The sequence below is a fragment of the Scyliorhinus canicula genome, chromosome 8 (genome assembly GCF_902713615.1).
Source record: "Scyliorhinus canicula chromosome 8, sScyCan1.1, whole genome shotgun sequence".
Classification (NCBI taxonomy): Eukaryota; Metazoa; Chordata; class Chondrichthyes; order Carcharhiniformes; family Scyliorhinidae; genus Scyliorhinus; species Scyliorhinus canicula.
The window spans coordinates 89,910,398-89,982,486 of NC_052153.1; the positions used below are offsets into that span (position 1 = coordinate 89,910,398).

The 72,089-nt window shown below is 46.8% G+C and overlaps 1 protein-coding gene and 1 pseudogene across 1 annotated transcript; both read right to left on the reverse strand.

Annotated features, from left to right (window-relative positions):
• Positions 1-7,165: 7,165 nt before the first annotated feature.
• LOC119970803 lies at positions 7,166-13,481 on the reverse strand (annotated as a pseudogene).
• A 9,769-nt stretch (positions 13,482-23,250) lies between these two features.
• psat1 (phosphoserine aminotransferase 1) lies at positions 23,251-53,677 on the reverse strand. Its single transcript, XM_038804902.1, has 9 exons — positions 53,475-53,677; positions 41,253-41,313; positions 41,092-41,161; positions 33,044-33,249; positions 32,781-32,953; positions 29,700-29,869; positions 26,574-26,702; positions 24,031-24,168; positions 23,251-23,827 (listed from the first exon to the last, which is right to left on the reverse strand). The coding sequence occupies exons 1-9, from the start codon at positions 53,625-53,627 to the stop codon at positions 23,722-23,724; spliced, it is 1,206 nt and encodes a 401-aa protein (XP_038660830.1). The 5' UTR covers positions 53,628-53,677; the 3' UTR covers positions 23,251-23,721.
• Between the last annotated feature and the right edge of the window lie 18,412 nt (positions 53,678-72,089).

Here is a 72,089-nt window from a genome sequence, read left to right on the forward strand (position 1 = left end):
CATATCCCCCTCAGTCTCCTGTGCTCCAAGGAAAGCAATCCAAGTCTACCCAATCTCTTTTCATAACTAAAACTCTGCAGCCCAGGTAGCATCCTGGTAAATCTCCTCCACACCCTTCCCAGTGCTATCACATCCCTCCTATAATGTGGATTCCAGAACTGCACACAATACTCTAGCTGTGGCCTAACCAATGTTTTATACACTTCCAGCATAACCTCCCTGCTCTTAAACTCTGTCTTAGCTCATAAAAGCAAGTATATCATATGCCTTCTTAACCGCTGTATCCATCTGCTCTGCCACATTAAGGGACCACTGTACATGCACACAAGGTCCCTCTGATCTACAGTGCTTCCCAGGGTCCTGTCGTTTATCATGTATTCCTTTGCCTTGTTTGTCCTGTCCAAGTGCTTAACCTCACACTTATCCGGTTTGAATTCCATTTGCAACTGATCAGCCCATCTGACCAGCCCGTCTATCTCCTCCTCACTATTTACCACCCTACCAATTTTTGTATTATCTGCAAACTTACTGAACAACCCTCCTACATTCATATCTAAATAATTTATATAAACTACAAACGACAAGGGTCCCAACACTGTGCAGGACCCCACTGATAACAGGCTTCCAGTCAATAAAACACCCCTTGACCATCACCCTCTGCCTCCTGCCACTCAGCCAATTTTGGATCCAATTTGCCAAATTTCCTTGGATCCCAAGGAGTCTTAAGGTCGCTGTCAGCCTCCCATGCGGAACCTTATCAAAAGCCTTGCTTATCAAAAGTCCAAGTAGACGAGCAGACACCAATAGCCAAGTGAGAGAAAAGCAAACAAATTGAAACTTAGAGAGCTCAGTGCAGGTTAAAAGGCCACAATGAGAAACCACTGAGGTGTTTAATATATGTCAATATTTAATGTATTTAGTACTGTCTTAATCAAACTGAGTTGTGAAATGATAGCCGTAATCTTCAGTAACGAATAAGTAAGTTATTGAGTAACACAAGCTAATCTTGTGAGTCCTTTTTACTTAATACTAAACTAGCAAAGCCAATAAACAACTGTGGAATATTAAATAAGTAGGTATAAAACTATGATAACTAATAACTTCTTCTCACTAGCTTTCTCACTTCTGTTCTCTCTGCAATCCTGACACACACTCCTCTAAGAAAGAGTGGGGAAACATTTATATAGGTCCTGCTGTGATGCCATCTGCTGTTCATTTGCCTGTACTTGCTTAACATAGTCTGATTATGTATTATTTAATACAGAGATCACTAAATGTTAAGGAGAAGTATGTGATTGGCATTGATGTAAAGAGACTAGTGAAGATTGGAAAAAGACTCCATCAGTTCACAAGAAAACTTGCTTGAAAGATGAAATCTGACAAAGGGAGTACAGGAAAAACCTCCTTTCCTCCAAATTCCTCCCACAGCCCAAAGTAAAAGCAAAAAAGAAACTGAAAGTGACTTCCAGTGACGGAGATGTGCTGAGTGGACACACACAGGGTGGCCCACCTCATAAGAACCCAAAATTGGGCTCTTTTACCCAAAACAGCCCACCAGATCAGGGACAAATGCATCCCCTCACCCTATCCAACAGCATCACAAATAGGCAAAAAGCAGCAGAAGCCAAGAGAAGTGAGTGATCGAGATGGAGGACGCACGAGGCAAAGAAACGCCGACCACACCAGGGCGAGAGGGACCAACAAGCCTCACATGAGTCTCCCCCTCACTGGAGGGTGGATGGAAGAGGTTCCTCACCAGGGAGAGATAAAGACTGACATTAAAGTTGTGGTCAGGGTGGTGGTCATGGAGACCTGGCCACCATGCAGGTGGCACTGGATAAGGCAGAGAGACAGCTCTGAACCAAAGGGGTTGGGAGGGGTTGTTGCGTTATGGGGATGGGGTGGAAGTGAGGACTTAAGTGGGTCGGTGCAGACTCGATGGGCCGGATGGCCTCCTTCCGCACTGTATGTTCGATGTAAACTGGAGGCCCAGGGTATTATCATCAAGGAAAGAGTCTCCACGGATCAGAGAGACCGGATATTCACCTTAGAGATGGATATAATGAGGTTGGTGGCAATTCAGGGAAGTCTAAAGGAGAAAATAGTGGACCAGGAAAAGCGGTCACAGCGCCGAAACCTAAGAATAGTGGGCCTGCCGGAGGGAACCGAACCCCATAGAATATGTGGTTCAGATGCTGGGAAACCAGGCGGGAAGCGACAACCTCCCCAGCCCACCAGAGATAGACAGCCCACAGGTCACAACAGCTGAAACCCAAAGCCAAGCGGATTTCAACAGAGCTAAGGTGGTTCTGTACAAAAACTTTAAATATATATATATATATATATATAACATTTTGCAGTTTTACACTGTACATACAAAACAAAATCTGGATGAAACGGTAACAGTTTACATGTTGTACCTTTTCATTGCCCCCCCCCCCACCCCCACCCTTTGCCATCCCCCCCACCCTCATCCCCACACCACCCCACTTCCCCTCTCCGGGTGTTATACTAGGCCCTTTCTTTCACCGTAGGTGGTTTGTTTGATGTTTATCTTTTTCCTGTGGCTTTGTGTTGGACCCTCTGATCCCCACGGCGATCCCTCTCTGGGTTCCCTCTTGGTGTTTCCTCCAGTTTCTCCTCCCCTATTGCCCCGCCCCCTCACTCCTGTCTGCTTTCTGTGGCCCTCGTGTCTCCCGTGCTTCTCCTCGCGACCCTCCCCTTCCCCGTTCTGTCAGTTGTTGGCTTTGAACAGGTCTTGGAACAGGCTGATGAATGACTGCCATGCTTTGTGGAAGTTATCGTCCGACCCTCGGATGGTGTACTTGATCATCTCCAGATGAAGAAATTACGACAGGTCTGCCAGCCAGTGTGCAGCTGTGGATGGTGCTGCTGATCGCCAGCCAAGCAGGATTCTCCGGCAGGCAATTAGGAAAGCAAAGGCAAGAGCATCAGTCCTCTTCCCCATATGAATTTCTGGCTGGTCCGAAATCCCAAAGACTGTCACTCATGGGCACGGCTCCACCCTCACCCCCACAACCTTAGACATTGCCTCGAAGAAGGCTGTACATAACCCAACAGATCTGGGGCAAGCCCAGAACATGTGGGTGTGGTTGGCCAGGCCTCTCTGGCAACATTCTCCTTTGTCCTCCACCTCTGGGAAGAACCTGCTCATCCGGCATCTGGTTAGGTGCGCTCTGTGCACCACTTTGAACTGCATGAGGCTCAGCCTTGCGCAGGAGGAGGTGAAGTTGGCCCTGTTCAGTGCTTCACTCCAGAGTCCCCACCCTACTTCCGTCCCTAACTCTTCCTCTCATTTTTCATTGTTTCGTCAGTGGCGAGCCTGTCCTTTCTAAAAGTCGTCCGCACATGCCCCACAGTCCCCCTTTCCCAGACTGTCCCCGTCCAGTAATTCCTCCAGCATTGTGTCTCTCGGGGCCCTAGCTGTCTTCTTGCGGAGAAAGTTTTTGATTTGCAAATGTCAGAGTTCCTGTCCGTTAAGTAGTTCCAGTCTCTTCATAAGAACATAAGAACGACGAGCAGGAACAGGCCATCTGGCCCTTCGAGCTTGCTCCTCCATTCAATGAGATCATAGCTGATCTCTGTCCCCTGTGTAAAAGTCCCGAACTGTCAGTGTCCCACAGTCCAGTCTCCACCTCTTAAAGATGGAGTCTAGTATGGCCATGGTGGACACCTCGGTTAACCCGAAGTGTTGTCTCATCTGGTTCCAGGCTTTTAATGTTGCTACTACCATTGGGCTGGTTGAGTCTTTTGCTGGTGAGGATGGGAGTGCTGTCATGGAGAGGGCCCAGAGGGTCATCCCTGGATAGTAGGACATCCATCCTCACTCATTCCGTGTTTGGTTCCTTCACCCATCCCCTCACTCTCTCGGCAGCGGGTGTCCGGTGTTAGTATTGCAATTTTGGGAGGGCCAGGCTCCCATGCTTCTTCTCCTTTGCAGTGTTGTTTTAGTGATTCTCAGATTTGCCCCCCACCCCCTGTCTGCTGTTTGGAAGAATGCCTTGGGTTGAAGATCAGGAGGGATCTGAACAGGAAGAAGAACCTGGGCAGCACGTCCATCATGATCGTCTGTACCTTCCTTGCCAGGGAAAGCGGGAGTGTGTCCCACCTGTGGAGATCCTTTTTGACTTCCTCCGCTAGACTGGTCAGATTCCACTTGTGTATCCATGTCCAATGGTGGGCTATCTGAATCCCCAGGTAGTGGAATTTGTTTTGGGCTATTATAAATGGTAGACCCTGCAGCTCTGCCCCTCTCCCTCTCGGGTTCACCGGGAAAACTTCACTTTTGCCCAGGTTGAGTTTGGAATAAGAGAAGGCTCCAAACTCTCCCAGAAGCTTTGTGATGTCATTCATGCCGCTTTGCGGGTCCAAGATGTAGAGGAGAAGATCATCCACATAGAGTGAGACTCTGCACTTTCTGCCTCCTCTTCGGATACCCTTCCAACCTCTCGCGTCTCGCAGGGTGATTGCCAGTGGTTCAATTGCCAGGGTGAACAGAAGAGGGACAGCGGGCATCCCTGCCTGGTGCCGCTGTACAAAAATAAGGTGAAGTTTGGGATGCTGTACTCAGCCAAACTATGGGTCACATTCCAGGGCAGGGACCATTACTTCACGGCCCCTGTGGTTGTGGACAAATTTGTCCACGAGAACGGGCTGGGATGACAGCGACGAAGGCAATGGTGAAAAGATCACCCGAAGGGACTAAAATGACCAAAGAGACACTTTGCACGGGACCGTACAGCCTCGCTCTGAATCTGTGAGCCAAAACAGAGGAAGGAAGGGGCGAGGGCAGCAGCGCGCAGGAGAGGGAGAGGAGGATGAAAAGGGGAGAAACTGTGTAGCGGGCAAAGGGTAGGCTTAAAACTGACCCCAGGAGGAGGGCCACCACACTAGCGGGAAAGCTAACACCAGGAGGTATGAGTGAGGGGTGGGTCACAGCACATCTCTCACAGGGTGATGGGGGACGTATATACCACCCGAGGGGGATGGCTAGGGGGTAAATGGGGGAGTGGTGGGGACAACAATAGGAAGGGAGGAAACAGGGGGAGAAGCAAAACCACAAGGGAAACAAAGGAACAAGGGGCGGAAGGGCTCGAGGCTGGCTACAACAGGCCACACGTGATGGCAAGGAACAAAATGGCACATCAAGCTGCCACTTTGGAAGGTTCCTAAAGAAAGGGAAATCCTGGAGCGCAGGGGCTCATCCATACGGTGTACACATAGTTGGCGGTCATCTTGAATGGCCTCCCAGTGAAGGGAAACCCCGGAGTGCTGGGGTGCATCCACAAGGTAAGTATGGTTGATCCGGGCAGCACGGTGGCACAATGGTTAGCACAATTACTTCACAGCTCCAGGGTCCCTGGTTCGATTCCCGGCTTGGGCCGCTGTCTGTGTGGAGTCGGTACGTCCTCCCCGTATCTGCATGGGCTTCCTCCGGGTGCTCGGGTTTCCTCCCACAGTCCAAAGATGTGAAGGTTAGGTGGATTGGCCATGCTAAATTGCCCTTAGTGTCCAAAAAGGTTAGTGGGGATTACTGGGTTACGGGGATAGGATGGAGGCATGGGCTTAAGTAAGGTGCCCTTCCCAAGGGCCGGTGCAGACTTGATGGGCCGAATGCCACCTTCCGCACTGTAAATTCTATGATTCTATGATCCTGCATCATCAGAACATCAGGGGACTTAACGGCCCAGTAAAAATATCCAGAGTCTTCACCTACCTGAAAAATATGAAAACCAATATAGTCTTCCTCCAAGAGACACACTTGAGGGAGAAGGACTGACTGCGGGTAAGAAAGAGCTAGGTGGGACGGACCATTCATGCTACAGGATGAGAGCTAGGGGGGTGGCCATACTACTAAATAAGAGGACGATGTTCACAGCGACGAGGATGGTTACGGACCCAGGGGGACAGTACATCATGGTCAGCAGCGTCCTAGATGAGGCACCGGTGGTGCTGGTGAATGTGTACGCTCACAACTGGGACGATACAGAGTTTATAAAGAAGACTGTAGTAATCCACGGGAGGCAGGAGTTCTGTCACCACACCAATATTTATTTACAATAACGATATTACAGGAGCAGCTACAAACAGTGCTGCTAGCAGTCCAGTCAACTTAAGACTGGCTCACAAAGCCTACACAGGTGATTATATGGGTCCCCTCAATGAGCTATCATTGAGGGAGCTCATACTCCAATTGGCCAACCGATAAAGCCAATTGGAGTTCATTACACCCCTCCCCCCCAAGGTCCGAGGAATTCCTGCCAGCTGGCATTCCTCTGAGCTTCTTCCTGCTCCTCATGTTTGGGTCTGTCACCTCTGTGTCGTCCGCCAGGTCGTTCTCCGAAGTGGGTGGGGTGTACCTTATAGGTGCCCGTCTTTTCCTTGATGACCTCCTTGGAAGTTGTTCTTCCTCCTCCTCGGGGAGAGGTGTCGCGGCGGCCTCGTCGAGTGTGTCCATCTCCGACTCTGATGACTGGATGACGGGGTCTGGAGAAATTGCTCGGGGCTGGGGTGTGGGTATCCTTTCCGTCTGGGCTATCCCAGCTTGAGGTGGTCCTGCTTCGCCTGCCTCCAGGTGTGGTTCCGCTGCCCTTATTTGGTCTAGGTGTTTCTTCAGCACCTTACCTCCTATTGAAACCTCATAGGATATGGGCCCTGTTTGTGACTCTACCGTGCCTTTGACCCACGTTGGCCCATTCCCATAATTCTTGACCCAAACCGGTGCCCCCACCTGGAAATGTCTCTGCTGCCGACTATTATCATGCCCCCTGCGTTGGGGCTCCTGTTGTTTCTCCACTTTCCCCGTTAAATTTGGGAAAAGGAAACTCAGCCTCGTTCACAGCCGCCTTCCCATTAAGAGTTCAGCTGGTGGTATACCCATTGTGGAATGCGGTGTGGTCCTGTAATCAAACAGCCAGCGGGAGAGCTTTGTGTCTATTGACGCTGCCGGCTGCTTCTTGAGTCCCGCTTTAAGTGTCTGTACCGCTCTCTCTGCCAGGCCGTTGGTCGCTGGATGGTAAGGGGCCGTTTTGATGTGACGGACTCCGTTTTCCTTCAGGAATTTTCTAAATTCCCCACTTGTGAATGCCGTTCCGTTGTCCGACACCAATACCTCCGGCAGTCCATGTGTTGCAAACGAGGCCCTGAGCTTTTCAATTGTCGATGCTGTGCTTGCCGTGTTTACCCGGTGGACGTCCAACCATTTGGAGTGGGCGTCCACTATTACCAAATACATTGAGCCCATGAAAGGGCCGGCGTGGTCAATATGCAGGCGGGTCCACGGTCTGCCTGGCCATTCCCACGGGTGCAATGGCGCCGCTGGTGGCACTCTTTGCCCCTGTTGGCACTCCTGGCACCGACATACCAAGGCTGCTCTGTCTGTGTCCAAACCTGGCCACCAAACGTAGCTTCGAGCTAGCATCTTCATTTTAGACACCCCTGGGTGTCCGTGATGTAACTCAATTAAGATTGCCTGACGGCCCTGAGCTGGGACGATTACCCGGGCTCCCCATAGTAGGATACCGTCTTCTACGGTTACTTGGTCCCTTCTGCTCCAGTATGGATGCATCTGGGGCTCCACTGGTCTTTCCAGTTCCCCTGTTAGCAGTAAATGCTTCATCTTGGCTAAAACTGGGTCTTTTTGCGTCCACAACCGAATATGTTGTGCATCTACTGGTAGAGTGTCCAAAAAATTTAGAATCATTACTGTCTCCTCTACTTTTGGTATTTGGGGCGGAGTGTCCAGGAGGGGAAGTCTGCTCAAAGCATCTGCATGTGTTACTCGTGTTCCCGGTCTGTGCTCCAGAACGTATCTATACGCCGCCAGTAGCAACGCCCAGCGTTGGATTCTAGCTGATGCAATCGAGGGTATTAACTTGTCTTCTTTTAATAACCCTAATAACGGCTTATGGTCTGTCACTATGGTGAATTTACGCCCGTACAGATACTGGTGAAATTTTTTTACTGCGGATATCACCGCCAGTCATTCCTTCTCGATTTGGGCATACTTCCTCTCAGCCATCGCCAAGGTCCTCGAAGCATAGGCTATTGGCCGTTCTTCCCCATTCCTTCCTCTATGGGCTAAGACGGCTCCTACCCCGTAGGGGGATGCATCACAAGTGACCACCAACTCCTTCCTTGGGTCATAATGCTCTAGGACATTTTCGGATGACAGCTGTTCCTTAATGTCCCTAAATGCTCGGTTCTGGCGGGTGGACCATTTCCATTCTTGCCCCTTTTGTAGTAGCTGGTGGAGGGGTTCGAGGATGGACGCCCTATTTTCTATAAATTTTCCATAATAGGTTACCAACCCTAGAAATGATCGTAACTCCTGGACCGTGGTGGGAGCTGGGGCTACTTTTATTGCCCTTACTCGGTCTTCTAATGGATGTAAGTCTGACTCGTCTACTTTATATCCCAGGTACGTCACTTGTGGGGCCAGAAAAACACATTTTTCCCTTTTTAGCCGTACGCCTGCCTTTGTAGAACATAGAACATAGAACATAGAACACTACAGCGCAGTACGGGCCCTTCGGCCCTCGATGTTGCGCCGACCTGTGAAACCATCTGAAGCCTATCTGACCTACACTATTCCATTTTCATCCATATGTCTATCCAGTGACCACTTAAAAACCCTTAAAGTTGGCGAGTCTACTACTATTGCAGGCAGGGCGTTCCACACCCCTACTACTCTCTGAGTAAAGAAACTGCCTCTGACATCTGTCCTATATCTCTCACCCCTCAATTTAAAGCTATGTCCCCTCGTGTTGGTCATCACCATCCGAGGAAAAAGACTCTCACTGTCCACCCTATCTAACCCTCTGACTATCTTATATGTCTCTATTAAGTCACCTCTCAGCCTTCTCCTCTCTAACGAAAACAACCTCAATTCCCTGAGCCTTTCCTCGTAAGACCTTCCCTCCATGCCAGGCAACATCCTAGTAAATCTCCTCTGAACCCTTTCCAAAGCTTCCACATCCTTCCTATAATGTGGTGACCAGAACTGCACGCAGTACTCCAGGTGTGGCCGCACCAGAGTTATGTACAGCTGCAGCATGACCTTGTGGTTCCGAAACTCAATCCCCCTGCTTATAAAGGCTAGCACACCATATGCCTTCTTAACAGCCCTATTAACCTGGGTGGCAACTTTCAGGGATTTATGTACCTGGATGCCGAGATCTCTCTGTTCATCTACACTACCAAGAATCTTGCCATTAGCCCAGTACTCTGCATTCCTGTTACTCCTTCCAAAGTGAACCACCTCACACTTTTCCCCATCTGCCACCTCTCAGCCCAGCTCTGCAGCTTATCTATGTCCCTCTGTATCCTATAACATCCTTCAGCACTATCCACAACTCCACCGACCTTCGTGTCATCTGCAAATTTACTAACCCATCCTTCTACACCCTCTTCCAGGTCATTTATAAAAATTACAAACAGCAGTGGCCCCAAAACAGATCCTTGCGGTACACCACTAGTAACTGAACTCCAGGATGAACATTTGCCATCAACCACCACCCTCTGTCTTCTTTCAGCTAGCCAATTACTGATCCAAACCGCTAAATCACCTTCAATTCCATACTTCCTTATTTTCTGCAATAGCCTACCGTGGGGAACCTTATCAAACGCCTTACTGAAATCCATATACACCACATCAACAGCTTTACCCTGATCCACCTGTTTGGTCACCTTCTCAAAAAACTCAATAAGGTTTGTGAGACATGACCTACCCTTCACAAAACCGTGTTGAGTATCGCTAATCAACTTGTTCTTTTCAAGATGATTATAAACCCTATCTCTTATAACCTTTTCCAACATTTTACCCACAACCGAAGTAAGGCTCACAGGTCTATAATTACCAGGGTTGTCTCTACTCCCCTTCTTGAACAAGGGGACAACATTTGCTATCCTCCAGTCTTCCGGCACTATTCCTGTCGACAAAGACGACATAAAGATCAAGGACAAAGGCTCAGCAATCTCCTCCCTGGCTTCCCAGAGAATCCTAGGATAAATCCCATCTGGCCCAGGGGACTTGTCTATTTTGACATTTTCTAAAATTGCTAACACCTCCTCCTTTTGAACCTCAATTCTATCTAGCCTGGTCGACTGAACCTGAGTGTTCTCCTCGACAACATTGTCTTTCTCCAGTGTAAACACTGACGAAAAATATCCATTTAATGCTTCCCCTATCTCCTCTGATTCCACACACAACTTTCCACTACTATCCTTGATTGGCCCTAATCTTACTCGAGTCATTCTTTTGTTCCTGATATACCTATAGAAAGCCTTAGGGTTTTCCTTGATCCTATCCGCCAACGACTTTTCGTGTCCTCTCCTCGCTCTTCTTAACTCTCCCTTTAGGTCCTTCCTGGCTAACTTGTAACTCTCAAGTGCCCTAACTGAGCCTTCATGTCTCATCCTAACATAAGCCTTCTTCTTCCTCTTGACAAGTGCTTCAACTTCCTTAGTAAACCATGGCTCCCTTGCTCGACAACTTCCTCCCTGCCTGACAGGTACATACTTATCAAGGACACGCAGTAGCTGTTCCTTGAAAAAGCTCCACATTTCGATTGTACCCATCCCCTGCAGTTTCCTTCCCTATCCTATACCTCCTAAATCTTGCCGAATAGCATCATAATTGCCTTTCCCCCAGCTATAATTCTTGCCTTGCGGTATATACCTATCCCTGCCCATTGCTAAAGTAAACATAACCGAGTTGTGATCACTATCACCAAAGTGCTCACCTACATCTAAATCTAACACCTGGCCGGGTTCATTACCCAGTACCAAATCCAATGTGGCCTCGCCCCTTGTTGGCCTGTCTACATACTGTGTCAGAAAACCCTCCTGCACACGCTGCACAAAAACTGACCCATCTATAGTACTCGAACTATAGTATTTCCAGTCAATATTTGGAAAGTTAAAGTCCCCCATAACAACTACCCTGTTACTCTCGCTCCTGTCAAGAATCATCTTTGCAATCCTTTCCTCTACATCTCTGGGACTATTCGGAGGTCTATAGACAACTCCCAACAGGGTGACCTCTCCTCTACTGTTCCTAACCTCGGCCCATACTGCCTCAGTAGACGAGTCCTCAAGCGTCCTTTCTACCGCCGTAATACTTTCCTCGATTAACAATGCCACACCCCCCCCTCTTTTACCATCTTCTCTGTTCTTACAGAAACATCTAAATCCTGGAACCTGCAACAACCATTCCTGTCCCTGCTCTACCCATGTCTCCGAAATCGCCACAACATCAAGATCCCAGGTACCAACCCATGCTGCAAGCTCACCCACCTTATTCCGGATGCTCCTGGCGTTGAAGTAGACACACTTCAAACCAGCGTCCTGCTTGCCGGTGCCCTCTTTCGAACTTTTAACCCTATCCCTGACCTCACTACTCTCAACATCCTGTACACTGGGTCTACAATTTAGGTTCCCATCCCCCTGCTGAATTAGTTTAAACCCCCCCGAAGAGCACTAGCAAATCTCCCTCCCAGGATATTGGTACCCCTCTGGTTCAGGTGAAGACCATCCTGTTTGTAGAGGTCCCACCTACCCCAGAATGAGCCCCAATTATCCAGGAAACCAAAACCCTCCCTCCTGCACCATCCCTGTAGCCACGTGTTCAACTCCTCTCTCTCCTTATTTCTTACTTCGCTAGCACGTGGCACGGGTAACAACCCAGAGATAACAACTCTGTTTGTTCTAGCTCTCAGCTTCCACCCTAGCTCCCTGAATTTCTGTCTCAAATCCCCATCTCTCTTCCTACCTATGTCATTGGTACCTATGTGGACCACGACTTGGGGCTGCTCCCCCTCCCCCTTAAGGATCCCAAAAACACGATCAGAGACATCACGAACCCTGGCACCTGGGAGGCAACACACCAACCGTGAGTCTCTTTCGTTCCCACAGAACCTCCTGTCTGTTCCTCTAACTATGGAGTCCCCAATGACAAGTGCTCTGTTCCTCTTCTCCCTTCCCTTCTGAGCAACAGGGACAGACTCTGTGCCAGAGACCTGCGCCCTATTGCTTACCCCTGGTAAGTCGTCCCCCGCAACAGTATCCAAAACGGTATACTTGTTATAGAGGGGAACGGCCGCAGGGGATCCCTGCACTGCCTGCCGGTTCCCTCTGCCTCCCCTGACGGTAACCCATCTACTTTCTTCTTTTACCTGAGGTGTGACTACCTCCCTATAACTCCTCTCAATAACCTCCTCCGCCTCCCGAATGATCCGAAGTTCATCCAGCTCCAGCTCCAGGTCCCTAATGCGGCTCTCGAGGAGCTGGAGTTGGGTGCACTTCCCGCAGATGTAGTCAGAAGGGACACGAGAGGTGACCCTTTCCTCCCACATTCTGCAGGAGGAACATTCAACTGCCCTAGCCTCCATTCCCACTGAACTAACTTCCCAACTAATGAAAAATAAAAACTTGTTAGTTTAGCAATCCAACGGACAGAGCTTTTTTTTTGGTTAGAGGAGGAGGATGGATGGGAGACAGTACGTAAGTAGTGTTTCGGGTAAAGCTGTCACTCGAGAACAGCCCCTTCACAAACCACCTTCAACTTACGCTGACCGCACTGCACGTATGCAAATCTCCCCGGAACAGCCAATCAGAAGCTCTGCTCTGTTGCCCTCTGCTGGATGCTCACCTTCCGTCGAACTCCTCGGGTCACTGATGCAGGTGCACCTTCAACTTACGCTGACCGCACTGCACGTATGCAAATCTCCCCGGAACAGCCAATCAGAAGCTCTGCTCTGTTGCCCTCTGCTGGATGCTCACCTTACGTCGAACTCCTCGGGTCACTGATGCAGGTGCACCTTCAACTTAAGCTGACCGCACTGCACGTATGCAAATCTCCCCGGAACAGCCAATCAGAAGCTCTGCTCTGTTGCCCTCTGCTGGATCTAACCCTAACCCTAACCCTAACCCTAACCCTAACCCTAACCCTAACCCTAACCCTAACCCTAACCCTAACCTTGTGAAACGCCTGAGCACTTCCTCCAGGTTCCTTAAGTGTTCCTTGTTTGTCCTACCCGTGATTAAGACATCGTCCAAATAAATCGCCACCTGCGGTAGTCCCTGCAGAATATTTTCCATCGTACGCGCGCAGGCTGATGACACTCCAAAAGGTAGCCTAGTACAACGAAAAAGGCCCTTCAGGGTGTTGATCGTAGCGAACGTCTGGGAGCCCTTGTCCAGTTTTAACTGCAGGTAGGCGTGGCTCATGTCTAGTTTAGTGAACAAAAGCCCACCTGCCAATTTGGCATATAGGTCGTCTATTTTTGGGATTGGGTATTTGTCCAGCAGTGCGTATTTGTTTACTGTCTGAAATCTCCACAGAGACGTATCGAGCCGTCTGGCTTCAAAATTGGTACCACCGGTGCTGCCCATTCCGAAAATTGTACTGGCCTGATAATGCCGTCGCGCCGTAACCTTTCTATTTCGTCATCTACTTTCTTCCTTAATGCAAAAGGTACTGGCCTGGCCTTACAAAATTTCGGAAGGGCTTCTGGGTTCACGTGCAAAGTTGCTTTGGCGCCTATGATTTCCCCCAAACCTTCCTGGAAGACCTCCGGGTATTTGTGGAGTACTCCACTCAACTGTCCGCTTCCACTCTGGAAAATTTTCATCCAATCTAATTTTAGGTCTTTCAGCCAGTTCCGTCCAATTAAGCTCGGTCCGGAGCCCTCTACTATTGTCAACGGTAATCTGAGCAATTGTTTCTCATATTCCACAGGTACATGAGTCGTGCCTAGAACTTCCAGGGGTTCCCCCGTGTAGGTTTTAAGTTTCGTCGATGTTTTTGTTAGGGTTAGTGGCTGGAGTCCATCTTTGATTTTTCTAAATACTGCCACTCCCATTCCTGATACGGCCACACCCGTGTCTATTTCCATTATTGTCGGCCGCCCGTTCACCCGTGGGGTAATCCTAATGGGTTCTGCTTTCTTCGTTGTAATATTATATAATTGTTCCCCTTCGGAGGAGGATGGGGCATCTAGGTTGTGTACTTCCCTGCGTCCCCACCTGCTATTCCTCTTTTGCCACCTCCTTCTAGGGTTTCTGTCGTTGTTACCCCACTCTGTCTGGTGCCAGAAACGGTCCTTCTCTGTTGGGGGAGCCTCAGCCGGTACTTCCCTCTGTCTCCAGTTAGTCCTGGCAGACTTGGGGGCAGTTCTGGGGTTTTCCTTTTTCCCTCTATTCCTCAGGTTTTTCCTGAGAGCGTCTATCTGGTAGCAGAACCTGTTGTGGTAGTCCCTCTCACAGGTATCTACCTCCATTGGTGTGCCCTGTAATTCCTGCGCCCCACTTGCTGCCTTTTCTAGGGACAGTGCGAGCTGTAACGCCTGCCTGCAGTCTAGCTCCGTTTCCACCAACAGGCGTTTCTGTATTGTGAGGTCGTTTATACCACACACTAACCGGTCCCGAAGCATTTCATTTAGCGTCGGGCCGAACTCACATTTTTCTGCCAGCCTTCTCAGACGGGTCAAGAAATTCGTGACTGACTCCCTGTCTTCCCGCTTCGCTGTGTAGAATCTGTACCTCCGCAAAATGAGGGGTGGTTTTGGGTCGTAGTGCTCTTTCACCAATTCCGTTACTTTTTGGAAAGTTTTTGTGTCCGGCGCATCGGGATAAGTCAGACTACGTATAATGGCGAAAGCGGAGGGTCCGCACGCTGACAGCAGGATAAGCCGTCTCTTTTCATCCGTCAGTATATCATTTGCCCGGAAGAAGTAGCACATTCTCTCCACATACTGGGACCAATCCTCAATAGCCGGGTCGAATGCCTCTAACCTCCCAAAAAACGGCATTTTTAAAATGGCAAGGCTTACCCTCCGAGTGGGTTAGCTGGTCTCCGCAAAATTCATAATTTACCTCATCGCCACTGTAGTAATCCACGGGAGGCAGGAGTTCCGTCACCACACCAATATTTATTTACAATAACGATATTACAGGAGCAGCTACAAACAGTGCTGCTAGCAGTCCAGGCAACTTAAGACCGCTCACAAAGCCTACACATGTGATTATATGGGCCCCCTCAATGAGCTATCATTGAGGGAGCTCATACTCCAATTGGCCAACCAATAAAGCCAATTGGAGTTCATCACAAAGACCATGGCAGAAATCCCAGACATAAGAACTGAACTCATTTATGAAGCAGGTGGGGTAAGTGTCCTCATGGAGTTTCACACACCCAGGGGGAAGGAGTTCTCCTTCTTCTCCCAGGTACACCATGTATACTTGCACATCACTTCATTGCAGTGGGGAAAGTGGTGCTTCCAGGGACAGTAGCAGCAGAATACTCCACAATCGCAACCTCCAACTGCGCTCCAAACTACATAGATGTGAGGTTGGAGATGGGCCGTGCCCAACGCCACCCATGGAGGTTGGACATGGCCCTGCTGGCCAATAAAGCATATTGCAAAAATATATCACAGGCCATAGATGGGTATATTACCGACAACCTTAATGGGGATGTCTCACCCTCCACATTCCAGGAGGCAGTGATTGGGGTGAAATTATAGCCTACAAAGCATATAGAGAGAGGCAGGAGGGGGTGGCTATGCAAAAACTGGTCAATTCCACATTGGAAGTAGACCAGCTATACTCCACGGCCTCAATCCCAGAGGTTCTGGCAGAGAGGAAAAAGCTACCAATGGACGTTGACCTGCTCTCCACTAGAAAGGCAGTGCACCAGCATCACCAGACAAGGAGATTTTCTAAGAACATGAAGACAAAGCCAGCTACCTGCTGGCTCACCATCTGAGAAAGCCAACAGCCACAAGGGAAATACAACTCCAAGCAACCCAAAGAGGACTCGAGGATGAAGCCGTTCCTCGGTGGACTGGACATGGCAGTTTTGAGGGAGGTCAGAAAATAAGGTCTGGATGCACCATTAGAACTGGGAGACGTCATGGAGAGCATTAACTCCATGCCGGCAGGGAGACCCAGGACCAGATGGATTCCCGGCGGACTTCGATAAAAATTTGCACCAACACTGACCCCAGACTTGCGGAAGATGTTCACAGACTTGCTAGCAAGGGACACACTACCACCAACGCTGATACCCAAGAAAGATAAAGATCCGAATGAATGCAGATCCACAGGCCCATTTTGCTACTCAGTGTTGACATGAAAATACTGGCCAAGAGGGACTTTCAGTGCTGGCCATGGAGTGAGTGGTCGCCCATTTGGTGGCTCCAGCTCGAGGTGGATTTTTTTTGGTCACTCCCCATCTGAATTCTGTGGTGTTTTCAGGGAAAAAGGTGCATGAGTTTCCATGGAATATAATACTCCTTTGGTGGGGCTGGGTTTTGGCTCATCGGAAGAGGAGTGCCACAAGGAAGAGAGAGCAGTTGGAGCAGAAAAGAATTTGTTGTGCAACACAGGTGAAGATGGCAGCGAGCAAGGGGGTGGCGCTGCCCCATGGTCCCAGTGGTCGGCAGAGCAGCTGGAGCCCTTAGTGCAGCGGTGGAGCAGAGGTAGGAGGCTCATGGCCTGGCGATCCAGAAGGTGGAGGAGTCAGTGTTGGGGCAGAAGGAAATGCTGACTTTGCTGGAGGAGGAGATGGGGATGGTGATGAAGAGCCAGAAAAGGCTGAGAGAGAAGCTGGAGGATCTGGAGAACCACTCCAGGAAGCAGATTGTGGGGATGCCCGAAGACATCAAAGGTGAGGAGGCCACCAAGCTCCTCTATTGACGCCTCTGCCACCTCCTGCATTACCTTGTAGATATCGGATATCTTCCCCTCCCCGATCCAGACCCCCGAGAGCACCCGGTCACTCACCCCCCCTCACAGGGAGCGCAGGGAATCCCTCCACCTGCCGTCTAGCAAATGCCTTTACCTGCAGATATCTAAACATGTTTCCCGGCGGGAGCCCAAATTTCTCCTCCAACTCCCCCAGGCTCACAAACCTGCCGTCGATAAACAGGTCCCTCAGCTGTCTAATGCCCGCTTTATACCATCCCTGAAATCCCCCATCCATGTTCCCCGGGACGAACCTATGGTTCCCCCTTAACGGAGCCTCCATCGAGCCCCCCACTTCTCCCCTATGTCGCCTCCACTGCCCCCAAATCTTGAGGGTAGCCGCCACTACCGGACTCGTGGTATACCTCGTGGGAGGGAGCGGCCACGGCGCCGTTACCAGGGCCCCCAGGCTTGTATCCCCACAGGATGCTCTTTCCATCCGTTTCCATGCTGCCCCCTCCCCTTCCATCACCCACTTACGCACCATCGACATGTTGGCCGCCCCAAGAGGCTGGGCAACACCAGCCCCCCCCCCATCTCTACTCCGCTCCAAGAAAACCCTCTTCACCCTCGGGGTGCCATGCGCCCAAATAAATCCCATGATGCTGCTGGTCACCCTTTTAAAAAAGGCCCTCGGGATAAAGATGGGCAAGCACTGGAAGAGGGACAAGAACCTCGGGAGAACCGTCATTTTGACGGATTGCACTCTGCCCGCCAGCGATAGCGGCACCATATCCCACCTTTTAAATTCCTCCTCCATCTGTTCCACTAGTCTGGTGAAGTTAAGCTTATGAAGAGCCCCCCCACTCCTGGCCACCTGCACCCCCAGGTACCTGAAACTCCTCACTGCCCTCCTGAAGGGGAGCCTCCCAATTCCCTCCTCCTGATCTCCCGGGTGCACTACAAATACCTCGCTCTTTCCTAAGTTTAGCTTATAGCCTGAGAAGCCCCCAAATTCTGCTAACAGCTCCATCACCCCCGGCATTCCCCCCTCTGGGTCCGCCATATATAACAGCAGGTCGTCCGCATACAGTGATACCCGGTGCTCCTCCCCACCCCGCACCAGACCCCTCCACTTCCCTGACTCCCTCAACGCCATGGCCAGCGGTTCAATCGCCAGTGCAAAGAGCAGGGGGGACAGGGGACACCCCTGCCTGGTCCCACGATAGAGCCTAAAATACTCCGATCTCCTTCCATTTGTGACTACACTCGCCATCGGCGCCACGTAAAGCAGCCTCACCCATTTGATGAATCCCTCCCCAAATCCAAACCTCTCCAGCACCTTCCACAGGTACCCCCACTGAACTCTATCAAACACTTTCTCTGCGTCCAACGCCACCACTATCTCCGCCTCCCCCTCCACTGCCGGCATCATGATAACATTGAGCAGTCTCCGCACATTCGTGTTGAGCTGCCGTCCCTTGACAAATCCTGTCTGATCTTCATGAATTACCTCTGGCACACAATCCTCTATCCTGGTAGCCAGGATCTTTGCCAGCAACTTAGCGTCTACGTTAAGGAGCGAGATAGACCTATATGATCCGCACTGCAAGGGGTCCTTATCCCGTTTTAGGATCAAAGAGATCAGTGCCTGCAACATCATCGAGGGCAAAGCCCACCACCCCCCCCCCCCCCCCCCCCCCCCCCCGCCCGCCTCATTGAATGTTCGCACCAGCAGGGGACCCACCAGGTCCGCATATTTTTTGTAAAATTCTGCCGGGAACCCGTCCGGCCCCGGGGCCATACCTGACTGCATTTGCCCGATCCCCCGGACTAGCTCCTCCAACTCTATCGCCGCCCCCAGCCCCTCTACCAGCCTCTCTTGAACCCTTGGGAAACATAGCCTGTTCATGAAGCTCTCCATCCCCTCTCTCCCCCTCGGAGGTTCCGACCGGTACAATCCCTCGTAAAAATCCCTAAAGACCCCGTTTACTTCTGTCCCCTTCTGCACTACATTTCCACCCCCATCCTTCACTCCCCCAATTTCCCTAGCCGCATCTCGCCTGCGGAGCTGATGCGCCAACATCCTGCTTGCCTTCTCTCCATACTCATATACCGCGCCCTGTGCCCTCCTCCGCTGTGTCTCCGCCTTTCTGGTGGTCAACAAGTCAAAATTGGCCTGCAACCTGCGCCGTTCTCCCAGCAACCCTTCCTCCGGTGCCTCCGCATATCTCCTGTCCACCTCCAGAAGCTCTCCCACCAGTCTCTCCCTCTCCTTCCTCTCGCTCCTTTCCCTGTGGGCCCGGATGGCGATCAGCTCCACCCGGATCACTGCTTGCAGAGCCTCCCAGACCATCCCCACCTGGACCTCCCCCGTATCATTGGTATCCAGATACCCCTCAATGCTTCTCCGAACCCTCTTACACACCTCCTCCTCCGCCAGCATCCCCACATCCAGGCGCCAAAGCGGGCGCTGGTCCCGCGCCTCTCCCATCTCCAGATCAACCCAGTGCGGGGCATGGTCCGAAATCGCTATTGCCGAGTACTCGGCATCCTGCACCCTCGGAATCAATCCCCTGCTCAGGACAAAAAAGTCTATCCGGGAATAAACCTATGGACGTGAGAGAAAAAGGAATACTCCTGCGCTCTCGGTCTCCCAAACCTCCAGGGATCCACCCCTCCCATCTGGTCCATGTATCCCCGCAGCACTTTGGACGCCGCCGGTTTCCTACCCGTCCTTGAACTGAATCGGTCCAGTGTGGGATCCAGCACTGTGTTAAAATATCCCCCCATGATCAGGCCCCCTGCCTCCAGGTCCGGGATGCGGCCCAACAATCGCCTCATGAAGCCAGCATCATCCCAATTCGGGGCATATACGTTCACCAGCACCACCTTCTCTCCCTGCAGCCTACCCCTCACCATGATATATCTGCCCTCCTTGTCCGACACCACCTCAGCCGCCTCAAACGCCACCCTCTTCCCCAATAGAATCGCCCCCCCCCCCCCCCCAGTTCTTCGCGTCCAATCCTGAATGATAAACCTGCCCCACCCACCCCTTCCTCAGACGGACCTGGTCCGCCACCTTCAGGTGGGTCTCCTGGAGCATAGCCATGTCCGCCTTCAACCCCCTTAGATGGGAGAATACCCTGGTTCTCTTAACCGGCCCGTTCAGCCCCCTCACGTTCCAGGTAATCAGCCGGATCAGAGGGCAACACGCCCCCCCTCCCCCGCTGACTAGCCATAGCTTGGCAGATGTTCGCCCCAGGCCAGCACACCCCACTCGACCCGTTCCCCATGGCGATAGCGCCTCTCCTCTTCCCCTTCCTAGTCGTTCCAGCAGCAACCCTCGAAACGGCCCAAAAGTCCCTAAATAGCGGGAGCGCCGGCTGCCATTTTGTTTTTCTTCCCCCGTTTTTTTGGGGGAGTTACTGCAGCCTTTTTCACCATATAGTGTGGGGCAAGTTCTTCCAGGCACCTTCCCCCACCAGGATGCGTAGAAACAGCACCATTTGGGGCCCTCGAAACGGCCCAAAAGTCCCTAAATAGCAGGAGCGCCGGCCGCCATTTTGTTTTTCTTCCCCTGTTTTTTTGGGAGAGTTACTGCAGCCTTTTTCTTCTTCCCACTCTGGGTGAGCACCATATAGTGTGGGGCAAGTTCTTCCAGGCACCTTCCCCCACCGGGATGCGTAGAAACAGCGCCGTTTGGGGGCCTCAAAACGGCCCAAAAGTCCCTAAATAGCGGGAGCTGCCGAACGTGTGGCTTAGCTCCGCATAGCCACAACCGGAAGTTGGTATTTTTATTTAAAACCTGCTGGTATTGACAAAGAACATTTATTTTTCACGTAAAGTGCCCTGGAAGTACCAGTCATATGTATTTGATTGCGATCACAGTATAAACAAATATGCAACCCAACTGTTAAATTTTCAGGTATTGTTGATGTTTATTTAGTCGCATTATATTCTGGGAATTCACATAGATGTGTAATTTTATTTTTTTAAGTGAGGTGGGAGTGTAATGTATTGCACAATCTGAGCATTTCGTTATATTGAACTTTCAGCTTGCTGCACTGTTGTTGCAACGTTGGCCTCTACACACCTTTGTGTGCAGAAAAGGATAAAGCCATGAAAACATGGTGAAATGGTGCACACCTTTCCACGCAATGATTGCTCGCAATGACCACAAGAGTTCGAGATAAGCTTTTCGCACCATGTTCTGGCATGCAGCAGAACATATCTCCCTCAACACCATAGGCACAAATAAGATATCGTAACCCCCAGAACAATCATCATTCCACATTTATACAGAGAGGAGCAGCAGCTATAAATTCCGATTCCAGGGAGTGTAGTCAGCACTTTCCAATACATTAAACAAGACAGGGAATAAAAGGGACAGCTACCAGGAGCAAAAGTTCTCAGGATAAAAGAGGACCAAGTTACAGCCATCAGTGCGCATTCCGGGGACTTCCGGTGGAGTCATGTAGGTGGAAGTCGCACGTTGGGTAGCTCTTGCTCAAATCCTGCTTTTTTGGAATTCAATGCCCAGTCCCGGGGCAATATTTAGACGAGCAGGTGCAGGAAGACATAAGGAAGGAGGGGGATGTCTAAAAACCAGAAGGCGGCCATCAGGAAGAAGGGTGCAAGCGAACGTCCCCATCGAGTGAAAGGGTCAGCCCGGCAGCAGGAAAGATGACGAAGGTTGGATCACTGGGTGGGGACACCCCACCCCATTTTCCCATGTAGTATGGGATTGGTTGGAAAGGGGGGCATAATTTGTACATCTGCATCAACACACGTCTCTGCAGTCACCTCGACTCCATGAAAATCCCTTCCGGGCGCATATGAAAAGATCTTTGCAGACAGCTTATTTGATGGCCATATTTTCAGCCTGATGTTGATCAGAGGGTAGAAGTTTTCATTGTGTTAATGTGATTAAACCAAATCCTATACAAATCCAGTTAATCCCTGGATGTAGCCTTCAAGATTACAGCAATGGGTCAATATTGATTGTTCTAATCCATTTACCGATAAGAATTTTCTAATGAGTTAACGTCATCGCAATCACCTTTCTCTGCAGTCATCTTTTTGACCAGTAAAACCTTGGTCCTTGACACCATTAAAAGTTTCCACACATCCCTGAGAACAGCCAGTTTCTCCATGGTTTCCCATTCATCACCCACAGACCAGTGCATCATTTTCATAACTGGCATCAGTTTTGAGATATTGGAATGAGGCTTGCGTAGCAAAGGCAAAATAAAAACCTTAGTGACATGCAAGCACGTGCTGATGGGCTTGGCATACACCTCTTGGCCCTGGTTAAAAATCTGAGCTATCGACAATCACAGAAGAGAACATTATAATAGGTGGCCATTCAGCACTTTCCAAGAGCAATTCAATTAGTTCCCAAAGCCCTGTAATTCTCTCCTTCAAATTTGTATGCGTGAGCTGACCAGGAATGCAAATTCTTCAGACAGTTCACACAATAACTGCTGTGTACTACCATAGAAAAACATGCCAAAAGACTCAGGACTGAGCACTGAGCCTTTACAACATGATTTTTCCAGAAGAACATAGCAAATAGCAGATCTGACCCCTTGAGTCTTTTCCTCCACTCTAATATAATCACTTGCTGATCTATCTCAATTCCACTGCCCCACACTATCGCCACATCCAAAATTCTATTGACCTTTATCTTGAATACATTCAACAACGGAGCATCTCCAACCCTTTGTTTTTAGAGAATTCCAAACACCCTCAACCTTTTAATGAAACATAGTCTCCTCTTCATTCCTAAATGGCTGATCCCTTTTTCTGAGACTATTTCTAAACTTGCCAACCAGGGAAAACATCTTCCCAGCAATGCCCTTCAAGTCCTCTTAACATTTCTCATGCTGGACTTTAGAGAGTGTCATAGTAGTCTTACTTACTGTTGCTCAAGTTCGATACATGGCAATTGTTGGTTTAGATCAGGGCTTAGTCATGGATGGGTACAGAGCATCCAATTAGTACCCACGCCAACTCACATTGGGTTGTGAAGTCACTTGCTGTTATTCAGCTGCCTATCTCTCACTAAACAACACTGAAGGTGATGCCATAGCAATTGCAAGCAGGCAGTCAAAAAACAGTGCCCACAATCATGGAGAGTACATGTGATATCTATTTTGCCGATGGGAGATCATGCATTGGAGCAGACAGGAGTCACAATTAGCGTGATAATAATTCCAGCGATTGCTCTTCCAAAGATCAGGTTCCAGCATGATTTGCAAAGCCAAAGTGCCAAAGACCATCAATTTTTCAGAGGTTTAGTCAGGAGTGATTTGTAATTTTTTCTAACAGTCCAATCAGGATATTTTCATGAATATTCTGGGTCAGTTAGTCCATTTATCGCTAAATATATGTGTAGATATATTTAATATATTCACAACTTTAGCCATTGCCTGTCCAAATTTCCATTAATAGTTATGCCATTGAATTAGACACGGATGTGGTCCACAAAGTGCTAGGATATCCGATCAGCTCTACCAGGTACAATAAGTGACATTATGATCTATGTTCAGGTTTTATTTTATTTACAAATGGTGCTCAAACATCAATTTTCCTGGAAAGAGTGCCATTGCCACAATTCAGTCAGTTAGAGGCTAGCTTTAAGGAAAGTCTGAATTACAGAGAAAGACAGAAAAAAAATATTTAGATCAAGATTCTTGGATGATGCATTGGCCGTTCCACCACTAACGTCCAGTTTATACCTGGCGAACAAAGATTTGCATTTGTAAAGTTTCTGATTGTCCCAATACTACACTAACCACCAAAAGGAAACAAACATTTAAAACAAAATGCTACAGGTGCAGGAAAAGTTCAGCAGGTCTGGGAAGGACAAGACCATTTTAAGGTCAATGATTTCCATCTGAAATGCGATTGACCTGAAATGCAAACTCTATCTCTCTCCTCAGACGCTGCCAGACAGGCTGAGCATTTCCTGAAAACAGAGGAATATGATGGAGTGTTGAAACAAAACGTTTACACAAGGTGTTCCTTCATAAAGTTGATCATAAACTCTGCCAGTTTTTGAGCTTCTTCCACTGTCACAGCATTATAGAGGGAAACGCGAATTCCACCAACAGACCTAGTTCAAACAGCAAATGGTATGGAATTAGTGCTAATTGAGAGACTCAAAATTTATAATAAGCATCATTCTGTACCCCTTTGAAGAGTTACACGCAACTGCATGTTTATAAAATGGCGATCAAATCGCACCCCCAAAGGTTTACTTAATTTAGCAATCACAGCTTCCACTATACAAGTTACAAGGTTTATTGGCAGATTTACCTGTGGCCTTTCAATGACAACATGTTACGTTGAGCAGCTTTGTCGAGAAACTCTGTTTCAAGAGTGCAGTCCCCATTAGCATTTCCAATGCGGAATGGAATATTCATTCTGCTTCTACAGATTGAAGCAAGTGGACACCTAAAATTTAGAACAAAATGTTTTTATTCTCGAGAGACAGAGAAAAGGAGTCCTGGAAAATTGAAGCTGACAAAAGGGATAAAGAAATCAGGGGGAAACACTCCACTGGCTGGAATACCATTCTGAATGGCTTGTCTCTAAGAGAATCTAGCTATTTTCTCCCAATAAACCCCAGAACATCTAACAACCATTCCTGCCCCTGTGAAATCCATGTCTCCGTAATGGCCACAACATCGTAGTTCCAAGTACTGATCCATGCTCTCAGTTCACCTCCCTTATTCCCGACACTCCTTGCATTGAAACAGACACACTTTAACCCATTCCACTGAGTGCAACTTTGCCCTATCAACTGTCTATCCTTCCTCACAGACTTGCTGCATACCATTTCTGCCTGTTCAACAGCTACCTGATCCTCTGATCCATAGCTCTGGTTCCCATCCCCATGCCAAAAACTAGTTTAAACCCTCCCGAAGTGCTCTAGCAAACCTCCCACCCAGGATATTTGTGCCCCTCCAGTTTAGGTGCAATCCGTCCTTCATGTACAGGTCCCACCTTCCCCAGAAGATATCCCAATGTTCCACATATCTGAAGCCTTCCCTCCTGTATCAGCCCTGTAGCCACGTGTTCAGCTGCACCCGCTCTCTGTTCCTTGCCTCACTTGCATGTGGCACCGGTAGCAATCCTGAGATCACTACTCAGCTTGTCCTGCTGTTTAGCTTTCACCCTAACTCCCTAAAATCACTTTTTAAGATCCTCATCCCTTTTCTTAGCTATGTCATTGGTGCCTATGTGCACCATGACTTCTGGTTCCCCTTTCCTGTCGACTCGATCCGAGACATCAATGGCCCTGGCACTCGGGAGGCAACATACCTTCCGGGGGTCTCGATTGCAACCACAGAATCTCCTATCCATTCCCCGGACCATCGAGTCTCCTATCACTATTGCTTTTCTATTATCCCCCCTCCCTTCTGAGCCACAGAGCCAGACTCAGTGCCAGAGACCTGGCCGCGAGGGCCTTCCCCCGATAGGTCATCCACCCCAACAGCATCCAAAACGGTATACTTGTTTTGAAGGGGAACAGCCATGAGGGATCCCTGCACTGTCTGCCTGTTCGCTTTCCTTCCCCAGACTGTAACTCAGCTACTGTTGTCTTGTGCCTTGGGTGTGGCTAACTCCCTGTAACTCTTCTCTATTACCCCCTCTGCCTCCCAGATGATCCGAACTTCATCCAGCTCCAGTTCCCTAACACGGTCTCTGAGGAGCTGGAGTTGGGTGCACTTGCCGTAGGTATAGTCAGCGGTGACACCGGTGATACCCCTCACCACCCATATCCTACAGGAGGAACACGCAACTGCCCTAGCCTCCATCCCCTCTTACATTACAGAATAGAGCTGCCCTGTGGACCAACTGGAACTCCGCCCTCCGACTCCGCTTCCAGTCAGTTGCACTTTAAACTCCCGGCTCCCTTCTTACTCTTTGAGGTAATGAAATGAAAGGAGCACCTTGTTCCTTCCTCAGCCTTGTTCCCTCCTCACCTAACTCCCTCAGTCACCAAACGCTCACTCTACGCTCAAATGCACCCTAATTCAGCACTCCATGCAAACAAAGTCTGCTGTAGCTGGCTCACCTTTATACGGTGACTCTAGCCTCTGAAAACAGAGTGCAGGGATCCCTCGTGGCCATTCCCCTTCAAATTAACTAATTAACAAGCTCCAGCTGCAAGTAGAACCTTTTTTCAAAGCGGATTTAAAATTCACCTTCTTCTAAACCAAACACCAACTTTTAAGTTAATTAACTAAATAAAAGAAATACTAGACTTTAGATGAAATGAAATGAAATGAAATGAAAATGAAATGAAAATTGCTTATTGTCACGAGTAATCTTCAAATGAAGTTACTGTGAAAAGCCCCTAGTCGGCACATTCTGGCGCCTATTCAGGGAGGCTGTTACGGGAATCGAACCGTGCTGCTGGCCTGCTTTCAAAGCCAGCAATTTAGCCCTGTGCTAAACAGCCCCTTAATGAACCCTTAACATCCCTCAGTCACCAAACTCTCACTATAGCACTCAAATGCACACAAATTCAGCACTCAGTTTATAGGGGCGATATCGGATTCACCACCAACATACACCCCACCCCAACCATTATTCCAGTAAGTGCAATACAGATGTTAACAGACAGCCTGATGTCACCCATGTTATACCACCACAACATATTACAATTACCCCAACCAGTGTGGACCTGGAAATAGCATGTTAGCTACCCCATGTAGAGGTGGCAGAATCCTGAAGAAAAAAAAATAGTAAATCCTATTTTCTGACACAAAGCATTGTTTAATTGCTAGATATGAATTAAAGTTAAATGTTTCAGAGCATTTAATAGATGTATTAAAAATAAAACAACTTACACATAGAATCCATGGGATCCATCAATTACATCATAAATCAGCTTGGATTTAGCAATACTATTTTGTTCCATCGCTTGAGCACCCCCACACTTCTTAATCCATTGCAAGACCAAACCCATGATGTAAATGCTGAAAGAAAAATAATCTGATCTAGTTATTGTCCTGCACACATCTCAGACACACAGATGGAAGAGCATCAAATTCAAGTTCAGTAAATCTATACTAGAGATTCCTTTACATTGAAACAGCTTGAAATGAAATGAAAAATGAAAATCGCTTATTGTCACGAGTAGGCTTCAATGAAGTTACTGTGAAAAGCCCCTAGTCGCCACCTTCCGACGCCTGTTCGGGGAGGCTGTTACGGCAATCGAACCGTGCTGCTGGCCTGCCTTGGTCTGCTTTCAAAGCCAGCAATTTAGCAGAGTGTGCTAAACAGATGCCATCATCCTTTTGGTGGACATTAAAGTTTGGGCACCATTTTCTGAAATGACCAAACATTAGCACACGCTAGGCATATTGAGCTCCAACCCACTGAAACTATTCTTCAATAAAGGGGCACGATTCACCCAAAACGTGACTGGGGGCACGATTCACCGATATCGTTATGCTCTCGCTCAAGCAAAACAAGGCCAGTGAAGTGGGAGGGGACAAAAACGAGAACCGCACCAGGCACCAAATAGTTTGCGATGCAGGCAAAACCGGAATCTCGCCATAGTTTGGAGAGAAAGCAGTCACCAGTTAAGCCCCATTTCCATACAATTAATGAGAGCCACCCCATATCCAATGGCTTCCTGCCATTCAGCAGCCTCCTCCGCAAGTGCTCACACTGGCGCAATTAGTACTCCTTTTGAAAAATATGAACCGGGCAGAAAGGCTTCTGTGGAGAGCCGAGGAGATGAGTAGCCATTTTTGCTCGCAGGCAAAGAGCCCGGGGGTGCTGGGCTTGCCACCCCAGTGCTCGATTGTGGACCCTCCGCAAGAGCACAAGACTGGGCTGCCATAGGAGATTGGGGGAAGACGCTGAGAGGGTGGGGGGGGGGGGGGGCAACCGCATGCAGCACCACCATGCGGACCTCAGAATCGTTTACTCATTGCGGAGGCAACCCTTGTCCTTGCCCATTTGCCTCAAAGACCACTCATAACCCCTACCGACTGTCGAGGCCTCTGGACGTGTGGCTCAAGGATTTTGCTAATAAGCAATCGTGGTCAAGCGAGCAGTTCACATATCCCAAGTGGATTCCCGTGGGTGGGCAGGCCTTGTAACATGTGGGAGTCGGGGGGGGGGGGGGTCCCCAACTGTCCCTTCACCCCCCCCAACCCCCCCCCCCCCCGCCCCACCCCATCACCACCACCACTGTGAACCATGCAAGTGGCTAACGATGGTCTCAGTCTATCCTCAGGGTAACCTCTCCAATAATCATCGGGCGAGGGCCCAGACTGGCATTGGTGTGCCAGACTTAACAATCCTCACTTCTTTAGAGGAGCGTGCCCTGGAGGTGACTAGGGTGGCAGAGGACAGATTGGTCACCCATGCGGAGGCTGGCAGATGCCGCAGAGGTGAGCAACCACCGGGTCCCACACGGAGGACCTGCCAAACGGAAGTTCTTATTGCCTTACTGACCAATCCCTCCCACTGACTACTATATCCATTCTCTTGCAGTTCCTCCAGTCGATGGTGCCGGCCCATCCCAGGTGATACCTTCTCCTGCCTTCCATGAGGCCAGCTCAATGGGCTAAATGGCCTCCTCCTGCACTACAGGAATTCTATGATTTAATTGTTGTCCGGATGAGGCCTTGCTGGTGACTCTGGGAGCATGCAGCCTCAACGACCATGCATATTTAAATAAGCTTAATGGCCCAGCACAAAGTCGGATTTGGGCCACTCATGCGATCCGGCGCATCGCAATTGGAAAATTGCGCCCAAGTCATAAATTATAGATTCCAATAGAAAGTTAGATTGACCGGAATCATGGGTCTCAACAACCTTTGTGTGCCAAACCATGTTAGGACTTGGGCATTTTGCAAGTATTATTCGTGTTGCTCAGGGGCACCATGTCAACTCCTCAATTTATACTGGAGACAAATATTTGAGGTCACTTACTTCCAACATGGTTAGGAATATTCAATTATGTTTACTAAGTAAACCTGCCAAAGAACCCAGATTCTGCTGTAAAAGCATCCGACGCACACACTATTAAACATGTGAAAATGGAGGGAAACTAAGCAAACTGCTGTGGCATCTCAATCAATCAGACTGAAGGATTGTGAAATTTTTTAAAAATAGAGCAAAAAGTGTAAATGAGAGTAGGTGAATTCAATGTCAAATCTTGTACAGAAAGAAAAATTTTTAAAAAACAGATTTTTTGAACAATTAAAATCTCTAACTATTAAGCCTACAGTCAGCTCCAAAGTTCATTGGTAGTAATTAAAACTTATGTCATTAAAAAGAACACAGACTTGATTAGATAAGATAGGCTTGCACCCAGGGCCGGTGCTAGGAATTGCGGGCCCAATTAGAAAAGTGATGGCGGGCTCCTACTCTACAAAAGTAAAAATTTATGTATGTTTATATTTCGTGTAGTATGCTCGGCTTTAACCAAAAAAAAACATTAAATGCTTGATATACTAAAATTTTGAAACTTACTTACCCGGGCGGAAGGATTTGGCGGCGCAGGGCTGAAGGATTTGTCAACAGTAATGCGGTGCATTCCCCAAAAGTAAAAACTACCCTATAGTTCCTCTTAGAATACAGAAAAGGCTTCAAACGGTAACTCTGTCGCCGCTGGCGCAGGGCCCCCTTAAGGTGCGGGACCCAATTTGATGAAATTGGTCAAATAGGCTTAAAACCGGCCCTGCTTGCACCTACCCTGCAACTACCAATTTCAATCCATTTCAAGCAGAGAGGTAGTGAAATGCTAACAGCAGAGCAACACACTTCCAACTTTGGGTGATGGCATTTAGCCAAGCATTTGCTACTTGTTGCAACTTGCACCATTTGCACTTTGGTTCTATTTTTTTTTTTAAATTGTAGCTTTCTCAAATTACCACATGGAACAGAATAAAAGACACACCCAATAACTACACCCACAATTAGTCCAGCAAGTTGGAAAAACAGAATCCATTTACCTGTAGGTCGGTGGAGTGTTGTAGAGGGAATTGCTGTTCCCTTGCACTGTATAGTCAAAAACTACTGGACATTCCTTCAGTGCAAACCCCAAAAGATCCTCTCTGATTATTATCACTGTCACTCCAGCACAACCAATATTCTTCTGGGCACCAGCAAAAATCAAACCAAACTGCAGAAAGGAGAAAAACTCAAATCAGGTTTTGTAACTGCACAAGCGCTCATCTAAATTTCCAAATAGCAAACTACAGGCGAGTTGAATAATGCAAGTTCTAGTTATCACCATCTCCCAAAGTATTCCTTGCAGTTGTTTTAAAATTAAAAACAGCAGCAAATGTGATTCAGCTGCCAGGTAATTTGGGTTTGCTTTTATATTGAAGATCGAGAGTTCCTGGTGCCAGAAAAACCCATCATGTGCTTCACTGATGCAAGGAAAAATACTTCAAGTTAAAGATGGAAGAAGTCTTGCATTTATACAGCATCTTACACAACATCAGTATATCCCAAAGCACACACTTTAAAACCAATGTACTTTTAGGTGCATTGTTGTAGAGTAGGGTAGGAAATGTGGCAGCCAGTTTGCACACACCAACCTCAGAAACAGATGTGTTAATAACCAAATAAGGTGAAGTGATGTTGACTAGCACATCAGAAAATACTGCTTCTTCAAGCAGTGCATGAGAATCTTTTAACTCCATCCTAGGATGACAAATACCACCTCACCCAAAAGGCAACTCGTGTCAATCTGGATGTTTAAATCTGAAATGTTGCAGGGGTCTCCAAAAGCTCCAACATTTGGGTTCTAAGGAGTACATTGAAGGAGGAGAGAGATATATGCCAAAAATCTGTAGAAGTAGTAAATGTTAAACCATGGGCGGAATTCAATGGATAAATTCATTTCTGGTGGGTTTTGCAGGGAATTTCCGGCGAGCATATAAATGGATTGAGTTCATCAGGGAGGGTGCATTGGTGCCGGACATTCTACTCGACCTTACTTTGTAGTATGCTATGTTGCTCAAAGCCGTGCCACAACCGACGAGAGTCCGTGTCATTAGTCTGTGACTCAAAGATTAGCCTGGTATTGTCTCTTGTGACCCTGATGGCTTTGTGGAGATCATATCTAGATTTCATGTATAGTTCAGGGTCAACAGTCTGGAACCCCAGACCTGGCCTTCCGTAGGGAGTGAATCTCCAAGCTACACCATGATTTCAAGTTGGGGAATGGTGGCATACCCGTTTAGGTTGGCCACTGAGTTCTTCAATATGGACCAGTCCACTGGGGAATGGTGACAGTCGTTTAGGTTGGCTGCTGAGTTCTTGAATATGGACTAGTCCACTGACTCCAAGCAATTGTGTAAGAGCTCTTCCATTGCCTCGGACCAGCATTGCATTACCTTCTTAACCCAATTTTCTGGCTTAAGTTTCTGATTGTATGCCGGGTGAAGGAGCACCCATCTTGTGCTCCGTGGTCTGATTTTCCAAAGTGCGGTCGGGGGATGGATCAGTAGGCGCCCTTGATATTTGTGTAGCAGTGATCAAGGATGTTGGGGCGCCTGGTGGGACAGGTGATTGTTGGTGGAATTTTGGCAGTACACTCTTGCAGTTGGCCTGGTTGAAGACCCTGACCACAATGAACAAGGTCTCCGGGTATTCGGTTTCGTTATTATTTATAGCAATGTTTAATTCATTAAGCACCTTCCTCACTTCTGCCTGGGGTCGGATGTAGACCGCTGCGATGATGGCAGAAGTGAGCCCCCGTGGAAGATAGTATGGGCGGCATGTCACAAGTATTCAGGTCCGGGGAGTTTGCCAGGATCGCCATATCTGAATACCAGGAGGGGTTGATGAGGAGGCAAACCTTTGCTTTGCCCGATGATTCCATATGGTCCATCCAATGTAGTGAGAAGCTGTCTGGTTTATGGCATAGTTCGGTGAAGCAGGATGAGTCATGTCTCAGTGAAACAGAGCACACAGCAGTCTCTTACTTCACTCAGATTTAAGTCTCGCGATTTGGGTATATCCCGTGAGGCGTGGAGGCTGCTGGGAGACCTCTCCCAGGAATTACTGGCCATGTTGTGCTCTTGCTTGAGCACACCATGTCGACTGGATCATGCGACATGTACATCCTGCTACCTTATGGAGGATAGGTGGACAGGCCAAGCTCGTTTCTCTTGAGTTTAGAAGAGTGAACGAAGACTTGATTCAAGAAAGATTCTGAACCGTCTCAACAAGGTGGAAATGGAAAGGATGTTTCCCCTTGTGAGGAGTCCAGAACTAGGAGGAATGGTTTTAAAATTAGGGGTCACACTTTTCAAATGGAGATTAGAATTTTTTCCTCTGAAGATTGTCGTTTTCTAAAAATAAATTTAGAGTATCCAATTTTTTTTTCCAATCAAGGTGCAATTTAGCATGGCCAATCCACCTATCCTGCACATTGTTTTGGGAGAGACCCACGCAGACATGGGGAGAATGCGCAAACTCCATACGGACAGTGACCCGCGGCTGAGGATTGTTATTTTGCCTCAAAAGGCAATGAAGGCAGGGTCACTGAATATTTTTAAGGCACAGGTGAATTGATTCCTTTAGTCATTGGGGATAGATGAGAATGTGAAATTCAAAACACAAACGGCCCAATCATGACCTTATTGAATGGTGGAGCAGGTTCAAGGGGCTGAATGGCCTACTTCTGCTCCTATTTCAAATGTTCATGTTGTCACTGCAATGTACATAGCAGTTCATGCCTATGATTAGATTTCATGCCTATGATTAGATAAGAAAATTCCACATTGATTTAAACAGCACCGTCACTGCAAAACAGCACCGTCACTGCAAAATAATAGCAACTTAAACTATATGTTCTCCAAACTCGCTATAATTCTTTAAATCCTCCACTTGTGGCATAAAAGAACTCTTTCCCCACTCTATTGCCACTGGAAGCAGTTTTGCTTTATTTTCTCTACCCAAGGCATTCATGATTTCAGATGCCTCTATTATTAAAATTTGGCATATTTTTTCTTGTGAACCAGTTGCCCATTGCAATGTAGGGGTGAAGGCAGTCTTGAAAGTTGAAATTTTGAAAATACCTTTGAGACATCCACTGGCTTTGAAAGAAAGCATGAGGACATGTCACAAACCAGCACCATTCCTTTTACATCTGGGACAAAGGGAAATTCCACGCCATGTACAGTCTCATTGGCACAATAGTAAATATAAGAGGCTTTCGGGTTCAAATTCCAGCTACTTGGATTCGGGATTTCTGGAAAACAAGAGAAAATTTATCGTCTTACGTATCCAGTCAGCAGTAATAGATCCATAAAGCATCTATTGCCAACAAACAGATTCTTACTTATGTAAGCATCAGACTTGGGGTGGACAATGTTGACTTTTCCATATTTCATTGCCTCTTTGGCAGCGTTAGCAGACCAGGATCCAGTAACCACGTAATCGGCACATCTATCTTCTTTTAATCCAATAAGATTTAAAGGGACAGCACTGAACTGACCAGTTCCACCTCCCTGAAGAAAAATCACCTTGTAGTTTTCTGGGATATTTCTGTAAGAAGATACACACAGAAGTTAATGTTGCAGATGACTTGCCAACTTCCTCAAAAAGGAGGAACGCCAAACACTGTTGAAAACCTTGGCAAAGATCATTGTTTGAGAGAAAGAACACCAACTGATGTTCCAATTTTATAGCAAATTTGCATAGATGTTCCCCAACTGTAATTCTGCACTATTAAATTGCTTTTGCAACACTCGCATGATCTCAGAATCCCAAAAGCACTTCCCACTTTTATAAAAAGGTCATAGAGGAGTCCACACCGAGTGGTTCAAAGAAACTTAGCTCATTTACAATAACTATTATATACACACGGTAGATCCAAACTGGGTCTACCCTGCCATTGCCTAACTGGCCAACTTTATATATCACACAACTAGAAATTGTTTAGAGGTCACCCACCCATTTAACGGGAGCTCATATCCGGCACGATTCATGGGAAAGTTAATTGTTCCCACCCTGTAAGATACTGGTGTTTATAACGCCCACCCAATAAAAAAGCACAAAGTCTGGTCACCAGGAACTCTTCCCACTCCATCCCCCAGCGCACGCCTCAACGTCATTATGATGGGCGGCACAATGGTTAGCACTGCTTCCTCACAGTGCCAGGGACCTGGGTTCAATTGCGGCTTTGGATGGCTGTGTAAAGTTTGCACTTTCTCCCAGTGCCAGAATGGGTTTCCTCCGGGTGCTCCAGTTTCCGCCCACACAGTCCAAAGATGTGCAGGTTAGGTGATTTGCCATGATATTGCTCCTTTGTGTCCAAAAAGGTTAGGTAGGGTTATGAGTTAAGGTGCTCTTTTGGAGGGTTGGTGCAGACTCAATCGGCTGAATGGCCTCCTTCTGCATGGTAGGAATTCTATTATTATGTGTCTGCCGTCTACTTCCAGAAATCTCCTGTGCTCATCGCCATTCCTTCCTGCTCCATCATCTGCTATGCTGCTCACCCAGTTTACCACTCTAGTAGGAGAGGACGGCAAATGAAGGCAGGCAACCATGGACAAGAGGGAACGTGTTATTTGCCATCTTTTGACATATCTGTACCACGTGATGCAAGCAGCAGCTGGGATGTTGCTCTATTGTGCAGTGCGGTTTCAGGAAATGTAACTATAAAAATGCTTTTGCAGTATAACCAAAGTTTCAAATGTAGGGAAGGATGACAACCAAAACTTATTTAATGTTTGAAAGCATGCCTTGGGTTCTTTCAAGTCAACTCAAGGAAGCAGGTAAAGTCTCTGTTTAAAGATTAATTCAAAAGACACTGCCTCATTCACCCAGTCAATGCTGACAATAGAAATGATCAGTTCTAATGTTCATAACCTCGTAGTGAGTGCCCCGAGGTAGCAGTAATCATAATATCCATTCAGTTTGAGGGAGAGAATTACCTCCTTCGAGGAGCGTGCCCTGGAGGTGGCTGAGGACAGATCAGTCACCAAGTGGAGGCTGGCAGACACCGTAGAGGTGAGAAACCACCGGGCCCCTACCCAGAGGATGTGTCAAATGGGAGTTGTTATTGCCTTACTGAATAACCCATCCCTCCCACACTGACCACGTCATCCTAGAACATTCTATTAAATTGGAAAATAGATCATGTAATTCCTTTGTTCAAAAAGGGAGGGAGACTGAAAGCAGGAAACTATAGGCCAGTTGGCTTAATATCTATCATAGAAGCGATTGTTAAAGACATTATAATAGGGCACTTGGATAAATCAAGATAACCAGGCAGAGTCAATGGTTTTGCGAAAGGGAAATCATGTTTAGCCAATTTGTTGGAGTTCTTTGCAGTAATATGTTCTGTGGATACAGGAAAACTGGCAGATGTGCTGCAAGAATTTCAGAAAAGGCCACATCAAAAGGTGATTGCAGAAAAAAAACCTCATGGTACAGGAGTAATATATTGCATAGATAAAAGATTGGCTAAATAACAAGAAACAGTGGGCACTAATGGGTCATTTTCTGCTTTTTCAAGTGTGCCACAGGGATATGTAGAACTCTGACAATTTATATATATGACTGGATGTTAAGTTTGATGACAACAAAAGAGGGTTGGAAAGGACACAAGGAGGCTACTAAACAGGAGTAGGCCATTCAGCCCCTCAAGCATGTCCCGCCATTCAATGAGATTAAGGCTGAACTGTGAACGACCTCTATATACCGGCCTTTAGCCCATATCCCTTAACATCTTTGCTGAACAGAAACCTACATCTCCGATTTAAAATTAATATCTGATCTAGCTTCAACAGCTGTTTGTGGGCGAGAATGCCAACCATCTGCCACCCTTTTCTCCAGAATGGTCTAGCCCTAATTTTTGTACCATACCCTCTAGTTTTAGATTCTCCAACCAGTGGAAACAGTTCATCTTTATCTACCCTGGCGGGATTCTCTGTACCCGATGCTGATATTGTAATCGGTGATCGATCAGAGAATCCATTCCGAAGCCCAAATCGGGGGTGACGCCAGTTTGTGTCTCCGACCGCTCCGAAATGGCATTGCGCGCCGTTGCAGTATCACAGCAAGCTCTCCCACGATGATCCGCTCCCGATAGGCCGAGTTCCCGACCGCGCGGTTGACGTGTGCTCGGAGTGGTCGAGAACCCGGCATGGCGGCTGCGGACTCTGCCGAGAACCGCCACACTTAGCTGGGATCCATGTCACTGGCCGAAGGGTTTTTGCAATGGGTAGGGGACAGCCAGTGGGGTCGCATTTGGCGGGTCGGGTCCATGCAAGGCTGCCGCCATGTTGCACGGCGCAACCGCTGCAGGTCGTCGCCGTGCACATGTGTGGCCAGGGACCTGGTCATTCTCCGGCCATTTCCGGCCAGGAGCTTCACCCAGCACTGCTGCTAGCCCCTCACCGATGCCGGAATCGGTGAGGGTTCGCTGTCGATTTTGGCGTCATAAAACGCCTGTGAATTCTCCGTTTCAGCCTGCACTTAGCCGCTGAAATGGAGAATCCAGTCCCATTTTTCCTTTTTAATAGCTTGTGAATACTTTGATCAGATTACCCCTTAACATTCTAAATTCTAGCGAAATAAGGTCTAATTTGAGTACAGCGCCGGCCCTAGGGTTGCTGGCGCCCCGGGCAAGCTGAACTTCAGCGCCCTTCGGGGGGGGGGGGGGGGGCGCGGAGCCGGGGGGGGGGGGGGGGGGGGGGGGGGGGGGGCGGAGCCGGGGGGGGCGGAGCCGGGGGCGATTGGGGGGGGGGCCGAGTGGGGGTGGGGGGGGGCCGAGGGGCGCGGGTCGGGCCGAGGCGGCGGAGTGGGGGGGGCGTGTCAGGCCGAGGCGGCGGGGGGGGGGGCGGGTCGGGCCGAGGCGGCGGGGGGGGGGGGGCGGGTCGGGCCGAGGTGGCGGGGGGGGGGCGGGTCGAGGCGGCGGGGGGGGGGGGGCGGGTCGGGCCGAGGTGGCGGGGGGGGTGGGTCGGGCCGGGGGGGGGGGCGCCCTGGGGGAGGGCGGCCACCGCGCATGCGCTGGTTGGCACCGGCCCAACTGCTCATGCGCGGGACCCGAGTCTCTGGCGCCCCCTAGCACATGGCGCCCCGGGCGACTGCCCGAGTTGCCGGTACCTTGGGCCGGCCCTGTTTGAGTAACCTCTCATCATAACCCAACCCCTGTAATCCCGGTCTAATTTTTGTTAACTTACATTGTACTCCCTCCAAGGCCAAAATATCCTTTTTAAGGTAACTGCTCACAGTACTCTAAATGGGGTCTAATCAGGGTTTTGTATACCTGCAGCATATCCCCTAAATATAAAAAGGCTAGCATTCCATTAGCCTTTTTGATTATTTGCTGCACTTGCTCTTCACATTTTAAGGACCTATGCACCTGAGCCCCCAAGTATCTTTGGACAACCACTGTACCTAACCTCTTTCCATTTAGAAAGTACTCTCTGCTCTATCCTTTTTTAGTCCAAAATGGATAACATCACACTTGATTACATTAAATTCCATCTGCCACAATTCTGCCCATTCCCCTGTCAATATCTCCTTGCAAATTCACACTCATCATCTAGGCAGTCTATAATGCCAGATAACTTTGTATCATCCGCAATTTTGGAAGCATGACTTTCTATGCTATCATCATCTAAGTCATTAATGAATAGTATGAATAATTGAGGCCCCAACACAAATCCCACTCATCACCTCCTGCCAATTAGAGTAATTTCCCATTACCCTCACTCTGTCACCTGCCACTCACTATTTCCTTACCATATCAATAATTTTCCCTCAACTCCGTAGCCTTCCACCTTAGTTAACTTGTGTAGGACTTTATCAAATGCCTTCTGGAAGTCCATATAACTAACATCCATGGACGTTCCCCTGTCCACTGCCTTAGTCACCTCTTCAAAAAAATTCAATCGGATTTGACAGGCATGACCATCCCTTCAAGAATCCATGCTGGCTCTCCCTGATCGACAGTTCAGTTACCCAATCCCCGATTAGACTCCAGCAATTTCCCCGTCACAGATGTTATGTTACCTGGTCTGTAATGCCCTGGTTTCCCCTTTTCATCCTTAGGTGGAGTGACATGGGCAATTTTCCAATCCAGAGGGACTGCCCTGAATTTTGAAAACTCTGGAAGATTATAGTTAGGGCATCTATAATGTGTTCCCTACTTCCTTTAACACCCTCGGGTGGAAACCATCAGGTCCTGGATATTTGTCATTCTTTAATTCCATTAATTTCTTAGCCACTGATGCTGTACTTAATGTTAATTGTATTCAGTCCCTGTCCTCCATCAACTATTAATTTTTTCAGAATTTCCAGCAACTTATCCTCTTTTTTAAACTGTAAATACTGAGGCAAAGTAATTGTTCAGCATGTCTGCCATTTCCCCATTATTGCTGACAATATCTCCATTTTCAGCTTTTAGTGGGCCTACATTGCTCTTCACCACCCGCTTTTCCAGTATATTACCAATCTCTTATTGACTTTGATGTCCCTTGCAAGTTTCCTTTCATAATCCCTTTTAGTAATTCTTATCAGCTGCTTTATGACCCTTTTCCCGTCCTTGTACCTATCCTATTCGGCTAGATCTGTGCTATATTTTGCATTTTTGTCGGTCCTTTCTTTTAGTTTTATGCTGTCCCTAACCTCTTTAGTTGTCCATAGCTTTTTTTTTGCGAAGCGGAGCCTTTTCCTCTGTAGCCACCGAAGCTGGCTACCTCCTGACATAAGATGGAACATTGAGTTGCATGCAGGGAAAATTGGACAATGACAGAGAGGCAAGCAGGTTGCAGAACCTCTCTGTGGATTCTGTCTGTGAAGAAACCAGACAACACAGAAACTAACAAGCTGCGCATTTTAACGGAGCGATTCCCGGTGATTCCCAGGCACAATGGACACAACAATTAGAAGAGATTGAAACATTCTATAGCAGGTCAGACATCCCAGCGCCAGTGGAGTCTGAAACAAAAGGACACAAACAAGGTGGAACGAACATCCCAGTGATCGAGGAACAGCCCCGTCATTGGGGAAATTCAAATCAATCGATTGGGAAGAGACCCAATCGATTGCAAGTTTATAGAGGGTCTGCCCAGATGGGCTCGAAACCCAAAACAGTATAAGACAGAGACCCCGACCCCAGCTCTCTTAGCCAGCCTCTCTTAGCCAGCCCTCGGCTCTCTTAGCCGGCCCTCCCAGCAGAACACCTTTGCAGCAGCTCTCCAGGACCGTGAACGTGAGAAGGAGAGGCCTGGCCAATTGCTACACCGACAAGTAAGTGTCATACAACGCACACTACGAGAGTAGACACTCCTGACCCTTTTAGTCCACACCAACTGGAAGCCTGCGGATCCAAGACAAAGCAAGAGGCCATTGTTCCCTGATCCGGCAGTTCCCTTATTTCAGATAAGTATTGGCCTAGGTAGTGGTAGGAACAGTTTAGTCTTAGTTTATATGCATGAGTAGCAATTAACTGTGTAATAATAAACGTGTCTTGTTTGAACTTACTAACTGGTGTATTGAGTCATGGATCTGAACTTGAACTCTAATCTTGTGGCGGTATCATAAGGATACCTGGCGACTCTAGAGCTAAGGAATATTACAGAGCCAATTGAGTGTAAAGCACACTCACCCAGAACGAGCAACACCTCTCAGGGTTATCTCCATGCTCTGTACCACGGTAAATGTTTCTTTCAATAGTCTTAACATATCTTCCCAGTTTAACGTGGACTGTATCTGCTTCATCCCGTTGAAGTCAGCCTTACTAAAATTTGAATATTGGAAATGTGCTTTTCACTTTCAAACGTTACATTGGTTAGGTGAGTGGACAAAGATCTGGCAAATGTGAGAAAATGTAAAGCTGTCCATTTTGGGAGGAAGAATGAAAAAAGTACATCATCGCGGCACAGTAGCACTGCATGTTCCCCCGTGTCTGCGTAGGTTTCCTCCGGGTGCTCCGGTTTCTTCCCAAAAGTCCCAAAAGACGTGCTCTTAGGTAATTTGGATATTCTGAATTCTCCCTCTGTGCACCCGAACAGACGCCGGAATGTGGTGACTAGGGGATTTTCAGAGTAACGTCATTGCAGCATTAATGTATGCCTACATCTGACAATAATAAAGATTATATATTATTAAAAGGTAAGAGATTGCCTAGCTGAGATGCGGAGGAATGTGGATGCCCTACTACACGAATTGCAAAAGGTTATTATGCTGATACAGTGAGTAATTAGGAAAGCTAATAGAATGTTGATTGCAAGGTGAATTGATTATAAAAGTAAGGAGGTTATGCTTCAGTTATACAGGGCACTGATAAGATCACATCTGAAGTGCTGTGTACGGATGTATTGGCCTCCTTATTTAAATATATACATGCATTGGAAGGAAGCAGCTCAAAGAATACCTGGAATGGGCAAGTTGTCTTAGGAGGAAAGTCTGGGAAGGTTTGGCTTGTATCTGCTGGAATTTAGAAGAGTAAGAGGCAACTTGATTGAAAATTAGAACATCCTGAGGGGACTTGACAGGGTTGATGTGGATAGGATGTTTACTCTTTTGGGAGAATCTAGAACTAGGTGTCACTGTTTAAAAATAAGACAGCGCTCCTTTAAGACAAAGATAAGAAAATTGTTTTTTCCTTAGGGTTGAGAGTCTTTGGGATCCTCAACCTCAATAGGCCTCCTTCTGCTTCTAATTTGTATTTTTGTACATTCTCTGGCTAGCAATTTTCATGCATTGGTAAACATGTAAAATATTTGAACATCCAAAACACCCAAGAGTCAACAAACCAATTGGCTTGATTCTGCTGGGTACATGTGGTATTATAATGCCAACTAAAATGAACTCAGTTTAACATAATACCAGCTGTCATCTGTATGTACATACACAATACTCGAACAAAAATATTTTCTGCGCTTGCAAATTTGCAGCCAATTTCAAGCAAGCTGATCTCATCCACTGATGTCCAATAATACTCACAAATCATTTACATCCTTGATTAGTGTCTGCAATGGCCTAGTTGGTAGCACACCTGCCTCTGAATCATAGAATTCAACCTGCCCATTCCAGGTATTCACTCCAGGGCTTCAGTGCAAAAATCAAGGCTGACACTTTTCTGCAGTACTGAGAAAACATTGCATTGTTGGAGATATGCTTGCATGAGTGGTTCTAAAAAATTCCATTGCACTACTTTGGAGAAAGAAGAAGGGCGTTATCCCCAGTGCCCAGGCCAATATCTATCTCTCAATTAACATCACAAAAAAATAAATAGATTATCTGATCATTGTTGTGGTTTGTGGTAGTTCGCCGATTTCCTGCATTACAACAGTGATCACACTTCAAAAACTATTTCATTGGAAGTCACAGAGACTTTAGCAATTAAATTTAACTGCATTTGCTCCTTACAGCAACTCTCGTAGGTCATTTTCTATTGCGTTGACAATTTTGATGAAGTCTGAAGATCTGTGGCTCATCTCTGTTGGAAGAAAAAGACAAGTTAGAACATGAAAATATGATGACCATTTAACATGAAAGAGTGAGCTACCTACTTGGAATTGGAAGCTCACCTAGAACACTAATTCCAAGTCCCTTGTAATCCAACAGCTCTTTCTGCGCTTGTAGCAAGACCTGGAGATATGAAATATCATCCATTAAATCAAGGAAAAAAACAGTAGAGCAAATCATAACACAGTGAACTCCAAAAATAGGGACTCTTCTCAAATTCTGACCGACCCAAACTAGTTTTAAAATTTTGCTGTTTTAATTTCCATTCATTTTCCCTCATAACTGTGACTCTGGAAATATACTCAAGCATATTATTCAGATGCACAAAAAAATTTATTCCAGGGAAGACATCAAATCCATATATTCAGAACCAAACTAGGTATTCTTTGTAAAGTCTGATTTTTCTATTTAAAAGTTGCAAACTTCTATTTAATAGCTGAAAGGATAAAACAAGATTTCACATTAAGACTTTTACTGTAACAGAAGGGTAAAAACGATACCAACAAAACCATTTTTATAGGCAACAGGACTTTTATTTTTAACACAAAAAAAAGGCATCACAGGTATACATATTCTTTTAAGTAATCAAGCAATTCTCCCAGCATCAGTCTAAAGTAACTCTTTGCTCCCAAGGGTTTAATACTATTCTTTTCCTTTTTCTAGCCTAGTAACTTGTATTCTTCGAACTGCCTCAGGTGAGGTTCCCCCCAACCGACCCACAAACCCCAGAGATTCCTCCTTTTTCAAAAGTTAGGAGAATCCTCCAGCCTCATTTCAACTCCTAGCAAATTTGGTCTTTCCAATCAGACCATGAAATCACATATACATTCCTACATGGTGAACTATGGAGACCTTTGGTTCTTAGCTACTCACTCTTCCTCCCCACTCTGGGCAATGTAAATCACATACAGTTTATAAAGCACAATTATTTACAACCAGACATTCTGAACACTTTTCTGGCACTCGAAAACTCAGTTCGCCTCCAACTGTCCTAAGGTTGCAAAGTGCCCATTCAATACAGGTGTCTCTGGCCACTTGGACCAAAACTTTCAGTCTGGCTGTGCCAGAAATTCAACTCCCCTTCAGTTAACAAGAGATTTAGCTCTTTAGTCAAAACCCAGAATGTCAACTGAATTCTTCTGAAAGATACTTTCCTTCACTATAGCTGGTTATAAACTCTCAAGTTAAACTACTCGAACAGAGAAGCACCCAAAAGCCCTACTCACCCCTATAGTTAACGATTTGACCTTTTTTCCCTCCTGTTGGTCATCTCCCATGGAACCCGGGTATTTTAAAACCAGGAATCAGATTCTAGTTCTTAAAGGGACCTTCACTCCACAAAATATTTCGGCTCTTTCCCAGATAATAAAGAACTCCCCTTGTTCGCACTATTCACCACACAAACTTCCACATTTAGTTGTTCATCTTCCGCCATTTACCTGCCTCCAAGCACATCTCCCTTTCCATGACACTCTGATTCACCCTCAACCACATACAGCATCTTTCCTTTTACCTTCCAACTATTAAAATGTCCCAAAAGCCGAGTGAAATAGTCATCTGTTTTAATTTTCAATTTGCTATATGATCGTCACTATTCATGACTTGGTTTCCTCCATATTAAAATGACCAAAAAAAGTGGTATGCAGGGGCCAGCCAGGAATTGTGGGGATAATGCAGGACGGTGGAGTTGAGGTAGAAGATCATATCAGTGTTGGGGAAGGCTCGAATTGCCTACTTTCTTTTCCCCAAAGACTTGCATTCAGTCATGGCCAAGCTTCCAGTTATTTGACATTTGACTTCATCCCACTTGACCTCCTCCACTGTTATAATGATGAAGTTAAGCAAGTTCGAGAAACAGCAACTCATCTTTCAATTTACAGCCTTCCCAGACAACAGGAGTGAGCTCTCAAGGGCAATTAGGGGTAGACAATAAATGGTGGCCCAGCCAGCGACGCCCACATCCCATGAATTAATTTTAAAAATAAGTAAATTTCGGATTATAGCCTCTGCACCCATTTTTTCAGGACCGGAGCTGTGATGAATGATTACTGCACCTTTAATGTAATGATCCCTTTATGACCGGGTTTGGAACCCTGGGGGACTCCGCCTGCGGCTCCACCCCCCCAGGGAGCCATATATATAAGGTAATGTTCAGTGGGCAGTGTGCAGTGAGCACACTTCTCGGTAGCTGTCTGGTTCTCTGCTAATTAAAGCCTTTGTATTATCAATCATCTCTCTCAAGTTGAAATTGAGGGTATCTCAATTTAATTAGCAAATTACTTCAAGATGGACAGCGCTCTAAAACCGGAGAAGCTCAATTTGGACGCTCGGTCGCCAGAGGCCGCAGAAATGTTTTAAATACTGGCTTCGGTGTTTTGAGGCCTACCTGAACTCCTCGGACACTCCAGTCGACGGACCTCGCAAGCTGAGCTTACTACACGCCTGGGTGGGCCACAGACTCTCCTCCGCGATAGAAAAGGCCACCACGTACAAGACGGCGGTCGAAATCCTGCAGAAGCACTTTGTTAAGCCAATAAACGAGGTACACACCCAGCATTTGCTCTCGACCTGCCGGCAGCGCTCCGGGGAAACACTGGTCGAGTACATGGAAAGACTCACCGCGCTCGCTAGGAACTGCGACCACAAGAAGGTGATGGCAGAAGTCCATATGAACTTGCACATCCGAGGTGCTTTTGTGTCCGGTATACGATCCACATACATCAGGCAGCGACTCCTCGAAGATGGAGCAAAAGACCTCCAAGGCACGGTAACACTCACCTCCTCTCTGGACGTGGCCCACCATAATCTCCGCACATACTCCGCGGACCTTGCGAGCCCCTCCCGGTCCCCTCCAGACTCGGCCGCGCTACGAGCCTGCGCCGCACGGCAACCCGCTCACACCAGGGGCACACCGTGCTATTTCTGTGGGCAAGGCCAGCACCAAGTCAGCGTTGCCCAGCCCGCTCTGCTATCTGCAACGACTGCGGAAAGAAAGGGCATTTCGCAAAGGTCTGCCTAGCTGCGCCCAAGGTCCAGAAACAAGAGTCTCATCGGGCCCAAATATCGAGCTCCCAGGCCCACAGGTCCCGCAACGCGGCTGCGCGCCGGCCGGACACGCCCCCTTCTGACACGTCATCGGCCTCGTGCGAGTCAAAATCAGACACGTGCAACCGACGGTGGTAGCCATTTTGTGACTCCAGGTGGCCATTTTGAGTCCGACTCAGCTGAGGATTCTGACTACCCGCAACTGGGAGCAATCACCCTTGATCAATGACGACCGAAGCACCTACGGAACTCCATGATGCAGGTCCAAGTCAACGGGCGCGACACCCCCTGCCTTTTTGACTCCGGGAGCGCGGAGAGCTTTATTTACCCAGAAACGGTAAGGCGCTGCTCCTTGCGCACCTATCCCACCTCCCAAACTATCGCCCTCGCGTCCGGGTCTGACTCAATCGAAATCATGGGGTATTGTGTCGCGATCCTCGCGATCCAGGGCGCCAAATACGCCCGTTTCAAACTTTATATCCTCCCTCACCTCTGCGCCCCCTTGCTGCTCGGTCTGGACTTTCAGTGTAGCCACCGAAGCTGACACTGAAGTTCGGCGGACTCCTGCCCCCACTAACGGTATGTAACCTGGCAACACTTAAAGTTGCACCACCCCCACCCTTCGCGAACCTCACCCCCGACTGTAATCTGTCGCTACCAGGTGTCGGCGGTACAGTGCCCAAGATATGACTTTTATCAAGTCAGAGGTTCAGCGGTTGCTGAAAGAAAGGGTCATACAGGCTAGCAACAGCCCCTGGAGAGCACAAGTATTGGTAGTCCGGTCTGGGGAAAAGAAACGGATGGTGGTGGACTATAGTCAGCCCATAAACCATTGGTCCAGACCCCGACCGCATGCGCCCCCTCAAGGAACTTCCCCTTCCCCGTAGCCTCAAAGCACTCAAACAGTGCTTGGGGCTCTTTTCCTATTATGCCAGTGGGTCCCCAGATATGCGGACAAAGCCCGACCACTCATTAAGACCATGGTTTTTCACCTGACGGCTGAGGCCCAGTCGGCCTTCAGTCGTATCAAGGACAATATCATCAAGGCCAATATCATCAAGGCCGCCATGCACGCGGTGGACGAAACCATCCCCTTCCAGGTAGAAAGCGATGCATCAGACGTCGCCCTGGCTGCTACCCTCAACCAGGCAGGCAGGCCAGTAGCATTTTTCTCCCGAACCCTCACAGCCTCGGAAATTCGGCGCCCTGCAGTCGAGAGGGAGGCACAAGCCATAGTGGAGGCCGTGCGGCACTGGAGGCACTACCTAGCCGGTAGGAGGTTCACCCTCGTCACCGACCAATGGTCGGTAGCCTTCATGTTTGATAACGCACAACGGGGCAAAATCAAAAATGATAAAATTTTGAGGTGGAGGATCCAACTCGCCACCTACACGTACGATATTACATATCGTCCGGGGAAGCTCAATGAGTCCCCAGATGCCTTGTCCCGCGGCACGTGAGCCAACGCGCAAAAAGACCGTCTGCGGGCCATCCACGATGACCTCTGTCACCTGGGGGTCACTCAGCTTGCTCATTTCATCAAGTCCCGCAATCTACCTTACTCCACCGAGGAGGTCAAGGCCATGAGCAAGGCTTTCCAGATCTGTGCAGAGTGCAAACCGCACTTCTACCGAGCAGACAAGGCTCGCCTGGTGAAAGCCTCTGGGCCCTTTGAGCGACTAAGCATGGACTTCAAAGGGCCCCTCCCATCCACCAACAGCAATATCTATTTCCTCACTGTCACCGACGAATTCTCCCGCTTCCCATTCGTTGTCCCCTGCCCTGATATGACCTCGGCCACTGTAATCAAGGCACTGCATAGCATCTTCACCCTGTTTGGTTTCCCCGTCTATATCCACAGTGACCGGGGTACATCCTTCATGAGCGATGAGCTGCATCAGTATCTGCTCAACAAGGGCATCGCCTCGAGCAGAACGACCAGCTATAACCTGCGGGGAAACGGGCAGGTGGAGAGGGAGAACGCGACAGTTTGGAACGCTGTCCTTCTAGCCCTATGGTCAAGAAGTCTCCAAGCCACCCGCTGGCAGGAGGTCCTACCCGATGCCCTACACTCCATTAGGTCACTCCTCTGCACGGCCATGAACGAGACCCCTCACAATTGCTTGTTTGTCTTCCCCAGGAAGTCCACCTCTGGGGTTTCGCTTCTATGTTGGCTGACGACTCCAGGACCAGTTCTACTCCGGAGGCACGCGAGGAGCCATAAGACAGACCCTCTAGTCGAGGGTCCAGCTGCTGCATGCGAACCCCCAATATGCCTACGTCAAGCACCTTGACGGAAGGCAAGACAGTTTCCCTGCAAAACCTGGCACCCGCTGACTCTCCCACTGACGTCCCCCCCCCCCCCCCTCTACCGACGACCCCTCCCCACACTGGCTGCCGACACCGACAGCGCCTCCCCTCTAGTGCCCCCTCCCCCCCCCCCCTCCCACCGGCACCAATCACCCTAGTCACCCCGGATACCCCCCCTGCTCCAACACGGGCAAAGTCCTCAGACCACCGTGCTCCCGGATATACTCCCACTGAAGACGCCCGTGTCCGCCGCACCACCGCCGGAGCGGAGAAGGTCAACAAGGACATTCAGACCATCCAAAAGACTGGACATGTAATTCCACTTCACCCCCGACGGACTCTGTTTTTTTTTAAAACAGGGGGTGAATGTGATGAATGATTACGGCACCTTTAATGTAATGATCCCTTTAAGACCGGGTTTGGAACCCTGGAGGACTCCGCCTCCGGCTCCACCCCCCAGGGAGCCATATATATAAGGTAATGTTCAGTGGGCAGTGTGCAGTGAGCACACATCGCGGTAGCTGTCTGGTTCTCTGCTAATTAAAGCCTTTGTATTACCAATCATCTCTCTCGAGTTCTAATTGAGGGTATCTCAGGAGCTCTAGATACTGGTTCTGCTGTTCATATTTACTCTAGATTCATATTTTATCCCATTATCTCACCTGTATCACAGATGTATGTTAGGAAAAACAAAATGTAGTTTTAAGGGAATAACATTTTAAGTGGGCTTAATTTAGTGTTTGAGTGTCCAAAAAGGGTAAAACCCATAGTTAGATTCATGCTGGACAAAGGTGTTTTGTGGGGTTTGGGTAAATTCTAGCTGTGTTTCTATTGCGCTTCTATGTACAGCTTTAGTTATTTGATTTGCTCGACCACTGGTTCTAGCATGATTCAAGTGGAGCCCATCCCTACAGAACAGTTCCCATTTTTCCCAGTACTGGCGCCAATATCCCATGAATCTGACCAGTAGATAAATATATGCAAAGCAAGCTGAAATATTTGCAAAATATGCAAAGCAAGCTGAAATATTTGCAATGAGCTTCACCCAGAAGTGCCAAGTGGATGATCATAGAACATAGAAAAATACAGCACAGAACAGGCCTTTTGGCCCATGATTGTGATTCTTTTAACACAGAAGCCAATCTGATTATCTCCATGTGAACATGAAGAAACAGCTGAATTCACTCGATAGAGCAAAAGCATAGTGGTTAGCACAATTGTTTCACAGTTCCAGGGTCCCATGTTCGATTCCCAGTTTGGGTCACTGTATGTGCCGAGTCTGCATTTTTTCCCCGTGTGTGCGTGGGTTTCCTCCGGGTGCTCCGGTTTCCTCCCACAGTCCAAAGATGTGCAGGTTAGGTGGATTGGCCATTCTAAATTGCCCTCAAGTGTCCAAAATTGCCCTTGTGTTGAATGGAGTTACTGGGTTGTGGGATAGGGTGGAGGTGTGGGCTTGGGTAGGGTGCTCTTTCCAAGAGCTAGTGCAGACTCGATGGGCCGAATGGCCTCCTTCTGCATTGTAAATTCTATGAATCTATGAAACCTGAACCAATTGCTCCTACAATATTTGAGTCATGCATTTACATCTAATATTATTAATCAGAGCTAGTGGCTCAGGTAGTAATCCATAGATTATTACCTTTGTGGCTTGGCATTTTAAATGTAGCACCTAGTTGCTCGTATTCCCACTGCAGAAACGCTTTCTCGTTCTACCTACATCATTGGTACCTACATGAACCATGGCAAATGAATCATATGGTACTTAAATGGACCATGACAACTGAACCAACCGTGGTTCAATGAAGAGTGTAGAAGAGCAGAAGAAAATGAGGTGCCAAAAGAAACTAAAACATGACTACATGCATACCAAGCTGCATATGTGGCATGTTATAGACAGAGCCAAGGGAGAACACAATGGATCAAATCAAACTTCTGCATGGCTACCAAATCCAGTTGTGAATGGTGGCAGACAATTAGAGGCAGCTCTGGAACATCTCCTTCAAAAGAATGGCAAACACCAGTAAATAAATATATGCAAAGCAAGCTGAAATATTTGCAAAATATGCAAAGCAAGCTGAAATATTTGCAAAATATGCAAAGCAAGCTGAAATATTTGCAATGAGCTTCACCCAGAAGTGCCAAGTGGATGATCATAGAACATAGAAAAATACAGCACAGAACAGGCCTTTTGGCCCATGATTGTGATTCTTTTAACACAGAAGCCAATCTGATTATCTCCATGTGAACATGAAGAAACAGCTGAATTCACTCGATAGAGCAAAAGGCTATGGGCCTTGATAACATCTGTGCTACAGTGAAGATTTAGGCTCCACTACACTCCTAGAAAAGCTGTCCCAGTACAGCTCCAACACTGGTATCGACCCAATAATGTGAAAAACCACCCAGGCTTGTATTATCTGCCATAAAAAAGCAGGTACAATCAAATCTGATTCATTACCACCCCCATCAGTCCATTCTCAAACAGCAAAGTGACAGAAGGGCATTACCAACAGTGCTATTAGGTAGCACTTACTCACCAGTGTCCTGTTTTGGTTCTGCCAGGACCACATTACTGCCTTGATCCAAATATGGACTAAAAGAGCTGAATTCCAGTGATATCTGATGAAGAATACATTCCAGAGTTCTTCAAGTCAGTGCCCCAACTATCTTCAACGGACTTCCCTCCATCATGTGGGGATGTTCATTGATGATTTCAGTGTTCAGTTTATTTATGATTCCTTCGCTAATAAAGCATGCATTAAGACCTGGACAACATCCAGGATTGACAAGACAAGTGCGAAGTAGCATTCACCCATTGTAATTGTGAGGTAACGACTATCTCAAAAGACAGAATCTAACCACCTTTCCATGACATTCAAAGGGACATCGTCACTGAATAACCCACCATTAGCCTCGTGGCCACCACCAACTGGACCAACCACAAATCCTCTGGCCAAAAGAGCAGGTTAGAGGCTGGGTATTGTGGCCAGTAACACATCTCCTGACTCTCCAGAGCTTCTCTATCATGGACAAAACACAATGAAGAAAGTGATGGAATGCTCTCCACTTGACTAGATGAATGCAGCTCCAGCAACATTCAAAAGCCAACTTGATGGGCACTCCAGCACTAGGGCCCCAGGTTCAATTCTGGTCTTGGGTGGAGTTTGCACTTTCTACCCAAGACTGTGTGGGTTTCCTCCGGGTGCACCAATTTCCTCCCATAGTCCAAAGATGTGCAGGTTAGGTGGGTTGACCATATTAAATTGCCCCTCTGTGTCAAAAAAAGGTTAGGTGAGGTTACGGGGTTGGGATGGGCTCTATTAGACGATAGATGCAGGCTCCATGGGCCAAATGGCCTCCTTCCTTCATTGGAATTCTATGATTCTCAGTCACAGAACAAGATTACAAGGGCTAGGAACTAATTGTTTTATTCTTGCAATGTCAAATTCCAGGAACTTCTTACCCAAAGCATATTGGGTGTACCCATACCACAACTAAAGTGGCCAAGGCAGGGGCTGGCCATCACCTTCTCAACAGCAATTGGGGTTATGCAATAAAGGCTCAGCTTTTCCACAACATTCTCCTCTCATGAGTGAATGAAAAACTCCTCGACTCAAAATGCAGCAATAAAAACTATTGTTGTCACTTAAATTAGTACAGGATTAAATGTGGCACTGAGCCGACTTAAAGAGGAAATTAAGACACCTGAAAAGGACAACAACCTGTGATGCTGACTGGGATGATTATTTCCAGCTTTGTTAAATACATTAACATATTGATAAGAAATTAATTTCAGGAAGTGTGCAGAAGCCAGATGTTGGTCCAAGTTATCAGTGTCGTGATATCATGGCTGTGGTGTAATTCACCGACTGACACTAGGCGTCTCATTAGTATAGAAGTGAGCATTAGAGTCAGGTGACCTCAGACTGACTGGGGAGCTGGGAGAGAGAGAGATAGTGCTTTGTGCATGTTCATACTGTTATTCATCTGTTGTTTTGTACATATATTTGACCCACAGTTAATGTTAATAAATTATTTATAGCTTTAGCTACAAGTATTCTTGTAATATAAATCAAGCCATCCAACACGAACATTATAAATCAGGATGATAAATTGTTTCATAGAATTTACAGTGCAGAAGGAGGCTATTCGGCCCATCGAATCTGCACTGGCTCTTGGAAAGAGCACACCACCCAAGCCCACACCTCCACCCTATCCCCATTACCCAGTAACCCCACCCAACACTAAGGGCAATTTTGGACAGTAAGGACAAATTAGCATGGCAAATCCAGCTAACCTGCACATCTTTGGACTGTGGGAGGAAAGCGGAGCACCCGGAGGAAAACCATGCACACACGGGGAGAATGTGCAGACTCCGCACAGACAGTGACCCAAGCCTGGAATTGAACCTTGGACCCTGGAGCTGTGAAGCAATTGTGCTAACCACAATGCTACCGTGCAGATAGCTCTGAAAAGTAATGATGTGGAGATGCTGCCGTTGGACTTGGGGGAGCACAGCAAGAAGTATTACAACACCAGGTTAAAGTCCAATTATTAATTAACCTGGTGTTGTAAGACTTCTTACTCTGAAAAGTTAGTCAGTAATGCATACCATGCAGTCCGTTGAATAATGTTTAATTATTAAATAAAACACCAAAAATCTTCCAAATTTGTTTTATAACCGGTTAAGGAAATCTACTCTATAACATTATCCAGTGAAACATTTGTAGCTATTACGTGGTGCCAAAAGAGATTTATCAGGGAATAAGTAGATACCAATGATTAGAAAATTCTGACTGATCAGATGGAAATTAGCTGGAATTATTCCAACCAACCATGCGCAAGGATAAGCCTACATCACAAAATTACCAAAAAGAACCTTAAATGTGCATATTTAAAAACAAGGACATTTATTTATATTAAGATAAAAACAGGCAACGTTGGGAAAAAAAAACTTGCAGGTCTGGCAGCATCTATGGATAGAGAAACAGAATTGATGTTTCACATCCATATGATTCTTCATCAAAGAGCTATAGAGAGGGAGAAATGCGATGGACATTTATTTATTTAGCATCCTTAACACACCTTTAACACATTGAAACATCAAGGCACTGAACTGGTGCAATATCAAACAAAACGTAGCACCAAGTCCCATAAGATGATGACCAAAAGCTTTTGTCAATGTTAGATTTTAAAAGGAGGTGCTTCAGGAAAGTAAGAGAAGCAGAGGAACAGATGTGGGGAATTCTAGAGCTCAATGTCTAGTTGGCTGAAGGAACAGCCATCAATAGTGGAGTATTTAAAATCAGAGACATTCACAAGTTTACAATTAGAAGAGTACAGCTATTGAAGGGTTGTGGGCCAGAGGTTACAAGAGATAGCTGTGGGTTGAGGCAACAGATAAATCTGAAAACAAGGATGAGAATTTTTTTAAATGCCAACAAGCTACTTAACTATAAATATTGGGATGATGGTGAACAATATCTGATGCAAGTTAGGACATAGGCAGCAACGTTTTGAATGACCTCAAGTCCATGGAAGGAAAACATAAAGAGGCCAGGAATCTATTGGAATAGTCAAGTCTAAAAGGTAACAACAGCATGGAGGGCTTCAGCACCAGATGAGCAGAGGAAACAGTGCAGCCAGGCAATACTACAAGACTGATAGTAGGCAGTCTTGGTGATGGCACTGGTACATGATTAAAAACACACCTTGGGGTCAAATATGACCGAAGGTAAACTGACTGATTTAGTCTCAAACAGTTGCAACCTAGACAAATGAAGTCAGTGGCTAAGGAACAAAGATTGTAGCAGGGACCAAAGACTATAGTCTTCCTCAAGATGAATTGCAGAAAGTGTCTGCCCATCTAATACTGGATGTCAGACAAACAGTCTGACCATTTACAGATGGCATAGGAATTGAGGTAGGTTGTAGTGAGGTAGAGCTGGATATCATCACCATTGATGTAAAAATGGATGAGCTTTTGGCTGATGTAGCAGACGAGGGGTTGCCTATTAGTGAGAAATACGGTGGGGCCACCAGAGGTAACTGTCCGGATTTGGGAAGAGAAGCCATCTCATGTAATTCACTGGCTATTAACCATCAGCTAGACACAATAGAAAATATAAAAGTTTCTACTGGAGTGTATTACCAATACATGTAAATAGCAGGTGATACACATCACAGTAGCACAATGGTCAGCACTGTTGTTTCACAGCACCAGGGACCCAGGTTCAATTCCTGGCTTGGGTCACTGTCTCTGTAGAGTCTGCACGTTCTCACTGTGTCTGCATGGGTTTCCTCCGGGTGCTCCAATTTCCTCCCACAAGTCGCGAAAGACGTGCTGTTAAGGGAATTGGCCATTCGGAATTCTCCCTCAGCGTACCCAAACAGGGGCACAATAGTGTGGCGACCAGGGATTTTTCATAGTAACGTTATTGCAGTGTTACTGTAAGCCTACTTGTGACACCAATATAGATGATCAAATATGCCCTTTAAACAACCTTAGGAATCCTAGCATTTCCAAGAATATAAAATAGTGATAATGTATTTTGCAAGATCACACCAACTGTAAATATTCTACTTCCCCTTCACCACTGGATGAAGTGGCCAGAGGAGAGGCATTTAACAAAAGGCATAAAAGACGACAGATAACATCCGTTTTTAAGTAATCTATATCTACGAAAGAGCAGCATGTGCAAACATAATATACAAAAGCGTACATTATTTTTAAAAATAGGACTCTTTTCTCTCACATCCATGGTAAGTTACCAGCAAAACCCTCCATTCTATTCATCGTTCTGATGGAGACATACATACATAGGTTTCAACTTCAAACGGTTTTCAATTCAATGTTCCGACATGCCACCACGGCGTCAATCGGAGTTGCATTCTCGGGGTTAACAGAAAAGGGATACAGAATATCTCACCGGTAGTGGGAGCTTGGAAGGACCGGCACCGAAGTTAATAACTTGCTTTCTGCCGTTTTCCATTTCGGAGTTCGTGTGTGTGTGTGTGTGTTCTTGCACAAATTTTTGTTCGCCCGTCACTTCGACTGGAACCCTCCCCCAGACTGCGACCATCCATTGCTTGCGCTTCTTATTGGCTGTTTTCACATGGCAATTGTATTCAGCGCCTTCTAACTGGTTATTCTCAGGCCCATGTTCTATCCAATTGGCTGTTCGTGCCTACACGAGATGTTTGCGTGACTGCAGCAGCTTTGTGCAAGAGAGGCACAGATTGCACCAGACAGTACGTGAATGTGCAACCCCAAGGCATTACTCCCTTTATCCCCACTCAATACATCCTTTTTGACAAACAAGTGGATTACACTTTGGTAGAAATGAGTAATAAACGTGTTTTAATCAAATTTGCAAGGAATTCCCTCCTGAGAAACCTGATGACTTAAGAAAGAAAGCTCGTTTTTGATTATGTAATACTTTCTTCCATATCCTATACTTTAGTTGTAAACGTGTGAATATATAATTCAAATGTGTATGTAGAGAAAGAGGTCATTTCACTATGTATGTTCCTCTATTAGCCAAATAGTAGCTTTGCAATCAAGAAATTGTGGAATCCTATATTGATTATCAAGGTGTGTAAATCAACTGGTTGTTGTAAACATGTTGGCTGTAAATAACACATGACATCATCATGCTCCTTTCTCCTCTTCTGCTTCCCAATAAGGTGTCTGCAGTTTTCCACTCTACGCTCTTCCTGCACACTGTCTCAGCTTTGAGCTACCATGCATATTTTTTGTATTTTGCATCTCCTGCTCAAGTCTTCCATTGAAGTATCAAACCTGCTGCACCTATAATTTGAAAGGCAAAATACTGCAAATCGGAAAGAAAAACAGAAAATGCTGGAAAAATTCAGCAGGTCTGGCAACATTTACAGAATTAACCACATCTAATTAATTATTTTGGAACTTAAGTGTCTTGTTACTTAGACAGGTTCTTTGGCAGCCTTTCGTCTCGTGAGACAAAGATTACACCTTGTTGGTCAACTCTGTGCTAAACATCACGTGTGTGGCTCAGGCACTGCACTCTGGCATGGCAGTCGCTGCCTCATGGTTTGCAAATGAAGACAGTGGACTGAGAAAGTGAAGGATCCATTGGCTGCTTTCTCTGGGTCCTTGACCACCTGAGCTCTCAGTTCTTCCTACCTTCTTCCAATGCCCCTCTGAACAATCAGCCTCCAGAAGTCCCTACCATTGGCACCCCCACTTACCTATCTTGATACCTTCTCACCTCAAGTATTCTTGATGGAACATAGAACATACAGTGCAGAAGGAGGCCATTCGGCCCATCAAGTCTGCACCGACCCACTTAAGCCCTCACTTCCACCCTATCCCTGTAACCCAATAACCCCTCCTAACCTTTTTGGTCCCTAAGGGCAATTTATCATGGACAATTCAGCTAACCTGCACATCTTTAGGTTGTGGGAGGAAACCAGAGCACCCGGAGGAAACCCACGCAGACACAGGGAGAACGTGCAGACTCACCACAGACAGTGACCCAGCAGGGAATCGAACCTGGGACCCTGACGCTGTGAAGCCACAGTGCTATCCACTTGGGCTACCATGAGCCCAGACATCTATTTGAATACTGAAACACCAGAGTCTAAGAGAAAAACATTGCTTGACTGACAGCTCTGGCTATCTGATCTCTTCTGTCGTTTGCACAATGTTTATTTGCATAAGATGATGAATGCTTCAAGTATTTGCAGTTTCAGTTATAATAATAATCTTTTATTGTCACAAGTATGAAGTTACTGTGAAAAGCTCATTGTCGCCACATTCTGGCACCTGTTCGGGTAAGCTGGTACGGGAATTGAACCCCACTGCTGGCCTTGTCTGCATTACAAACCAGCTGTCTAGCCCACTGAGCTAAACTTGAAGGCAATTTACTAATCTGATTAGGAAATTGGCCGCACAGCAGAGAATAGGGATAATGGGCAGACACTCTAATTGGCAGCATATGACTCTTGTGCTGGATTCTTTAATCAAGGTGGGGAGCGGGAGTCAGGAAAATTCCCAGCTCTACCCACCTGACCCTTTGTTGATACTTTCAAGAGTCTGGGTAATTGACACTTGGCCTGTCGTAAAAGTGAGATCTTATTTTAAGAAAGTAGAACATTATAAATGGATGATCCTTTTTTAGAAATGTTTTTTTGTAAATACAAGGTTCATTGATTCTGTACAGTGTATAATTGGCATGGAACAAGTCACTAAATTCCAAAATAAATTATATGTGGTTAACTCTGTAATGTTCTCTGCAAATGTTGCCAGACCTGCCGAGTATTTCCAGCATTTTCAGTTTTTCTTTCAGATTTTCAGAATTGGCATGGAAGTGCCATAGCTTGGCATGGGGGCAAGGGATCACAGAGGGTGGGTGCAGGCATATATTGGCATGGGGGCATGAGGGGCCATGGGGGGTGAGTGGAGCAATGAGGTGGCATGGATGGGGCATGGGTGTATGTGGAGTGGGGAGTGTGATAAGGTGTGATGGATAAGGGCTAGAGGGCTTTGCTTTTGTCATTACAATTGGGATAAAATTCCACAGCACTGGGCCTTTTTGGCAGCCCACCACAGCACCCAACAGTTCACTCCCCCCCCCCCCCCCCCCCCGCAACATTGAAAATCATGCCATTCCTTGTGAATTTGTCCGGGTCAGGTGGGTAGAGCTGGGAATTTTCCTGACTCCCGCTACCCTCCTTGATTAAAGAATCCAGCACAAGAGTCATATGCTGCCAATTAGAGTGTCTGCCCATTATCCCTATTCTCTGCTGTGCGGCCAATTTCCTAATCAGATTAGTAAATTGCCTTCAATTCTATTGGCTTCATGCTCAGAAAGACAGGCAGCATCTGTGGAGAGAGTAACAGTGTAATGTTTTAGGTCAATAACATTTCATCAAAAAATGGGATGTCCAGAATTGTACTCAATATTCCAGCTGAGGCCTAACTAGTGATTTGAAAGGATTTAGCATAACCACCTTGTTTTAGATTTCAGTGCACCACTTACAAAGCCAAATGTTGCAGATGCTTTCTTAACTGTCTTATTAACTAGCTACGCTGCCACCTTCAAGAATTTGTGAATATGCATTCCCACAACACCTGTTCTTGCACTCTCCTCAAAATAGTATCATTTAGCTTGTGCCAGGGTCCAGGTCCAAATGTATGTCTACTGATTTATTTTTGTCTGCTCTTTCTGCTGCCTCTTCAAAGAATTCAATAAGGTTGACCAAGCATGACCTCTTTTGAAATTTGTGTCGACTTTTCTTAATTTTATTTTTTAATCTCAAAATGTCAACAGCCCAAAACTTTGTGGTTAGGCAAAGTGGAGGTGATCACCACTCAACTCAAAGAAATCTACTCATAATGATCAAACCGTCTCTGTGGCATGGATTTCACAACATTACTTTGATTCAGGCGCCGGCTCAATAGGGATCTCCAGTGTCAGAAAAAGCACATTTTCAAGCAAGCTAAACAGCCAATCACATTGAGGTATTCTCACAGGCAACACACCAGAAAGTGAAAACCATGACTTCTGCTTCATTTTCTCTAACTTTACAGATAGTGAAATAAAAATTGTGACATACACATGGGCCTAATGTAGAAGATGATATATCAAACATAAACTTTTTAAAAATAGATTATAAAATTCTTAGGAACTTCTAATCGTAATGGAGAAATTTGTCAAAATGCCAATTAATACCATTCACCAAGGCGTAACTTATTAAGGTGTCTTTAACTGAAACAAACAGCATAAAAGTGGAAGTTAATGTGAATTCAAATGATTCCAGAGGATTCCACCTGCAGCGCACTCAGTGGAAGGACAGGGAATCACTGTCAGTAGCTTCACGGTTTCTCCGTTTAACTATGCATGTCCAGACACCAGGTATTGCTGTCACTTTCACAGTTATAATGAAAGCTAACAGCTCCATCATCATTACAACTGCAAAATCCTGGCTAATATCTTTTGTATCTAATGATGCTAAGCTAATTGGTCTATGTTTTGCTAGAATTGTTCATATTGGAATAGTATTAGATGTTTGCCAGGCCTCTGAATAAGCTTTTTGTATCATTATGACAAAATAGCAACATTTCTGCCACCAGCTAGTATGACAGAAGGGGAAGACAGCCAGATCATGAGGAGGAACAAATTTGGCCAGCAGAGCTGAAGGATCAGTGAGTTTAGTCAGAGGGAGAGATTATCTTATGATTTAAGCAAATTACAGCGGATGCTGGAATCCGTAACAAAAACAGAAAATGCTGGACCATCTCAGCAGGTCTGACATCATCTGTGGAGAGAGAATGGAGCTAACCTTTCAAATCTGATGACTCAAAGTGTTTGCCCAGCATTTTCTGTTTTTGTGAACTTATGATATGGTTAATTGTTACCACCAGTTTCCTCTTTGCTGCAACAAGCTCCTTAGTTTTTCTTTTAAATAAACCAGGCAATTTTAGTTTTTATCTATTATATTTCAAGAAGAAGTAAATTGACAATAGCTAGCAGTAACTGATGCCAGTGTCTATGCACCTATCCAGGTGAGGACAAAAGAGGGAGAAGAATTATTGAAAACTGGAAACAATGTTTGATACCTGTGAAGTGTGAACGTTTGCAATCCAGTTACAGAATGTAATCTTTGAAACAATATTATTAAAGTCAATATTACTCCAATCTCCATGGCTGGTTTCAATCCAAATATTATTTTGAAATGCTCCAGTGTTTCCACCCACAAATGTCTAATCTACCTAACAAAAATGCCTTACAACAGTGTACCTTTCAAAGCTGGCTATTGACAATAACCTCACTATGTATATAAAACAATAACTATGTATGATATATTAAGGGATTTGTTAAATGCAAATATAGTGGCTGAAAGAAAGATGGCGCCGGAGCGAGGCGACTTCTTACAAGCTGTGTCCAGCATATCCTCTAATTCTATTTTTTACTCTCGTTCTATTAAAACTTCATTCTCTATAACTGTAACATTATATTCTGCAGTCCCTCCTTCCTTCTCTATGTACGGTATGCATTGTTTATACAGCAGGCAAGAAACAATACTTTTCACTGTATACTAATACATGTGACAATAATAAATCAAATGATGAAATTATTGTGTCGGATTATTTGATGCTCTGGAGAAGTATTGACAAAAATAAATTTTCAAACTGGTGAAAGTATGTAAATAGCTGTTGATACTGGTTTTTCACCTAGGAAGGGGCAGAGTTGGATAACTGTCACTTCAAAGGCAAGGTGCTCAGGTGAAAAAAGATGTCTTCAATTATGCTTCAATATGAAATGAAAGTGCCACTTGAACAGGTGCTACAGTATTTACCAATCCGATCTTGGCTAGATCTTGATAGACTCACGCGTAATTAGAATGATCTTCAAACTTCAACATTGCACTCCCTATACCCAATTGGCAATTTTAGATCTGAGACTCATAAGTTCCTGTTATAAGGTTTCAAGGGAATTGGGTCAAAAGGGGAGTATATGGAATTAGGTTGCCGAACAGCCATCATCACAATTAATGGTGGAGCAGGCTTGACGGACTAAATATCCCTATCCTATATTCTGCATCCTAGCTTCCCAACTGTAACTTCCTTTAGAGAGAAAAACGCACCATACTATCCCCTGCTATTAGTTGCTTCTTATTTCTTACAGCATATGTTTCATTACTAATACACCCACAGAAATAAATAATCACTAGAATCATGAATTAGCAAATTAACCCAGTTTAGCAAGAATTAAAATGCAGCTGGAGTACTTGGCATAATGTGTATGCATCCCATTCCTTCCCGGTGCCTTCTCAACTTTAAATACTGACAGTTTATCCAATACCACCTCTTCATCAATTCTGAACCCTTCTCGTGACAGAGTTTCCTCCTCTGTCACCATCACCTGAATAGAATCTGCTTCCTTGGTAAACCACGTTGCTTGCTGGGCCATTTCAGAAGAGTGGGTCTGGAGTCACATGTAGCCCGGACCAGGTAAGGGATGGCAGATTTCCTTCTCTACAGGACGTGAGTAGAGCAGATGGGTTTTTCTGACAATCATTTTATGGTTACCATTACTGAGAGTAGCTTTCAATTGCAGATTTAGTCATTTAATTTAAATTCCATCAGCTACCATGTCCCCAGGGTATTAACCTGGAACTCTGGATTATTAGTCCAGTGACATTACCTCTAAACTACCAGGTGCCAATTCAAATGATTCTCGAAAAATTCTACCTATAGCAACTTCAACAACCCACTGTTTGGAGGAGCAGGGGATCAGTACATCTTGGATTCTGTGTTTATCTCTATATATCTGGACAGCAAATTTGTTGTCAGTTTCACGGTTTTAATTACTCTGAAAGATGATAGTTTAATTGTCATTGTACCTGCAAAATCCTGGCCAATATTTTTTCTACCAATGATGTTAAGCTAATTGGTGTATAATATTCCTAGACTTGTTTATGTAGGAATAACATTAGCTGTTTGCCTGTCCCCTGGCCCTATTTCCTTTTCAAATGTGTTTTATATATACATGTAATATAGTTCCTTTGCTGGGCGGCAAGGTGGCACAGTGGTTAGCACGGTTGCCTCACGGCGCCAAGGACCCGGGTTCAATCCCGGCTCCGGGTCGCTGTCTGCGTGGAGATTGCACATTCTCCCCATGTCAACGTGGGTCTCAATCACACAACCCAAAGATGTGCATTGGCCACACTAAATTGCCCCTATATTAGGAAACAAAATAATTTAATGCTCTAAATTTATTTTTAAAAAGTAATAGTTCCTTTGCTAGATCTTAACTATGTTAGGATACCAGATCAGACCCCAATTAGGATACTGTGTTGGGGTACTGGATGAGAACCCCCCCAATCATTTTTCTGTTTGTAAAACTGAGAGAAAAGGATACTTCACCCCAGGAGTGTTGACTCTGACCAATTGGTATTTTGTCTGTTAAAACAAACTTTAATTTAATCATAGAGGATGTGATCTACCGGCCACGTTGCCAGGTGCGGAAACAAGCGGGCCAGTTAGAGTGTGTGAGAGGCCAAAATCAGGAGACACTCCAGGCACTGAGTGACTTCCGATCTAACCAGCCCAGTCCCGTTGGCGAGATCAGGATCCCACCGCGGCGTGGCGAGAAACCAATAATTGTCAATTAAGACCAATCTCTGTAGAATGGCCTCCAGTGATCTAACGACCTCCCCAGGAGGAGGTGATCCGTGCGCCGTCTATTACACCTGTTTAAAAATGTGAAGCTAATGCAATGGCAATAGATCTGAGGAGGTGAGTAGCCATCTTGGAAATTAGGCAGTCAGCCCGGTGCACCGGGGCCACCATCATTGGAGGGAGGGTGTTCCCTGAGCTGGGTACGGGGCAAGGAGGCACCGTGCCCGCGGGTCCAACATGCGACCCAGATTGTGTATACCCATAACAGTTGCAGCTCCAGCTGCTGTCTTTCCGTTCCACCGAACACCCCCGTGACATAGCCCCGTCCGTGGTAGTCTGAGAGTTTGTTTGCTGCTGTCTTTTTATGCTTTCTTGCTGTCTCTTCCCCTGGGGCTTATTTGCTGCTTTCTGGGTGGAAGGAAGAATGTAGTTGTCTTTTGGTCTCTTTTACCTGGAATGCAGCGAGGGGAGGATTTTATCAGGCCTACTATCGGGCTGAGGATACAGAAGGGTTTGCTCGAGCAGTCTGTGCATGTTTTTAAACATTTGTTTTGTGCATTGACTGTGTATTCTGTTCTGGATTTGTGGGTCACCTGTTAATACCCCCTGTGTTCCTTTGGCCTGGTCCTCGGACAGGGTGGTGATGGAAGATCAGACGCAGATACTGCAGGAGAGGAGGGGTGATGGCCCGGTTCAACTACACAGCCTGGAGGTTGCGTTGGGACACTTTGATGGACTACCAGTAACTTTTTATGTTCAGTAGCCATCTGCTGCTCCCGTTATGGGAGCCGTGCAGGTTGCTGATGTACCTTGTTTTCCTTTTGTACCACGTTTGATCAATGTTTGTGGGGGGGGGGGGGAATTGTATTTGGAGGCAATATTACCGAGCTTTATTTTTTCGTCAATTGCAACCCCTCCTGCCTCTGTGGCCTAGGAGTTAGAACGGGTCGCTGCCGGTGCTGGGTATTCGCTTTCTCTCCCTCCTTCACTATGCTCCATGTCAGTTCGACCTTCTGGTGCTTGTCTCAGTTAACCATCTCCCCCCATATGGCCTGATCCCCTGGTGAATTGCCAGTGCTGGAGAAGGGGTGGGTGTTCTCTCTCCTTCTGCTGTGCCCCATGTTCGCATGACCTTTTCCGGTGGTCTGTGCTGCTCATTCTCATGCAACTTACTCTAACAGGTATGTGCGCACAGTCATTCATGCATATACTCTTTATGCATACACACTCTCACCGATATGCACGCGCTGATGTTCACACACGCATTGGCCGCTTTTCCTCCGATGTAGGTCTGCTGCGGGGGCAGGGGTGGGGGATGCGCTGCCTCGGCAGCTGGTGGCGTTGTTCCTTTGCTTTTTGCATTGGTTTTTGTTCTTGGTGTACGGCTAGTGACTTTGTTGTCTTCCTGCCTGTTTTGTGTTCTCCTTCAGTGGTTGCTCTGTATTTGATTTGGTTTATAATATGCTGGACCTGTTCTGGGCTGCACCGTGCCCCTCTTGGGTGAGGTGGCATGTTTTTCTCTCTCTCCTTTATGTGCTCCATGTTAGAGTGGCCTTCTCTGATAGTCTGGGCTGGTGTGCCTTTCCAATGATGTAGGTTGTGGATGGTGGAGTTGCTGTTCTGGGTGCCAAGTGTTTGGTGTCCTAAGTGTACTGTCTTCTGTATTTTGATACCGTCAATGAACTAAAATATTCCCAAGAGAGTTCCCGTGTGTAGAAGTGCCATGAAGCAGACAAGTGTTATTGCCCAACATTCCAACCAGGCTGTGAGGCTTGGACACTTTGCCTGAACACCGGAGGTAGCGGCCAGTATCCGAACACCCGGGATCTGGCCTTCAGCACAAGGAACATCCCGTGACAGGGGGTGGGTGTGTGGACCGGGGAGGGAACCAGCATCCAGTCCAGGCGACGTTACCAGTGGGTCTCTGGGGTATAGGGACGGGGTCCGGTGCACAAGGGCACTGCTGCAGCCGGGGTGCGTGTGCAGGGCCAGTTGGATGGCACCCTGAGGGAAGGCAGGGAATGTGAGGGTGGGGGAAGCTGGGGGAACCGGGATGTAACCCCTAACTGATTGTCTGTCTCTCACCCTCTCCAATTTCTTACAGATATTACATTATGGATGATATCTTGGACTTCGCAGAAACTGCCCTCACGATGGTGCTGGGAGGCCAGGCGCCAGAGAAGGCAGTGGCAGAGGCTCAAGGCAGTGACCCATACACAGGGTCCTGCCCCACACCTTGAGGACCTTGCCACCCGTCAGGCCAGGGAGAGACCCAGATGGGGAGGCCACTAATGGCGTAAGGTATAGAGGCGTTGCTGGGCCTTCGAACAAAGGATGGACAGCATGTGCCACAGGAGGCACCACCTCAACAAGGAGACAGTGCAGCAACTGTGCCATGTGCTTGCAGCCTTGGCACCACATGGAGGAGGAACCTACCCACTCCCAGTGACCGCCAAGGTTACCGCAGGCTTGAACATCGACGCTTCAGGATCATTACAGGACGCGAGCAGGGGCTTGTGCAGAAAATCCCAAACCACAGCTCACAAGCCGTGAAGTCACAGATGCCCTGTTTGTCCGGGCAGCCAACTATATAAACCTTGACCTGGACCAAGCCCAACAAGATGCCCGGGCAGCAGGATTCTCTGCTGTCACCGGGATGCCCAGGCCCAGGGGTGATAGATGGAACGCATGTTGCCTTGTGCGCACCAGGCGGTCCGGTAGCACCCTTCGGAGGGAGACGTTCCACTACCTGAACATTCAACTTGTGCGTGACCACCACCTGAAAATCATGCACTTGTGTGCACGCTTCCCAGGGAGTGTGCATGACAGCTACTTCCTGGGTTGGTTGGAGGTTCCCTGTATCTTCGAAGGACACCCTAGAGTGACAGGATGGCTCTTGGGGGATAAGAGGTACCTGCTTAGTTCCTGCCTAATGACACCACTACGGAGGACGGTGACTGATGAGGACACCAAATATAACAAGGCCCATGTGGCAACCTGGGCTGTCATTGAGTGACGCATCTGACTGCTTAAAATGCGGTTCCAATGCCTCAACTGCTCTGGTGGTGCATGCAGTATATCGCCCGGAGGGTAGCCCACTTTGTGGTGGTCTGTTGTGTCTTCCACAACTTGGCACAGCAGCTTAGCGATGTGCTGGAGGTGGAGGAGGAGGAACATGCTACCTCCGAGAAGAAGGGTGAGGAGGAGCCGGACCAGGAGGGGCTGGAGGACAAGCCCGGGGAGGACCCCAGGACCAGCTGGAGGATGGAGGACAGGCGGCAGCGGTGAAGGTCCAGCATGTTCAGAGGACCAGGGAGGCCCTCATCCACATCTGCTTTGTTCATCATATGTCTTCCTCATCACCCACTGCCCCCCCCATCTCTACGCCCCCACACCTCACACTACCACCTCTCTTACCTCCCACCTGATCATCCCCCCACCCATAACCCTGCCCCTTACCCACTCCCCCACCTCCCAGGGTCTGTGTTACATCACTCCAGGGTGATGGGCCTGTGTCTGCACCGTCAGCAGGTCAATATACAAGGCAGGGAGGTGATGATAACAGGGAGGTGATGACAACACGCTATGAGCTGAACTCTGGTGCTCCTCAATCTACTCCATAGTATGACTCCTGTCTGTCTTCTGAGTGAGCGCTCACATCCAGGTCCAGTAGCTGGGAGCCTGGGGAGGGGCTGGGGCCGGGGAAAGGGATACATGCCGTCCCGTAGTGCATGAAATGAAAAAATGAAAATCGCTTATTGTCACGAGTAGGCTTCAAATAAAGTTACTTTGAAAAGCCCCTCGTCGCCACATTCCGGCGCCTGTTCGGGGAGGCTGTTACGGGAATAATAACGTGACCGAGGCTTCACATGTTTCCGGTGTAACTTTTTTTAATGGTGTACAGTCAAGACCCCAGCCATCCCTAGCCAATGATGGTGCCACCCTCCCTCCCCACCAGTACCCTCACAGTGATCCTCTATCTGCTCAGTGCTCTATCTCTGAGACTTGGTGTTTTCCCTGGATGCACATCAGAGGTGAAGCAGCCTGCTACTTACCACATCCCGTGGCCTACCATCCCTGATGGGTGTCTTCTGGAGGGCTTGGGGCCAGATGGCCGTGGCCGACTTGGCAGTGGCAGATGCCTCGCTGTGCCACCCTGTTCTGCACGCTGAAACCAGGACGCACCGTAGTCAGTGAGGGGGTGGACTTGGGAGAGCTAATGACTGCCGTCATCACCCCATAGGGAGACTCCTGGACGGCCCTGGGGGGTCACCTCGGGATGGAGGAGCAGCTGAATTGATCTCCAGATGCTTCTTCATCTTTTGGCTATGCCAGCCCTGGTGGCCTTCCAATGTTTGCACCGTGATGTTAATGCCTTCAGCGATGCTCCTCTGTGAGCGGGCCATGCTCTACAGCTCCTGGCAATGTCCATCTCTGTCTGTGACACAGTCCCCAGCAATCAGGACATGTTCTGGAGCACTGCGGCGATGCCGACCTGAGATTGGACATGCTCGGCAGCACCTCAGCAAGGTCCACCTGAGACTGGAACATGTTCCCCAGCGATGGGGACATGCGCCACAGACCCTCGGTAATGCCCCACTGAGTCAGGGATATGCTCCACAGCATCTCAGAAAAGTCCACCTGCGTCAGGGGTACATCCCCCAGTGAGTCGGAGTGTAGTTTAGGTGCTCAGCCATGGCCATCACTGACTGAGCAACGTCTTGGACAGCACCACTCACGCTGCTGACATTGTGCTCCAGGCGCTCCATTGCAGTCGCTCCCCTAGCAATGTTGGTCCCGGTGCCACGTGTTGCCATCGCTATCTCCTGTAACTGTAGCCTTTGGGACTCCTCCAATTGGCTATGGACCCACTGAGTGTCATTGACACCCCTCTCTGAATCACCCCAGTGTCTATATCAGCTCTGGGATAGCCAGGACTAGAGGCTCAGCATCTTACTAGTACTCAGCTAGGTCCTGGAATCCAGAAGATCTCTGACTACGATCATCAGTCTGGCCAGGCCGACATCCCCGAATCGTGGATCTGGTCTGCACAATGGTATGGCTGCATGCAGTCTGGGGTTTGCTCTGCGGGATCGATTTAAGAGCTGCTCCCCCTCCTTCGTGGTAAGCTGACGGGCACAGTCCTGTGAATCAGCCAGTGGTACAGTCACTTGAGGCATGAAGCATCATAAAGTGGTCTAATTAACGTTAGATACCTGTGACGGCCTAGCCGAGTCGGCTGTCAGGAAACACCCGGCAATTCCCACTCACTACCACACTTAGAATTAATTTGGTTAGATCGCGCCCAGAATTAGCCACACAAACATGAAACAAATAGCTTTACAACAGTTCTTAAATAAAAGGATAAACTTGAACTTACTATCTGTTCCTGCCACTAATTCCAATTAAGCAACCCGATACAATTTAAATGCCACTTCTAAATAAAGGTAACAAAACAGGTTACATACTCAGCTGTGCAGAGACTTTTGGACAGAGTTCCTTTCAAGAGCAGATCCAGTACACTTCTGCTTAACCAAACAGCATTTGGCAAAACTGTTGTTCAACTTAAAATTCTATATAACATACTACAAAATTACACAGACCTGGCTTCTCCCATTAATTACATCATCTGTATACCATTAAGTTCCATGACCTGCTTAGCCAGGACTAAAGATAATCCCTCAAATTATCAACACTCCATGGAAACTTCAGCAATCAGAACACTATTCCATTAGCCCTTTATCTGTAATCAAATAAGTGATTGGAATCAATCATGACCGCACCTTTTATGACTCTTTAATTACAGCTTTAGTAGACACACTACCTGTATGTATTCTAAACCAGTGTTTTTGATAACATTTCTGCAATGTAATATAAAATATAATATCCAACAATTTCTACATTCATCATACCTAACTTATGTTTTGTGTGGGATATGGTTTTGCTTGGATTATGTCAAAGTTTTAGCCAACAGCCAGTATGCCAGAAGAGGCAAATGTAGCCAGATCTTAAAGCAGGAATACATTCAGCCAGCAGAGCTGAAGAATCAATGAGTTCAAAGAGAGCAAATATGTTAGGATGTGGTGAATGTTGCTATCAGTTCCCTCTTTGCTGCAGCTAGCTCGAGTTTAACACTCTTTTGAATTAAAATAAACAAGTTTCATCTTTTACATATCAAAGTGAAGAGAATCATAATATTTGGAAGTAACTGATGCCAGTGCCTATACACGTGTACATGGCTCTAAGTTATTATATCCAGGTAAGGAGAAAAGAGGGAGGAAGACCATAAAAAATTGAGAAATCCAGATTCAGAATGCAATCTTTGAAACTGTTCACATTGTTATTTTACTCCCAAAGCTTGTGATTCAAAACAAACCTGTTGGACTTTAACCTGGTGGTGTAAGACTTCTTACTGTTATTTTGTTCTATATTATACTGATTACTCTATATTATACTGATCTCCATAGTAGACCAAAGACTCAGAATTCTGCGGCAAGTAACTCATCCCCTGACCTTCCAAAGCTTATCCACCAATTACAAAGCACAAATCACAACTGTAATGGAAAACTCGCCACGTGCCTGGATGAGTTAGCTCGAACAACATTCAAGAACCTCAACACAATTCAGGACAACACAGCCTGCTTGATTGCTACCACTTCCACAATATTGAATTCCCTCCACCACCAAGAACAGTGGCTGCCATGTGTACCATCTACTTGGTGCCCTGCAGGAACTCACCAAAGTTCCTCAGGCAGCACCTTTCGAACCCACAACCACTACTGTCTAGAAGGACAAGATCAGCAGATATGTGGAAACACCACCACCTGGAGGTTCCCCTCCAAGTCATTCACCATCCTGACTTGGAAATATATTGCCATTACTTCACTATCACTGGGTCAAAATTATGGAACTTCCTTCCTAACAGCACTGTGGATGTATCTGCATTTCAGGGACTTCAGCAGTTCAAAAAGGCTGCTCACCACCACCTTCTGAAAGGCAACTAGGGATGGGCAATAAATGCTGGCCTACCCAGCAATGCCCACGTCCCGTAAATGAATTTTAAATAGTTGGTTTCAATCTAAATATCATTTTCGAATTATCCAGTATTTCCATATAAGAATGTCTAATCTAATTAAAATGTCTTACAATGCGTGACACGGTGACACAGTGGTCAGCATTGCTGCCTCACAGCTCCAGGGACCTGGGTTCAATTCCCGGCTTGGTTGACCGCATGTGTGAAGTTTGCACTTTCTCCCTGTGTCTGTGTGGGTTTACTCCGGGTGCTCCGGTTTCCTCCCACATTCCAAAGATGTGCAGGTTAGGTGGATTGGCCATGCTAAATTGCCCTTAGTGTCCAGAAAGTTTATGTGGGGTTACTGGGTTACAGAGATAGTGTGGCGGTGTGGGCTTAGGTAGCGTGCTCTTTCCAGGGGCCGGTGGGCCAAATGGCCTCCTTCTGCACTGTAAATTCTATGATTCTAACATTAAGAGCTGCCTACTAATAATAATTGTATCATAATATATCTTATTTCATATATTATATATATGAAGGCTGTGACACATGCTAACATAATGGTTGAATAATGAAATGATCACGTAGGATGATATGACTTTCTGACTCAGAAAAATAGTTTTTACGTTGTTGAAGATATGTTAATAGCCACTGATTTATACAGGTTTATCCAGGAAGGGGCAGAGGTGGAAACCATCAGATGAAAGCCAGGATGCTAAGGTGAGCCAATGATAAACTTTCAAGTCTGCTTCAATGCAAAGTGAAAGCATGAATTCAATAGGTGCCATTTACCAATCCCAGCTTTAGCTCGACTTGTACGACTCACTTTTAACTAGAATATTTAAGATTGTAAAACTCGGCACTCAATAAATCTGGAAAAACATTCTCCGCCAGCAAAGTTCTTAATTTGACTACAATATTTAATTAAAAATGGCAGTTCACATGATTTTGATGCAAGTCACATACAAGTGGCAGACAACCTAATCTTTGTTTGCAGCATTTATCTTTTAAGCTGCCTCTTGAAGAGAAAAATCAGCCTCTAATTGAATTAAATTAACTAAAATTGAATATAATCATTACATTACTATGGATGCTTCCTAAATGAGCCTGCCAAAATTTTAAACAACCACACTACGAAAACCAGAGACCAAAAACTCTCTTTTGCGGCAGATTCTGGCCATGATTCCAGCTGGAATTGGTGATAGAATAGCAAACAGATATGCCCTGTCCAAACCTGGTTTGCAATAACATTTTTTCAGGTAGGAGCTTCTGCCCACCCAAACAAGGCTGATGGAGACATGCACTATTCCAGGTATTTCCGAGGTCTTGTGGATGAAGGGTGTGGTGATCGTGAAATATATATTGACTGTGACCAAGGCCTGAGCCCCCAAATTCTTGGCAGATAAATGTTTTTATTATCAGCTACTTTTGCAATGAGACTGAGGGAATTGCACCGTCTGAGTAGTAGAAGACAGTAGATGGCAGTTGATGCTGGGGAAGTTTCTGTGATTGTGCAGGTACCTGCCATATGTATTTGAATAAGACCACCCCATCCAAATGGATTTTGACCATATTCCCCCTAATTAAACCAAATCACCAAGTATGGAAAAAATATATAGCAAATAAGGTCTTGTTGGCTGCCATGTATTGGACCAGCCATCAGTTCTTAAAGGGTTTTTACTAATTCACACAGGACAATTTTTGGCTGCAGTTGGAGGTAAAGAACAGTAATTCACATGTGCTCGAGGATGGTCATGTGAAAATCCTCTGGATGCTTACTTGTACATACCAAAGTGGACACTAGCAGTGCAGCAGCCAAATGTTCCCAAGTCGATATTTACAGATTTGGGTCATAAGTATGCAATGAATATGCACCAAGTGTGCACAGCACCAAAGATTGGGTAGCCATCAAATAGGGGAGAAATTCAAAAGGCCTTCAAAATCTTGACGAGGCATTGCTTGGGATTGGCTGACATGCCTGGCTGCAGTTTAGCGGAACGTAGAGGGTGGTAGAAAGTACAGGTCAGGAGGGATCAAACATTTTACCAAGGTGGCTGTCAAGTTTCTAAGAACATGAGATGTAAAGCCTGCCATAAAGTGAAAGATGGTATTTAAGACAGTAGTACTAAGAGACAATGTCAGAAAAATAATCCACGCCATTACTACAAAGAGCAAGGTATCAGCTCATTTATCAGTAGTGTCAGCTCATTTATATCAACTACTGCCATCATAAGTTCTTCTTTCTTGCCCAGCTATTTCTTCACTTTGCATGGATTCCCTTATGCTTTTTACCTTGCTCAGCCCAACCTACTTCAGCAAAAAACTGTCCAGAATATCCCACAGACAGCAATTTTTTACTTTGACAGTATCTACAGAGAGAATCTTCACCAGAGAATAGGGAGATCCTTTGTTGCCAATGTCATGTATCTTTGTGTGTTTTTTGCTCCTTTAAGAAAAGGTGACACATTCAGGAGGCAGATGTCCCCACATGGAAAGGGAGCATCATAATTTGTGCAGCAGATCCTTCACATTGATGAGACTTTAAAGAGAAGAAAGGAGCTGAAGACTTTTTTTACTTTTTGTTCATGGGATGTGGGCTTTTCTGACACGGCCAGTATTTATTGTCTATCCCTGGGGGTATTTAAGTGTCAACAATATTGCTGTGGATCTGGAGTCGCATGTGGGCCACACCGGGTAAGGATACCAGATTTTCTTTCCTGAAGGACATGAGTGAGCCAGATAGGTTGTTAATGACACTCACCATCTGCCATGGTGGGATTCAAACTCGGGTCCCTCAAGAATTACCGTGGGTCTCTGCATTATTAGTGACAATACCACTACCCCACCGTTTCCCCCAGGAGGCAAGGTTCATGCTCAGGATTTACACAGTGTCTACCCCTCCTTTACATGCGTCTTATTTACTCTCACAATTACTGACACACAGATTTGTATACATCAGCAGCTCCATACAAGATGGTAGCAAAGGCAGCCTAATAATATGTTGCATTGAAAAAGAGAGCGGGTTTTAGCTCATTGAGGATCTTGAGAGCCGATGTGACATTCCTCCAGGAGACCCACGTGCGTGAGCGAGATCAGGCGCAACTTCGGAAGGCTTGGGTGAGCCAAGTTTTCCATTTGGGATTTGACAGCAGGGCCTGGAGGGTGATGATCCTTATTAATAAAAGGGTGCGGTTTCATTTGGAGACGATATTAGCCAATGCGGGAAGGAGGTGTGTTATAGTAACGGAGGTGATAGAAGGGATACTGCTGGTGTTGGTGAATGTTTACCTCCGAATTGGGATGATGCAATATTTATGAAACAGCTGCTGGCAAAGATACCGAATCAAGGCACCCATTAGCTTATTATAGGAGGTGACATGAATTGTGTGCTGGACTCAAGGCTAGGCCAAGATCGCTGGCCCCAAGGGGTATGGCAAAAGCATTCATTGCTTCTATGGGAGAAATGGAGGGCGGGGGGAGAATGGGGACAGACCCTTGGCTGTTCAGTCACCTGAGGGAAAAGGAGTTCTCGTTCTTCTCCTCGGTACATAATGTTTATTTGAGGATTGACTATTTTGTCATAAGCCGTTCGCTAATGGCAGGAGTGAAGAAATCGGAATATTTAAAAATTCATAGACCCTATTCAGGGAGGCGGGTACGGGAACAGGCACCGGAATGTGGCGACTAGGGGCTTTTCACAGTAACTTCATTTGAAGCCTACTTGTGACAATAAGCAATTATTATTATTATTGTTATTATCATCTGTGGCAAAGTGCCTTTCTCCTAGGAGTTCCTAAACATCCCTAACAATAGGTCTATGAATTTTTAATAAAATTTCCCTGGGAACCCGTCAAGCCCTGGTGCCTTCCCCGACTGCACAATTTCATCGCCTGCTTGATCCCATCCAACTCTAGTGGAGTTCAAGGTTCTCTCGTACCTCCTCCACCCTCTTGGGAAACTCCAACTCAGCCAGGAGTTTCACCATATCTTTCCCATCTCGTGAAGGGACCTTTTCATAAAAGGTCTTAAAAACTTTATTTACTTTCTCAGATGCTGAGACAGGCTTCGATTTCCCTGATCTTGAGAAAAGGCAAGGACCCCTGAGACTGCGGGTCGTATCGCCAAAACTCCCTATTAAATGTGGACGCAGTGCTGTTCGGCATTAGGACTGGAATCTTGTCTGTCAGAGGTGGTGGGGAAAGACCAAACAGGTTTCATTAAGGGGCGGAGGTTAACAGCGAATGTGAAACGACCGTTAAATGGGTGCTTGCTCCGGGGAGGTAAACAGGGGCTGTTTAGCTCACAGGGCTAATCGCTGGCTTTGAAAGCAGACCAAGGCAAGCCAGCAGCACGGTTCAATTCCCG

What these genes read in the sequence shown, in the direction of transcription:
- psat1 (XM_038804902.1), bottom strand. Translation starts at nt 53,627, where the DNA reads ATGGTCGCAGTCTGGGGGAGGGTTCCAGTCGAAGTGACGGGCGAACAA. An exon ending in ACTTGGAATTAGTGTTCTAG is followed by an intron (nt 41,162 to 41,252) that starts GTGAGCTTCCAA and finishes TTCTTCCAACAG; the next exon opens with AGATGAGCCACAGATCTTCA. An exon ending in TTGTCATTGAAAGGCCACAG is followed by an intron (nt 23,828 to 24,030) that starts GTAAATCTGCCA and finishes TGTTTGAACTAG; the next exon opens with GTCTGTTGGTGGAATTCGCG.